General features: G+C 45.9%; 2 protein-coding genes and 2 long non-coding RNA genes across 5 annotated transcripts; 2 read left to right on the plus strand and 2 right to left on the minus strand.

Annotated features, from left to right (window-relative positions):
- The first annotated feature begins 31,505 nt into the window (after positions 1-31,505).
- On the plus strand, positions 31,506-35,220 carry LOC123055034 (histidine--tRNA ligase, chloroplastic/mitochondrial). Its single transcript, XM_044478940.1, has 9 exons — positions 31,506-32,068; positions 32,300-32,429; positions 32,515-32,607; positions 32,755-32,829; positions 33,501-33,618; positions 33,817-33,959; positions 34,046-34,174; positions 34,508-34,668; positions 34,743-35,220. The coding sequence occupies exons 1-9, from the start codon at positions 31,521-31,523 to the stop codon at positions 34,879-34,881; spliced, it is 1,536 nt and encodes a 511-aa protein (XP_044334875.1). The 5' UTR covers positions 31,506-31,520; the 3' UTR covers positions 34,882-35,220.
- LOC123055033 (glucomannan 4-beta-mannosyltransferase 1-like) lies at positions 35,079-37,735 on the minus strand. The gene is made up of 2 exons (XM_044478939.1): positions 37,144-37,735; positions 35,079-36,675 (listed from the first exon to the last, which is right to left on the minus strand). The coding sequence occupies exons 1-2, from the start codon at positions 37,438-37,440 to the stop codon at positions 35,392-35,394; spliced, it is 1,581 nt and encodes a 526-aa protein (XP_044334874.1). The 5' UTR covers positions 37,441-37,735; the 3' UTR covers positions 35,079-35,391.
- Positions 37,736-44,015: 6,280 nt separating this feature from the next.
- Positions 44,016-45,642, minus strand: LOC123055035 (uncharacterized). The gene is made up of 2 exons (XR_006426482.1): positions 44,766-45,642; positions 44,016-44,688 (listed from the first exon to the last, which is right to left on the minus strand). It is a non-coding gene; the product is annotated as an uncharacterized lncRNA (long non-coding RNA).
- A 13,014-nt stretch (positions 45,643-58,656) lies between these two features.
- Positions 58,657-60,328, plus strand: LOC123050462 (uncharacterized). Of its 2 annotated transcripts, XR_006423778.1 has the most exons (7): positions 58,657-58,797; positions 59,056-59,166; positions 59,264-59,305; positions 59,478-59,548; positions 59,643-59,810; positions 59,892-60,014; positions 60,134-60,328. It is a non-coding gene; the product is annotated as an uncharacterized lncRNA (long non-coding RNA). The 2 variants fall into 2 exon arrangements; XR_006423777.1 differs by having other exon boundaries at positions 59,478-59,810.
- The last annotated feature ends 11,761 nt before the right edge of the window (positions 60,329-72,089 follow it).

Genomic DNA, 72,089 nt, shown 5'->3' on the forward strand with positions numbered 1-72,089 from the left:
GTAAGCAGTATGACTTATATCGCCCACAACTCACTTGTGTTCTACTCGTGCATATAACATCAACGCATAAAACCAGGCTCGGATGCCACTGTTGGAGAACGTAGTAATTTCAAAAAAAATCCTACGCACACACAGGATCATGGTGATGCATAGCAACGAGAGGGGAGAGTGTTGTCCACGTACCCACGTAGACCGAAAGCGGAAGCATTAGCACAACACGGTTGATGTAGTCGTATGTCTTCACGATCCGACCGATCAAGTACCGAACGCACGACACCTCCGAGTTCAGCACACGTTCAGCTCGATGACGTCCCTCGAACTCCGATCCAGCCGAGCTTTGAGGGAGAGTTCCGTCAGCACGACGGCGTGGTGACGATGATGATGTTCTACCGACGCAGGGCTTCGCCTAAGCACCGCTATGATATTATCGAGGTGGATTATGGTGGAGGGGGGCACCGCACACGGCTAAGAGATCAAGAGATCAATTGTTGTGTCTCTGGGGTGCCCCCCTGCCCCCGTATATAAAGGAGCAAGGGGGCAGGTGCGGCCGGCCAGGAGGAGGCGCGCCAGGAGGAGTCCTACTCCCACCGGGAGTAGGACTCCCTCCCTTCCTTGTTGGACTAGGAGAGGAGAGGGAAGGAGAGAGGGGGCAAGGAAAGGGGGGCCGCCGCCCCCCCTCCTTGTCCAATTCGGACTTGGGAGGGGGAGGGGCACGCGGCTGCCCCTTGGCCGCCTCTCCTCTTCCACCAATTGGGCCCATGAGGCCCAATAGCCTCCGGGGGGGTTCCGGTAACCCCCCCCCCCCCGGTACTCCGGTATATATCCGATAACCCCCGGAACCATTCCGGTGTCCGAATATAGTCATTCAATATATCAATCTTCATGTCTCGGCCATTTCTAGACTCCTCGTCATGTCCGTGATCACATCCGGGACTCCGAACAACCTTCGGTACATAAAAACATATAAACTCATAATATAACTGTCATCAAAACGTTAACCGTGCGGACCCTACGGGTTCGAGAACTATGTAGACATGACCGAGACACGTCTCCGGTTAATAACCAATAGCGGAACCTGGATGCTCAAATTTGGCTCCCACATATTCTACGAAGATCTTTATCGGTCAGACCGCATAACAACATACATTGTTCCCTTTGTCATCGGTATGTTACTTGCCCGAGATTCGATCGTCGATATCTCAATACCTAGTTCAATCTCGTTATCGGCAAGTCTCTTTACTCGTTCCGTAATACATCATCCCACAACTAACTCATTAGTTGCAATGCTTGCAAGGCTTAAGTGATGTGCATTACCGAGAGGGCCCAGAGATACCTCTCCGACAATCGGAGTGACAAATCCTAATCTCGAAATACGCCAACCCAACAAGTACCTTTGGAGACACCTGTAGAGCACCTTTATAATCACCCAGTTACGTTGTGACGTTTGGTAGCACACAAAGTGTTCCTCCGGTAAACGGGAGTTGCATAATCTCATAGTCATAGGAACATGTATAAGTCATGAAGAAAGCAATAGCAACATACTAAACGATTGAGTGCTAAGCTAACGGAATGGGTCAAGTCAATCACATCATTCTCCTAATGATGTGATCCCGTTAATCAAATGACAACTCATGTCTATGGCTAGGAAACATAACCATCTTTGATCAACGAGCTAGTCAAGTAGAGGCATACTAGTGACACTCTGTTTGTCTATGTATTCACACATGTATCATGTTTCCGGTTAATACAATTCTAGCATGAATAATAAACATTTATCATGATATAAGGAAATAAATAATAACTTTATTATTGCCTCTAGGGCATATTTCCTTGGGTGGCCCCCTGGTATTGATTCTTTCGCCAGTATTTTTTATTAATTCCAAAAATATTCTCCGTGAAGCTTTAGGTCATTCCGAGAACTTTTATTTCTGAACAAAAATAACACCATGGCAATTCTGCTGAAAACAGCGTCAGTCCGGGTTAGTTCCATTCAAATCATGCAAGTTAGAGTCCAAAACAAGTGCAAAAGTGTTTGGAAAAGTAGATACGTTGGAGACGTATCAACTCCCCCAAGCTTAAACCTTTGCTTGTCCTCAAGCAATTCAGTTGACAAACTGAAAGTGATAAAGAAAAACTTTTACAAACTCTGTTTGCTCTTGTTGTTGTAAATATGTGAAGCTAGCATTCAAGTTTTTAGCAAAGATTATGAACTAACCATATTCATAATAACACTTAGGTCTCATGTTTACTCATATCAATAGCATAACCACCTAGCGAGCAATAATAATAAATCTCGGATGACAACACTTCCTCAAAACAATCATAATATGATATAACAAGATGGTATCTCGCTAGCCCTTTCTGAGACTGCAAAACATAAATGCAGAGCACCTCTGAAGATCAAGGACTGACTAGACATTGTAGTTCATGGTAAAAGAGATCCAGTCATAGTCATATTCAATGTAAATTAATAGTAATGCATGCAAATGACAGCGGTGCTCTCCAACTGGTGCTTTTTAATAAGAGGATGATGACTCAACATAAAAGTAAATAGATAGGCCCTTCGCAGAGGGAAGCAGGGATTTGTAGAGATGCCAGAGCTCGAGTTTTGAAACAGAGATAAATAATATTTTGAGCGGCATACTTTCATTGTCAACATAACAACCGAGAGATCTCGATATCTTCCATGCTACACACATTATAGGCGGTTCCCAAATAGAATGGTAAAGTTTATACTCCCCCACCACCAACAAGCATCAATCCATGGCTTGCCCGAAACAATGGGTGCCTCCAACTAACAATAGTCCTGGGGGAGTTTTGTTTGCAATTATTTTGATTTGAGCATGGGACTGGGCATCCCGGTGACCGGCCATTTTCTCATGAATGAGGAGCGGAGTCCACTCCTCGTGAGAATAACCCACCTAGCAAGGAAGATACAGACAGCCCTAGTTGATACATGAGCTATTCGAGCATACAAAACAGAATTTCATTTGAAGGTTTAGAGTTTGGCACATACAAATTTACTTGGAACGGCAGGTAGATACCGCATATAGGAAGTATGGTGGACTCATATGGAATAACTTTGGGGTTTATGGAAGTGGATGCACAAGCAGCATTCCCTCTTAGTACAAGTGAAGGCTAGAAAAAGACTGGGAAGCGACCAACTAGAGAGCGGCAACAGTCATGAACATGCATTAAAATTAATCAACACTGAGTGCAAGCATGAGTAGGATATAATTCGCCATGAACATACATATCGTGGAGGCTATGTTGATTTTGTTTCAACTACATGCGTGAACATGTGCCAAGTCAAGCCACTCAAATCGTTCAAAGGAGGATACCACCCTATCATACCACATCACAACCATTTTAATAGCATGTTGGCACGCAAGGTAAACCATTATAAACTCCTAGCAAATTAAGCATGGCATGAGCAACTATAATCTCTAATTGTCATTGCAAACATGTTTCATTCATAATAGGCTGAATCAGGAACGATGAACTAGTCCTATTTACAAAAACAAGATGGGTCGAGTACATACCAGCTTTTCTCATCTCAATCAGTCCATCATATATCGTCATTATTGCCTTTCACTCGCACGACCGAACGGTGTGGATAATAATAACAGTGCACGTGCATTGGACTAAGTTGGAATCTGCAAGCATTTAATACACATGAGAAGACAAGGTAACATGGGCTCTTTGTTAAATCAACAATAATGCATATAAGAGCCGCTTAATATTTTCATCATGGTCTTCTCCTCTCGACCCCCAAAGAAAACAAAGCTAATAAAACTATTTACACGGGAAAGCTCCCAACAAGCAAAAGAAGAATGAGGAATATTTTTGGGTTTTCTTTTAGTTATTACTACTACAGGCATGGAAAGTAAATTAGCTAAAAGCTACAACTAATTTTTTGGGTTTTTCTTCAGGTTTTTCAAACACACAAGAAGAAGGATTAAAACAGAAAATAAACTAGCATGGATAGTACAATGAAAAAGTATGAGCACTGACAACTGGCATGAGTGTGTGAACATGAATTTAATTTCGGTGAGAAATGCGTACTCCCCCAAGCTTAGGCTTTTGGTCTAAGTTGGTCTATGCCCACGGATCAAAGTGATCCTCTTCAGTGTACAGAGGAGGATCCTCGGGGTGCCACTGGTTAGCGAGCTCTTGCGGATCCCACTGATAAATAGACTCCTGATATGGATCAGGAGATGGCTCTGGCTCTGGCTCTGGGGATCGTGTTCGCTCCCAATATGCATAAATGTCATCGGGCAGGATGATGTATGTGCCTGAATAAATGTTAAACAAAGAAGGTGCAGGCAGGGTAATAATCTGGCAAGTATTTTCACTGAATACCAAGTTATAAATGAGTCTCTTCTCCTTATCATCGCAAATAAAATCATGTGCTACCATACTTTTATAGTCTAATAAAATAGGGGGCAACACCTTTTCTTCCTTCTCATAATGTGTAATAGGTATCTCAAAATATTTAGCAAGACGCGAAGCAAAGATACCTCCAAAAATGGGGCCCTTTGTACGGTTTAGACTCAACCGTTTAGCAACCATAACGCCTAAACTGAAAGTTTTGTCATGGAGTAAAGCATGGCGCAAAATGGCAAGGTCAGGAGCACTGAGGCCCCCACTGTTCCCGCGACCAATTAAACATCTACTAGCAAATATCGCATAGTAACGTAGAACAGGAAAATGTATACTAGTAGTTCTTGCATCTGACACTTTTCTCTTTTCCCCTACAGCAATTTCATCAATGAATTCTGCCACATGGCAACGGGGCCCCATACCCGCCAAACCCATGGGGATTTCATCTATTAGGGAGTGGGGATGGGCGAAAACATCCCCATGGGGTTATTTACCAAACTAATTTATTCCCCAAGGGTACAACAGGGATGGGAACGATATCCTATTCCCCAGACCCAATACCCACCGGGGACCCTTTTAGTAACTATGACACTGCGGTCAACCTTAAAATATTCACAAACAAACTTGCGAAAAAAATTAAAAGCTCTGAAAAAACCTTAAACCTATCTCACGTCCTCACCTCAGTTGTCACCATGACCAAGAAGTCAGTACGACCTAGATATGCATTAACAGGACAAGGACAACACCATTTATGTATTTTGATTATAGGGTGTCATATTATGTATATGAGTATTTGTTTGTTCATGGGGATGGGGACCCTAATGGGGCCCCGTTCCCCAGTGGGGCATGGGTATGGGGAAATTTCATCCCCAGCCATGTAAACGGGGATGGGGATGGGATGATAGGGAGTAGATGGGGATGGGGATGTTGTAGGTATCCCCGTAGGGGATTGTCCCCATTGCCATCCATCACTAGGATGTGGTTCCTCGACGCTGCCCTCAAAAGGCAACTTGCAAGCCACACAAAAATCATAGAGTGACATATCCTTAAACTCATCATATAAATAAAAATCTAGCGAAGGTGGTGATCTCCTAGCATGGAAATGAAAATTGTGCACAAAAATATTAGTGAGTAGGAGATACTGTTTGAGTTGGTCGTGGAGGAAGTCGGTGAGGCCTGCATTCTCAGCCAAGTAATAAAAATCTTCATAAATTTCGGCGGCTCGCAAGAACTCATCACAAGGCCATTCACACGGCCGAACCTCCGCGGTGCGAGGAAGATTATATTTGGGCTTCTTATTCTCTTCACTTTGCTTATCCTTCAAGCTTCGGCTCGAAGAGCCTCTCAACAATCTCTTCAACATTTTCTCCCTCTAAAAAATTTCTGAAATTTTTAGTGACTCAAAATAAAAGTGAACCAAACTCAACAAGATTGATAGCAACTACTCCCACAAGTGCCTACAGACTATATCATGCATTAGAACTACTTGGGACCATATAAATTTGACATGCAAGCTCAAGAATAGGGTCACCTAAGGAGCAAAAATTTGCAATAAATAAAGCACTAGAACAAAAACTAATTGGACCATTGGAGGAGTCACATACCGAAGAACAATCCCCCAAAGCAGTTTTGTGAGTGGAGCTTTGAGCAAGGAGATCGAATATCACAGCAAGATGAGCTAGAACACGGGTTTGAGCTAGGGGAGGATTTTTTTCTGGAGGAAGAAGAAGTGTGTGGGTGCTGGAATAAGTGGAGGGGGTCCACGTGGGGTCCACGAGGCAGGGGCGCGCCCCAGGGGGTGGGCGCGCCTTGTGCCCTCGTGTCCAGGTAGTGGCTCCCCCTGGTGTGTTCTCAGTGCCAGATATTCTTAAATATTCTACAAAAAATCATATTTAATTTTTGAGACATTTGGAGAACTTTTATTTTCAGGGTATTTTTTTATTGCAAGGATAATTCAGACAGAAAATACTATTTTTTTCTTTATTTAATCTAAATAACAGAAAGTAAAAGGAGGGTATAGAGGGTTGTGCTTTCTAACTTCATCCATCTCGTGCTCGTCAAAAGGAATCCACTAACAAGGTTGATAAAGTCTTGTTAACAAACTCTTTCCAAATCGCATGAAACCGGAGAATTTTCGAATAACACTAAGTTACCTCAACGGGGATATGCACATCCCCAACAATAAGAATATCATATTTCTTCTTGACAGTAGGAAGAGGAAATTCAAAACCTCCAATAGTAATCGTTGAAGTTTTTCCAATAGAATTGATAGTGTGGACTTGAGGTTGTTTCCTCGGAAAGTGTACCATATGCTCATTACCATTAACATGAAAAGTGACATTGCCTTTGTTGCAATCAATAACAGCTCCTGCAGTATTCAAAAAGGGTCTACCAAGGATAATTGACATACTATCGTCCTCGAGAATATCAAGAATAACAAAGTCTGTTAAAATAGTAACATTTGCAACCACAACAGGCACATCCTCACAAATACCGACAGGTATAGCAGTCGATTTATCGGCCATTTGCAGAGATATTTCAGTAGGTGTCAACTTATTCAAATCAAGTCTACGATATAAAGAGAGAGGCATAACACTAACACCGGCTCCAAGATCACATAAAGCAGTTTTAACATAGTTTCTTTTAATGGAGCATGGTATAGTTGGTACTCCTGGATCTCCAAGTTTCTTAGGTATTCCACCTTTAAAAGTATAATTGGCAAGCATGGTGGAAATTTCAGCTTCTAGTATCTTTCTTTTATTTGTAACAATATCTTTCATATACTTAGAATAAGGATTCATTTTAAGCATATCAGTCAAACGCATACGCAAAAAGATAGGTCTAATCATTTCAGCAAAGCGCTCAAAATCCTCATCATCCTTTTTCTTGGATGGTTTAGGAGGAAAAGGCATGGGTTTCTGAACCCATGGTTCTCTTTCTTTACCGTGCTTCCTAGCAACAAAGTCTCTCTTATCATTACGTTGATTCTTTGATTGTGGGTTATCAAGATCAACAGCAGGTTCAGCCTCTACATCATTGTTATTGCTAGGTTGAGCATCAACATGAACATCATCATTAATATTATCACTAGGTTCATGTTCAGTACCAGATTGTGTTTCAGCATCAGAAATAGAAATATCATTGGGATTCTCAGGGGTGTCAACAACAGGTTCACTAGAAGCATGCAAAGTCCTATCATTTTTCTTTTTCTTCCTCTTAGAAGGACTAGGTGCATCAACATTAGTTCTCTGAGAATCTTGCTCGACTCTCTTAGGGTGGCCCTCAGGATACAAAGGTTCCTGAGTCATTTTACCCCCTCTAGTCACAACTCTAACAGCATTATCGTTTTTCCTATTATTTAATTCATTGAGCACATCATTCTGAGCTTTAAGCACTTGTTCTAGTTGAGTGGTGACCATAGAAGCATGTTTACTAATAAGTTTAAGGTCACTTTTAACTCTAGACATATAATCACTCAAGTGTTCAATCATATAAGCATTTTGTTTCAATTGTCTACCAACATAAGCATTGAAGTTTTCTTGCTTAACAATAAAATTATCAAACTCATCCAAGCATTGGCTAGCAGACTTATAACGAGGGATATCACCTTCCTCAAATCTATAGAGAGAATTTACCTTTACTACCTGTGTTGGGTTATCAAGATCATGTATTTCTTCAATAGGTGGTAAATTCTTGACATCTTCAGCTTTAATACCCTTTTCTTTCATGGATTTCTTTGCCTCTTGCATATCTCCAGGACTGAGAAATAGAATACCCCTTTTCTTCGGAGTTGGTTTAGGAGTTGGTTCAGGAAGTGTCCAATTATTATCATTACTCAACATATTATTCAATAGCAATTCAGCTTGATCAACAGTTCTTTTCCTGAAAACACAACCAACACAACTATCCAGGTGGTCTCTGGAAGCATCAGTTAGTCCATTATAAAAGATATCAAGTATTTCATTTTTCTTGAGAGGATGATCAGGCAAAGCATTAAATAATTGGAGAAGCCTCCCCCAAGCTTGTGGGAGACTCTCTTCTTCAATTTGCACGAAATTATATATTTCCCTTAAAGCAGCTTGTTTCTTATGAGCAGGGAAATATTTAGCAGAGAAGTAATAAATCATATCCTGGGGACTACGCACACAACCAGGAGTAAGAGAATTAAACCATGTTTTAGCATCACCCTTTAATGAGAACGGAAATAACTTAAGGATATAGTAGTAATGAATTTTTTCCTCATGAGTGAATAGGGTGGCTATATCATTTAATTTAGTAAGATGTGCCACAACAGTTTGAGCTTCATAGCCATTAGAAGGATCAGATTCAACCAAAGTAATTAACTCAGGATCGACAGAGAAATCATAATCCTTATCAGAAATACAGATAGGTGAAGTAGCAAAAGCAGGGTCATATTTCATTCTAGCATTCAGAGATTTCTCTTTCAGCTTAGCTAACAATTTCTTAAGATCATATCTATCTTTGCAAGCAAAAAAATCTCTAGCAGTTTCTTCATCCATAACATAACCCTCAGGTACATCAGGCAATTCATATCTAGGGGGAGAATCTTCATCATCACTTTCATTATTATCAGTTTCAATAATTTCATTCTCTCTAACCCTAGCAAGTTGTTCATCAAGAAATTCACCTAATGGCACAGTATTATCAAGCATAGAAGTAGTTTCATCATAAGTATCATGCATAGCAGAAGTGGCATCATCAATAACATGCGACATGGCAGTTCCTTACCTTCCCTCGTAGTTGAGGGATAAATCTTGGTTTTTTCATCTTTCAAGTTCCTCATAGTGATCAGCAGATGTAAATCCCAAGTGACTCAAAGAATAGAGCTATGCTCCCCGGCAACGGCGCCAGAAAATAGTCCTGATAACCCACAAGTATAGGGGATCGCAACAGTTTTCGAGGGTAGAGTATTCAACCCAAATTTATTGATTCGACACAAGGGGAGCCAAAGAATATTCTCAAGTATTAGCAGTTGAGTTGTCAATTCAACCACACCTGGAAAACTTAATATCTGCAGCAAAGTATTTAGTAGCAAAGTAGTATGGAAGTAACGGTAACGGTGGCAAAGGTAACAGTAGCAGTTTTGTAGTAATTGTAACAGTGGCAACGGTAAAGTAACTAAGTAAAGATCAATATGTGAAAAGCTCGTAGGCATTGGATCAGTGATGGATAATTATGTCGGATGCAATTCCTCATGCAACGGTTATAACATAGGCTGACACAGAACTAGCTCCAGTTCATCAATGTAATGTAGGCATGTATTCTGAATATAGTCATACGTGCTTAGGAAAAAGAACTTGCATGATATCTTTTGTCCTACCATCCCATGGCAGCGGGGTCCTATTGGAAACTAACGAATATTAAGGCCTCCTTTTAATAGAGTACCGGACCAAAGCATTAACACTTAGTGAATACATGAACTACTCAAACTACGATCATCACCGGGAGTGGTCCCGATTATTATCACTTCGGGGTTACCGGATCATAACACATAGTAGGTGACTATTGACTTGCAAAATAGGATCAAGAACTCACATATATTCATGAAAACATAATAGGTTCAGATCTGAAATCATGGCACTCGGGCCCTAGTGACAAGCATTAAGCATAGCAAAGTCATAGCAACATCAATCTCAGAACATAGTGGATACTAGGGATCAAACCCTAACAAAACTAACTCGATTACATGATAAATCTCATCCAACCCATCACCGTCCAGCAAGCCTACGATGGAATTACTCACGCACGGCAGTGAGCATCATGAAATTGGTGATGGAGGAAGGTTGATGATGACGACAGCAACGGATTCCCCTCTCCGGAGCCCCGAACGGACTCTAGATCAGCCCTCCCGAGAGAGATTAGGGCTTGGCGGCGGCTCCGTATCGTAAAACGCGATGAATCCTTCTCTCTGATTTTTTTCTCCCCGAACGTGAATATATAGAGTTGGAGTTGACGTCGGTGGAGCCTCAGGGGGCCCACGAGACAGGGGGCGCGCCCCAGGGGGTGGGCGCGCACTCCACCCTCGTGGACAGGGTGTGGCCCCCCTAGTATTGATTCTTTCGCCAGTATTTTATTAATTCCAAAAATATTCTCCGTGAAGTTTCAGGTCATTCCGAGAACTTTTATTTCTGTACAAAAATAACACCATGGCAATTCTTCTGAAAACAGCATCAGTCCGGGTTAGTTCCATTCAAATCATGCAAGTTAGAGTCCAAAACAAGGGCAAAAGTGTTTGGAAAAGTAGATACGTTGGAGACGTATCAACCACCTGCATGGTCAAGAGGCGAGGAAGGTATTCATTCAACACCCACGGTACAATATTGAAGTCTTGCTAAAGAGGACGAAGGTTGGGCGGGCAATTATCCATAGCCACTAGCCTAAAGTTGCAAGGACATTCAACATCACTGAAGGCTCAATATTTGCCTTCTGCTTCTGCAGTTTCCCAGATGAGATTCATCTGTCTATTTACCATGTATGATGCTACTTTCCAAAGGTTTTTGATGTTTCATGTGAAATTTGGTGTTGTTGTGTAATGGCACAAATGAGTGCCGAGGCTATCTGATGTAATTCGATTATGAAATCCTGGTTGCTGTTATACGGATATGAAATATCGGGTGTGTTTTATAAGAAACATCAATTTGATTAGTACATGGATTATCAATAATAGGCTAATTACCCTGCTTATTGGGGTTTTCTATTGCAGACGGGTACTCAGACATCACTGTGGGCGATGAAATCAAACAACCCGCACGATTTCTAGAAAGTAGGCGTGTTCGATCAACTAACAATCACACATGGCTTCCGGCAGAGAACTGTTTGCGTTAGGCCACCTTGCACAAACATTTCCACACAAAAAACTGTGTGTGATATACATACGAACGGAAATGATTTTCTGGGATTCACCGTGTGGGATGTACATACGAACAGAAACAATTGGGTTTCGATGCCCCGCCAGATCGCACACGAGCTCATTTTGCCCTAGCCTGTGAGCCAGGAGGGCCTATCCCCGACGGTTTCTGGGTCGTGTGGGAAGGACCCCCCTATCGCCCACACTCACTTGGCAACGGTTCCAAATGCCATCGCGGAAAGGGGTTAAAACCCATTTGTATAGCACGTCGTTGTACTAGTGCTAGGTAATTTTACCACCTCTGGTCATAACCCTGATAGCATTGTCATTATTCTTACTATTCAACTCATTCAGCAAATCATTTTGTGCTTTAAGTACTTGTTCTACTTGAGTTGTAACCATGGAAGCATGTTTACTAATAAGCTTAAGATCATTAACATTTCTATTCATACAATCGCCCAAGTGGTCAAGCATGTAAGCATTACGTTTCAATTGTCTACTAACATAAGGATTGAAGTTTTCTTGTTTAACAATAAAATTATCAAACTCATCCAAGCATTGACTAGCAGAGTTATTATGAGGAATATCACCTTCATCAAATCTATGAAGAGATTTTACCTCTACTACCTGTGTCGGGTTATCAAGACCATGTATTTCTTCAATAGGCGGTAAATTCTTAACATCTTCAGCTTTAATACATTTTTCTTTCATAGATTTCTTTTCCTCTTGCATATCTTCAGGATTGAGAAATAGAATACCCCTTTTCTTTGGAGTTGGCTTAGGAGTTGGTTCAGGAAGTGTCCAACCATTATCATTACTCAATATATTATTCAATAGTAATTCAGCTTGCTCAACAGTTCTTTCCCTGAAAACACAACCAGTGCAACTATCCAGGTGGTCTCTGGAAGCATCGGTTAGTCCATTATAAAAGATATCAAATATTTCATTTTTCTTGAGAGGATGATCTGGCAAAGCATTAAGTAATTGGAGAAGGCTCCCCCAATCTTGTGGGAGACTCTCTTCTTCAATTTGCACAAAATTAAATATTTCCTTTAAAGCAGCTTGTTTCTTATGAGCAGGGAAATATTTTTTAGAGAAGTGGTAAACCATATCTTGGGACTACGCACACAACTAGGAGCAAGAGAATTAAACCATAACTTAGCATCACCCTTTAGTGAGGAAGAAAACAATTTAAGAATATAGTAATAGCGAATTTTTTCCTCATGAGCAAATAGGGTGGCTATATCATTCAGCTTAGTAAGATGTGCCACAACAGTTTCAGATTCATAACCATAGAAAGGATCAGATTCAACCAAAGTGATTAACTCAGGATCGACAGAGAATTCATAATCCTTATCAGTAACAAAGATAGGTGAAGTAGCAAAAGCGGGGTCATATTTCATTCTAGCATTCAAGGGTATTTCTTTAAGCTTAGATAACAGTTTCTTAAGATCGTTTCTATCATTGCAAGCAAAGAAGTCTCTAGCGGTTTCTTCATCCATAACATAACCCTCAAACACAACAGGCAATTCATATATAGGGGGAGAATCATAATCATCATCTTCAATAATATCATCGGTTTTAGTAATTTCATTCTCTCTAACCCTAGCAAGTTGTTCATCAAGAAATTCACCCAAAGGTACAGTATTATCAAGCAGAGTAGTAGCATCATCATTTGTATCATTCATAGCAGAGGTAGCATCATCAATTACTTGCAGCATATTAAGATTACTAGCAGGTGGTGGTGTCGCAAACTTACTCAAAACAGAAGGTGCATCAAGTGCAGAGTGTGATGGCAGTTCCTTACCTCCCCTCGTAGTAGAGGGATAATCTTGGTTTTTGGATCTTTCGGATTCCTCATAGTGATCAACAGATATAAATACCAAGTGACTCAGAGAATAGAGCTATGCTCCCCGGCAACGGCGCCAGAAAAAGGTCTTGATAACCCACAAGTATAGGGGATCACAACAGTTTTTGAGGGTAGAGTATTCAATCCAAATTTATTGATTTGACACAAGGGGAGTCAAAGAATATTCTCAAGTATTAGCAGTTGAGTTGTCAATTCAACCACACCTGAAAGACTTAATATCTGCAACAACGTATTTAGTAGCAAAGTAGTATGGAAGTAACGGTAAAGGTAGCAAAAGTAAAAGTAGCAGTTTTGTAGAGATTGTAACAGTGGCAATAGTAAAGTAACGAAGCAAAAATCAATATGAAACGAGCTCGTAGGCAATGGATCAATGATGGATAATTATGTCAGATGACATTCATCATGCAACGGTTATAACATATGGTGACACAGAACTAGCTCCAATTCATCAATATAATGTAGGCATGTATTCCGAATATAGTCATACATGCTTATGGAAAAGAACTTGCATGACATATTTTGTCCTACCCTCCCGTGGCAGCGGGGTCATATTGGAAACTAAGGGATATTAAGGCCTCCTTTTAATAGAGTACCAGACCAAAGCATTAGCACTTAGTGAATACATGAACTCCTCAAACTACGGTCATCACCGGGAAGTGTCCCGACTATTGTCGCTCCGGGTTTGCCGGATCATAACACGTAGTAGGTGACAATTGACTTGCAAGATAGGATCAAGAACACAAATATATTCATGAAAACATAATAGGTTCAGATCTGAAACCATGGCACTTGGGCCCTAGTGACAAGCATTAAGCATCGCAACATCAATCTTAGAACATAGTGGATACTAGGGATCAAACCGTAACAAAATTAACTCGATTACATGATAAATCTCATCCGACCCATCACGGTCCAGCAAGCCTATGATGGAATTACTCATGCGCGGCGGTGAGCATCATGAAATTGGTGATAGAGGATGGTTGATGATGACGATGGCGACGATTTCCCCTCTCCGGAGCCCAAAACGGACTCCAGATCTGCCCTCCCGAGGAAGAACAGGAGGTGGCGGCTGCTCCCTATCGTAAAACGCGATGAATCCTTCTCTTTGATTTTTTTTCTCCCCGAACGTGAATATATGGAGTTGGAGTTGAGGTCGGTGGAGGTCCAAGGGGGCCACAAGGTAGGAGGGCGCCCCCCCACCCTTGTGGCCAGGGTGTGGGCCCCCTTCTGTTGATTCTTTCGCCAATATTTTTTATTATTTCCAAAACTAATCTCCGTGAAGTTTCAGGTCAATCCGAGAACTTTTTATTCTGCACATAATAACACCATGGCAATTCTGCTAAAAACAGCATCAGTCCGGGTTAGTTCCATTCAAATCATGCAAGTTAGAGTCCAAAACAAGGGTAAAAGAGTTTGGGAAAGTAGATACGATGGAGATGTATCACCCTCGTTACACTGTAGCTCCGCCGCACACCAGTGTGTTGCACTGAAGCTCCACCGCCCGGCACGTAGCGCCACACCCGTTGCACCGCAGCTCCGCCGCCGGTGGGTCGCACCATGCCCATTGCACTGCAGCTCCCCCAGCCCATTGACGAGTTGCACTGTAGCTCCATCGTCTGTCAAGAGCTGCGAGGACAGGGCACACGCGCTCCATGAAAGCATCCCCTGCCGCCGACGAGATCAATGGTTGCAGCGCTCCCCTTCGCAACACCGACGACACTGCATCTGCATGGTCGGCAACACCAACCGCAGCCGACGGCCCCGACGATGTGGCTGCTTCCTTCGTTGCAGCTCCGGCGAGCTGTGCAGTTGCAACGTCGACAACATCACCCGTCATTTCGGCATGGGTTGCAGCAGCCCCGCGGTGGATGTGGTCGCTCGTTGCAGCACCCCCCACGTGGTGTATGGGGAGAGAAGGGACATGTGATGAGTGCTCCTCGGTTGGGAATTGGGATGGTGGGTGCTACGGATCAGCCGGATGATCTTAGGGAAAGATCATCCGCCTGTCCAGCCGTCTGATTAGGCTCACCTAGCCCGTCCGATTAAAGCGAACACAGCCTGTTGTCTTTCTCCTTTCTCTCGCATTCCATCTCCTCTGTAGCAGTGAAGAAGATGCAAGAAACATGTGACATCAGCACCGGGACACATGTACTCCCCGACGAAGCTTCACTGCAACCCACGGTGGCGAGACAAAGCGGCGACGCAGCACCGACGACGCTGGCGAAGCTCCATTGTAGCACGAATGGCGCTCCAATGCAGCACCGACGGAGCTCCCTTGCAGCTAAATGACCGCGGCGATGCGCCGACGAAGCTCCATTGCAGCCGAACGACCGCGGTGATGCTACTTCTTGAGCTTGCGTTGGTTTTTCCCGTGAAGAGAAAAGGGTGATGCAGCACAGTAGAGATAAGTATTTCCCTCAATTAAAAACCAAGGTATCAATCCAGTAGGAGAAACGCGCAAGTACCCAATAGATGCACCTACACAAACAATCAAACACTCGCACCCAACGCGATAAAGGGGTTGTCAATCCCTTCACGGCCACTTGCAAAGGTGAGATCTGATAGAGATAGATATAAAAGATTACTAAAACGTAAAAGTAAATAAATTGCAGCAATGTATTTTTGGTATTTTTAATATATAGATCTGAAAATACAATGAGGAAAATAGACCCGGGGCCATAGGTTTCACTAGAGGCTTCTCTCTTGAAGGCAAATAATACGGCGAGTAAACAAATTACTGTTGAGCAATTGATAGAAAAGCGCAAAGTTATGACGATATCCAAGGCAATGATTAAGCAATATAAGCATCACATCTATATCAAGTGGACCGACTCCTACCTGCATCTACTACTATTACTCCACACATCGACCGACTCCTGCCTGCATCTAGAGTATTAAGTTCATAAGAATAGAGTAACGCATTAAGTAAGATAACATGATGTAGCGGGATAAACTCAAGCAATATGATGAATGCCCCATCTTGTTATCCTCGATGGCAACAAAGCAATATGTGTCTCGCTACCCCTACTATGTCACTGGGTGAAATCACGCAAGTCTGAACCCAAAGCTAAGCACCTCTCCCATTGCAAGAAAAAACAATCTAGTTGGCCAAACTAAACCAATAATTCGAAGAGAAATACAAAGATACCAAATCATGCATATAAGAATTCAGAGAAGATTCAAATAATATTCATAGATAAGCTGGTCATAAATCCACAATTTATCAGATCTCGACAAACACACCGCAAAAGAAGATTACATCGGATAGATCTCCAAGAACATCGAGGAGAACATGGTATTGAGAATCAAAGAGAGAGAATAAGCCATCTAGCTACTAGCTATGGACCCGTAGGTCTGTGGTAAACTACTCAGGCTTCATCAAAAGGGCAATAGAGTTGATGTAGAAGCCCTCATTGGTCGAATCCCCCTCCGGTAGGATGCTGAAAAAGGCCCCAAGATGGGATCTCACGGGTACAAAAGGTTGCGGCGGTGGAAAAGTGTTTTCCTGGATGCTTCTGAGGGTTTTGGAATATATGTGAATATATAGGAGGAAGAAGTACGTCAAGGGGTCTTCGTGGAGGCCACAAGCCCTAGGGGAGCCCCCCTAGCTTGTCGTCTACTCCAAGGGTTTCTGACTTGGACTCCAAGTCCTTCGTGTGTCTTCTGGTCCAAGAAACATCATTGTGGAAGTTTTATTCCGTTTGGACTCCGTTTAATATTCCTTTTCCGCGAAACTCAAAAACAACAAAAAACAGAAACTGACACTGGGCTCTAGGTTAATAGGTTAATCCCAAAAATAATATAAAATAACATATTAATGCATATAAAACATCCAAAACAGATAATATAATAGCATGGAACAATCAAAAATTATATATACGTTGGAGACGTATCAGGCGATGTGCCGACAAAGCTCCGTTGCAGCCATGGGCAACGCTTCATTGCAGCCCCGGCGTCGCGGCGAAGCTCCGACGCTGCACCTGCGGCGCAATGAAGCTCCATTGCAGCCGGAGTTGAAGGAGACGCTCCGTACCAACATCAGTGTCTCCGTCCATGGCGAGGATGCAACAATAGCGTCTGCTTTGCTGGAGGAGGAGTGGCAGAGCTCGCCGAAGGAGTAGAATTGGCACGGGGATGCAATAGTAGAGGCAAAAATTGCTTGTAGCAGCGGGTGACATGTGTTGGATTGCAACAGCTTTGGGCAGCGGGCTTGCAGCGTCCTTGACATGGGGGGATGGGTGGGGAGGAGGAGGGGGAGCAAGCAATCGGCAGTGTGGCTGTGCTTCGCCCCAAATCAAGAGGAAAAGGCATGAGGGAGAAGACGACCTGCGGCTGGATCTGGAGAGGATAATGTTGCGGGGATAAAGGCTCGGAGGGGATGCAGTGGACCCAGACACGTGTCAACCACAGTAGGCGGCTTAAAGGGAGAGAAAATCATCCGGTTTAAAGAAAGGGTTTTCCAATTGGGATAGGACAAAGTGATGGGAGTTGTGACGCGCGTGCCCCACCAGGACGCGTATCAAACGTTTGACACGGCCTACGCTCACGATAGATCGGCGGGTTGATTTAAACACTTTCCCATAGAAGTGTTGGGAATATGCCCTAGAGGCAATAATAAATGGTTATTATTATATTTCTTTGTTCATGGTAATTGTCTATTATTCATGCTATAATTGTGTTATCCGGAAATCGTAATGCATGTGTGAATATATAGACCACAACGTGTCCCTAGTAAGCCTCTAGTTAACTAGCTCGTTGATCAACCGATAGTCATGGTTTCCTGACTATGGACATTGGATGTCATTGATAACGGGATCACATCATTAGGAGAATGATGTGATGGACAAGACCCAATCCTAAGCATAGCATAAAAGATCGTGTAGTTTCGTTTGCTAGAGCTTTTCCAATGTCAAGTATCTTTTCCTTAGACCATGAGATCGTGCAACTCCCGGATACCATAGGAGTGCTTTGGGTGTGCCAAACGTCACAACGTAACTGGGTGACTATAAAGGTGCACTACGGGTATCTCCGAAAGTGTCTGTTCGGTTGGCACGGATCAAGACTGGGATTTGTCACTCCGTGTGACGGAGAGGTATCTCTGGGCCCACTCGGTAATGCATCATCATCATGAGCTCTATGTGACTAAGGCGTTAGTCACGGGATCATGCATTGCGGTACGAGTAAAGAGACTTGCCGGTAACGAGATTGAACAAGGTATTGGGATACCGACGATCGAATCTCGGGCAAGTAACATACCGATTGACAAAGGGAATTGTATACGGGATTGATTGAATCCTCGACATCATGGTTCATCCGATGAGATAATAGTGGAACATGTGGGAGCCAACATGGGTATCCAGATCCCGCTGTTGGTTATTGACCGGAGAGGCGTCTCGGTCATGTCTGCATGTCTCCCGAACCCGTAGGGTCTACACACTTAAGGTTCGGTGACGCTACGGTTGTAGAGATATGTGTATGCGGAAACCCGAAAGTTGTTCGGTGTCCCGGATGAGATCCCGGACGTCACGAGGAGTTCCGGAATGGTCCGGAGGTGAAGAATTATATATAGGAAGTCAAGTTTCGGCCACCGGGAAAGTTTCGGGGGTTACCGGTATTGTACCGGGACCACCGGAAGGGTCCCGGGGGTCCACCGGGTGGGGCCACCTATCCCGGAGGGCCCCGTGGGCTGAAGTGGGAAGGGAACCAGCCCCTAGTGGGCTGGGCGCCCCCCCATGGGCCTCCCCCCTGCGCCTAGGGTTGGAAACCCTAGGGTGGGGGGCAAGGCACCCCCCTTGGCCCCCCCCCTCTAGATGGGTTGTGGCCGGCGCCCCCCCCCCTCCCAGTGGGCCTATATAAAGGGGGGAGGGAGGGCAGCAATATCTCAGCCTTGGGCGCCTCCCTCCTCCCCTGCTACACCTCTCTCTCTCTCGCAGAAGCTCGGCGAAGCCCTGCCGAGATCCCGCTACATCCACCACCACGCCGTCGTGCTGCTAGATCTCCATCAACCTCTCCTTCCCCCTTGCTGGATCAAGAAGGAGGAGCCGTCGCTGCACCGTACGTGTGTTGAACGCGGAGGTGCCGTCCGTTCGGCACTCGGTCATCGGTGATTTGAATCACGGCGAGTACGACTCCGTCATCCACGTTCATTGGAACGCTTCCGCTCGCGATCTACAAGGGTATGTAGATGCACTCCTTTCCCCTCATTGCTAGTATACTCCATAGATGCATCTTGGTGAGCGTAGGAAAATTTTAAAATTATGCTACGATTCCCAACAGTGGCATCATGAGCCAGGCCTATGCGTAGTTACTATGCACGAGTAGAACACAAAGCAGTTGTGGGCGTTGATGTTGCCAATTCTTCTTGCCGCTACTAGTCGTTTCTTGTTTCGGCGGCATTGTAGGATGAAGCGGCCCGGACCGACCTTACACGTACGCTTACGTGAGACAGGTTCCACCGACTGACATGCACTAGTTGCACAAGGTGGCTAGCGGGTGTCTGTCTCTCCTACTTTAGTCGGAACGGATTCGATGAAAAGGGTCCTTATGAAGGGTAAATAGAAATTGGCAAATCATGTTGTGGTCATACGTAGGTAAGAAACGTTCTTGCTAGAAACCTACAAACCACGTAAAAACTTGCAACAACAATTAGAGGACGTCTAACTTATTTTTGCAGCATGTGCTATGTGATGTGATATGGCCAGAAGATGTGATGTATGAGATTGATCATATTCTTGTAATAGGAATCACGACTTGCATGTCGATGAGTATGACAACCGGCAGGAGCCATAGGAGTTGTCTTTATTATTTTGTATGACCTGCGTGTCATTGAATAACGCCATGTAAATTACTTTACTTTGTTGCTAAACGCGTTAGCCATAGAAGTAGAAGTAATCGTTGGCGTGACGACATCATGAAGACACGATGATGGAGATCATGATGATGGAGATCATGGTGTCATGCCGGTGACGAAGATGATCATGGTGCCCCGAAGATGGAGATCAAAGGAGCATAATGATATTGGCCATATCATGTCACTATTTGATTGCATGTGATGTTTATCATGTTTTTGCATCTTATTTGCTTAGAACGACGGTAGTAAGTAAGATGATCCCTTATGATAATTTCAAGAAAGTGTTCACCCTAACTGTGCACCGTTGCGAAGGTTCGTTGTTTCGAAGCACCACGTGATGATCGGGTGTGATAGATTCTAACGTTCGAATACAACGGGTGTTGACGAGCCTAGCATGTACAGACATGGCCTCGGAACACACGCAATACACTTAGGTTGACTTGACGAGCCTAGCATGTACAGACATGGCCTCGGAACATGGAGGACCGAAAGGTCGAGCATGAGTCGTATAGAAGATACGATCAACATGGAGATGTTCACCGATCTTGACTAGTCCGTCTCACGTGATGATCGGACACGGCCTAGTTAACTCGGATCATGTTTCACTTAGATGACTAGAGGGATGTCTATCTGAGTAGGAGTTCATTGAGTAATTTGATTAGATGAACTTAATTATCATGAACTTAGTCTAAAATCTTTACACTATGTCTTGTAGATCTAATGGCCAACGTTGTCCTCAATTTCAACGCGTTCCTAGAGAAAACCAAGCTGAAAGATGATGGCAGCAACTATACGGACTGGGTCCGGAACCTGAGGATCATCCTCATAGTAGCCAAGAAAGATTATGTCTTAGAAGCACCGCTAGGTGATGCACCAATTCCAGAGAACCAAGACGTTATGAACGCTTGGCAGCAGCGTGCTGATGATTACTCCCTCGTTCAGTGCGGCATGCTTTACAGCTTAGAACCGGGTCTCCAAAAGCGTTTTGAGAAACATGGAGCATATGAGATGTTCGAGGAGCTGAAATTGGTTTTCCAAGCTCATGCCCGGGTCGAGAGATATGAAGTCTCCGACAAGTTCTTCAGCTGTAAAATGGAGGAGAATAGTTCTGTTAGTGAGCACATACTCAGAATGTCTGGGTTGCACAACCGCTTGACTCAGCTGGGAGTTAATCTCCCGGATGACGCGGTCATTGACAGAATCCTCCAGTCGCTTCCACCAAGCTACAAGAGCTTTGTGATGAACTTCAATATGCAGGGGATGGAAAAGACCATTCCTGAGGTATATTCAATGCTGAAATCAGCGGAGGTGGAGATCAGAAAAGAACATCAAGTGTTGATGGTGAATAAAACCACTAAGTTCAAGAAGGGCAAGGGTAAGAAGAACTTCAAGAAGGACGTCGAGGGAGTTGCCGCGCCCGGTAAGCCAGTTACTGGGAAGAAGTCAAAGAATGGACCCAAGCCTGAGACAGAGTGCTTTTATTGCAAGGGAAGTGGTCACTGGAAGCGGAACTGCCCCAAATACTTAGCGGACAAGAAGGCCGGCAACACCAAAGGTATATGTGATATACATGTAATTGATGTGTACCTTACCAGTACTCGTAGTAGCTCCTGGGTATTCGATACCGGTGCGGTTGCTCATATTTGTAACTCAAAACAGGAACTACGGAATAAACGGAGACTGGCAAAGGACGAGGTGACGATGCGCGTCGGGAATGGTTCCAAGGTCGATGTGATCGCCGTCGGCACGCTACCTCTGCATCTACCTACGGGATTAGTTTTAAACCTCAATAATTGTTATTTAGTGCCAGCTTTGAGCATGAACATTGTATCTGGATCTCGTTTAATTCGAGATGGCTACTCATTTAAATCCGAGAATAATGGCTGTTCTATTTATTTGAGAGATATGTTTTATGGTCATGCCCCGCTGGTCAATGGTTTATTCTTGATGAATCTCGAACATGATGTTACACATATTCATAGTGTGAATACCAAAAGATGTAAAGTTGATAACGATAGTCCCACATACTTGTGGCACTGCCGCCTTGGTCACATTGGTGTCAAGCGCATGAAGAAGCTCCATGCAGATGGACTTTTGGAGTCTCTTGATTACGAATCATTTGACACGTGCGAACCATGCCTCATGGGTAAGATGACCAAGACTCCGTTCTCCGGAACAATGGAGCGAGCAACCAACTTATTGGAAATCATACATACCGATGTGTGCGGTCCAATGAGTGTTGAGGCTCGCGGAGGATATCGTTATGTTCTCACTCTCACTGATGACTTAAGTAGATATGGGTATGTCTACCTAATGAAACACAAGTCTGAAACCTTTGAAAAGTTCAAGGAATTTCAGAGTGAAGTTGAGAATCAACGTGACAGGAAAATAAAATTCTTACGATCAGATCGTGGTGGAGAATATTTAAGTCACGAATTTGGTACACACTTAAGGAAATGTGGAATAGTTTCACAACTCACGCCGCCTGGAACACCTCAGAGAAATGGTGTGTCCGAACGTCGTAATCGCACTCTATTGGATATGGTGCGATCTATGATGTCTCTTACCGATTTACCGCTCTCATTTTGGGGCTATGCTTTAGAGACTGCCGCATTCACTTTAAATAGGGCTCCGTCGAAATCCGTTGAGACGACACCGTATGAATTATGGTTTGGGAAGAAACCTAAGCTGTCGTTTCTAAAAGTTTGGGGATGCGATGCTTATGTCAAGAAACTTCAACCTGAAAAGCTCGAACCCAAGTCGGAAAAATGCGTCTTCATAGGATACCCTAAGGAAACTATTGGGTATACCTTCTACCTCAGATCCGAAGGCAAGATCTTCGTTGCCAAGAACGGGTCCTTTCTGGAGAAGGAGTTTCTCTCGAAAGAATTGAGTGGGAGGAAAGTGGAACTTGATGAGGTGATAGTCACCCCTTCCGAACCGGAAAGTAGCGCAGCGCGGGAAGATGTTCCTGTGGTGCCTACACCGACTGGGGAGGAAGTTAATGATGATGATCATGAAGCTTCGGATCAAGTTACTACTGAACTTCGTAGGTCCACAAGGACACGTTCCGCACCAGAGTGGTACGGCAACCCTGTCCTGGAAATCATGTTGTTAGACAACGGTGAACCTTCGAACTATGAAGAAGCGATGGCGGGCCCGGATTCCGACAAATGGCTAGAAGCCATGAAATCCGAGATAGGATCCATGTATGAAAACGAAGTATGGACTTTGACTGACTTGCCCGATGATCGGCGAGCCATAGAAAACAAATGGATCTTTAAGAAGAAGACGGACGCGGATGGTAATGTGACCATCTATAAGGCTCGACTTGTCGCTAAGGGTTATCGACAAGTTCAAGGGGTTGACTACGATGAGACTTTCTCACCCGTAGCGAAGCTGAAGTCCGTCCGAATCATGTTAGCAATTGCCGCATACTATGATTATGAGATATGGCAGATGGACGTCAAAACGGCATTCCTTAACGGCTTCCTTAAGGAAGAGTTGTATATGATGCAGCCGGAAGGTTTTGTCGATCCTAAGAATGCTAACAAAGTATGCAAGCTCCAGCGCTCAATCTATGGGCTGGTGCAAGCATCTCGGAGTTGGAACATTCGCTTTGATGAGATGATCAAAGCGTTTGGGTTTACACAGACTTATGGAGAAGCCTGTGTTTACAAGAAAGTGAGTGGGAGCTCTGTAGCATTTCTCATATTATATGTGGATGACATATTATTGATGGGAAATGATATAGAATTCTTGGAAAGTATAAAGGCCTATTTGAATAAGTGTTTTTCAATGAAGGACCTTGGAGAAGCTGCTTATATATTAGGCATCAAGATCTATAGAGATAGATCAAGACGCCTCATTGGTCTTTCACAGAGTACATACCTTGACAAGATATTGAAGAAGTTCAATATGGATCAGTCCAAGAAGGGGTTCTTGCCTGTATTGCAAGGTGTGCAATTGAGCACGGCTCAATGCCCGACCACGGCAGAAGATAGAGAAAAGATGAGTGTCATCCCCTATGCCTCGGCCATAGGGTCTATTATGTATGCCATGCTGTGTACCAGACCTGATGTAAACCTTGCCGTAAGTTTGGTAGGAAGGTACCAAAGTAATCCCGGCATGGAACACTGGACAGCGGTCAAGAATATCCTAAAGTACCTGAAGAGGACTAAGGATATGTTTCTCGTTTATGGAGGTGACGAAGAGCTCGTCGTAAAGGGTTACGTCGACGCTAGCTTCGACACAGATCTGGATGACTCGAAGTCACAAACCGGATACGTGTATATTTTGAATGGAGGAGCAGTAAGCTGGTGCAGTTGCAAGCAAAGCGTCGTGGCGGGATCTACATGTGAAGCGGAGTACATGGCAGCCTCGGAGGCAGCACAGGAAGCAGTCTGGATGAAGGAGTTCATTACCGACCTAGGGGTGATTCCCAATGCGTCGGGCCCGATGACTCTCTTCTGTGACAACACTGGAGCTATTGCCCTTGCGAAGGAGCCCAGGTTTCACAGGAAGACCAGGCATATCAAGCGTCGCTTCAACTCCATTCGTGAAAGTGTTCAAAATGGAGACATAGATATTTGTAAAGTACATACGGACCTGAATGTAGCAGATCCGTTGACTAAACCTCTCCCTAGAGCAAAACATGATCAACACCAGGACGCAATGGGTGTTCGATTCATCACAATGTAACTAGATTATTGACTCTAGTGCAAGTGGGAGACTGTTGGAAATATGCCCTAGAGGCAATAATAAATGGTTATTATTATATTTCTTTGTTCATGGTAATTGTCTATTATTCATGCTATAATTGTGTTATCCGGAAATCGTAATGCATGTGTGAATATATAGACCACAACGTGTCCCTAGTAAGCCTCTAGTTAACTAGCTCGTTGATCAACCGATAGTCATGGTTTCCTGACTATGGACATTGGATGTCATTGATAACGGGATCACATCATTAGGAGAATGATGTGATGGACAAGACCCAATCCTAAGCATAGCATAAAAGATCGTGTAGTTTCGTTTGCTAGAGCTTTTCCAATGTCAAGTATCTTTTCCTTAGACCATGAGATCGTGCAACTCCCGGATACCGTAGGAGTGCTTTGGGTGTGCCAAACGTCACAACGTAACTGGGTGACTATAAAGGTGCACTACGGGTATCTCCGAAAGTGTCTGTTGGGTTGGCACGGATCGAGACTGGGATTTGTCACTCCGTGTGACGGAGAGGTATCTCTGGGCCCACTCGGTAATGCATCATCATAATGAGCTCTATGTGACTAAGGCGTTAGTCACGGGATCATGCATTGAGGTACGAGTAAAGAGACTTGCCGGTAACGAGATTGAACAAGGTATTGGGATACTGACGATCGAATCTCGGGCAAGTAACATACCGATTGACAAAGGGAATTGTATACGGGATTGATTGAATCCTCGACATCATGGTTCATCCGATGAGATCATCGTGGAACATGTGGGAGCCAACATGGGTATCCAGATCCCGCTGTTGGTTATTGACCGGAGAGGCGTCTCGGTCATGTCTGCATGTCTCCCGAACCCGTAGGGTCTACACACTTAAGGTTCGGTGACGCTAGGGTTGTAGAGATATGTGTATGCGGAAACCCGAAAGTTGTTCGGAGTCCCGGGTGAAATCCCGGACGTCACGAGGAGTTCCGGAATGGTCCGGAGGTGAAGAATTATATATAGGAAGTCAAGTTTCGGCCACCGGGAAAGTTTCGGGGGTTACCGGTATTGTACCGGGACCACCGGAAGGGTCCCGGGGGTCCACCGGGTGGGGCCACCTATCCCGGAGGGCCCCGTGGGCTGAAGTGGGAAGGGAACCAGCCCCTAGTGGGCTGGGCGCCCCCCCCATGGGCCTCCCCCCTGCGCCTAGGGTTGGAAACCCTAGGGTGGGGGCGCCCCACTTGCCTTGGGGGGCAAGGCACCCCCCTTGGCCGCCGCCCCCCCTCTAGATGGGTTGTAGCCGGCGCCCCCCCTCCCAGGGGGCCTATATAAAGGGGGAGGGAGGGCAGCAATATCTCAGCCTTGGGCGCCTCCCTCCTCCCCTGCTACACCTCTCTCTCTCGCAGAAGCTCGGCGAAGCCCTGCCGAGATCCCGCTACATCCACCACCACGCCGTCGTGCTGCTGGATCTCCATCAACCTCTCCTTCCCCCTTGCTGGATCAAGATGGAGGAGACGTCGCTGCACCGTACGTGTGTTGAACGCGGAGGTGCCGTCCGTTCGGCACTCGGTCATCGGTGATTTGAATCACGGCGAGTACGACTCCGTCATCCACGTTCATTGGAACGCTTCCGCTCGCGATCTACAAGGGTATGTAGATGCACTCCTTTCCCCTCGTTGCTAGTATACTCCATAGATGCATCTTGGTGAGCATAGGAAAATTTTAAAATTATGCTACGATTCCCAACAAGAAGAAGGATCTAAGAGCAACTCTAGCGCGTCGACGGATTCTGTCCAGGCGCGTCCGTGTGGATCGAAACAGACAAAAACTGCGATCCAACGCACTGACGCAAACGAACAAGTGTCCGCTTTTTGTCCACGTGTGACCCATTTCAGACTCAAATTTGGGTCGGATTTGTGTCAGCGCGGACATGCGTGATGCGCGCCGTTGTCCTCCCCCTGGCTCGTCAGTCGGTGACACATTGGCCATTCTCCCCTTCTCCCAGCCATAACCAAGAAACATGTCCACCCCGCCCTCGCCGCGGCCGCCCAGTTCCGGCCGATTGGACGTCGCCCGAGCCGCTGCTCGCACCCACACACCCCCAAGCAGCACGCCGCTCCTGACGACAGCTCTTGCCGGTGTTGGTGGCATGTGTTTCGCTGCTGTCGTAGCAACCCCAGGACCACGCCACACCCTCGTCTCCACCATCGCCGAAAACGCTCCAAGCCGGCGTCCTCGCTCGACGGTCCCAGCCACTGTCGCCTACACGCCGGCAGGCCTGCTGCAAGGTCTGGGAGAGGCGTGAGGCTCTTCACCGACCGGCTTCTTCCACCACGCCCGCAAGGTGTTCGACGTTTTGCTCGCAAGGTACAAATTGATAGTGGAGCGTACTTTTGGTGTTCTTCAATCTCGATGGGGCATCGTTCGGTATCCTGCTAGAACTTGGAGCACCAAGAAGTGGAAGATGATGACTGCTTGTGTGATCATGCACAACATGATCGTAGAGGATAAGCGTGAGGATGGAAATTTCGACCAGGGTTTTACTTTTAGGGTGAAAATATTGTGCCTGAGCATAAATGTGTGGCAACGTTTGCACAATTCACCTAATTTTACCATGAAATGCGTTATTGAGCAACTCACATCCAACTACACTATGATTTGATTGAGCATATGTGGGTTCACCTTGGTAACCAATAGATGTATCGGCTCTTTTCTTTGAAATGCATTTGCATAATTTAAATTTCATTTGGCTCGTAAACTATGAGATTTTTATTTGATTGTAATAACACTGTGATATTTTTATTGTGGTTATGAATTATGGGAAGTTTAGGCAATACCTTTGATATGTAGTACCTAGAAAAAATTGTAAAAATATAGCCGCATATCGGTCGCGCGGACGAAAATGCATCAAGGCGTTGGATGCACTGACCCGAGCGGACGGGGACAAAATCCACGCCCGTCGGCAACCTCTCACCCCTCCCTCTCCGTTCACAGTCTAGATTCGTCAGCCGCCTCCCAGGCCGCTCGCCGGCGGCCAGGACCACCGGAGTTCCTGAGTCTCCTTTCTCTCCGACGGAGGCACGCCTCCTCTTCATCGCCACTGTTGAGGGCATCGGTTGCAACCCCGCGGCGGCGGCGAGCGGTTCCCCCGAGTGCTTGGTTAGTGCCGAGCATCGCGGGTGACGCCACTAGAGCGCGGTGCGGCGGCGCACGCACGGTCAGCCTTCCCGGAGGGCAAGACCCGCGGCAGTTGCGCGCCGAGCTCCGCTGGAGACGGCCAGCAATGCCGACCGGCCGGCTGTCCTCCATCTTCACCAGCAATGCAACCTCCTCCTTCAGGGCTCCTTCGCCACAGCCACGAGCCCCCCTCGCCGCCTTGGCTGCCGCCACGGAGCGCGTCCGCGCCGGAACGCTAAGTCGGCAGGACGCGCACCACCTGTTCGACGAATTGCTGAGCCAAGCCGCGACAGTCCCAGTACGCACGCTCAACAATTTTCTTGCCGCCCTCGCCCGTGCTCCGCCCTCAGCTGCCTGTGGCGATGGCCCTGCCCTTGCCATCGCCCTCTTCAACCGCATGTCCCAAGGCGCTGGTGCACGGGTGGTGTCGCCCACGCTCTGTACCTATTCCATCCTCATGGACTGCTGCTGCCGCGCAGGCCGCCCGGACTTGGTGGTTGCCTTCTTCGGCCGCCTCATCAGGTTGGGGCTGCGCTTGAATGTCATCCCCTTCAACAACCTCCTCAAGGGGCTTTGCAAGGCCAAGCGCTCAAATGAGGCATTGGATCTGCTGCTCCACCGGATGCCCGAACTGGACTGTGCGCCTGATGTCTTCTCGTACAGCATAGTAATCAACGGCTGTTTTAAAGAAGGTGAAGTAGACAAAGCGTGCAATCTCTTCCATGGGATGCCCCAACTGGGAGTTCAACCTAATGTGGTCATCTACACCTCAATTATCGATGCACTAAGCAAGTGCGGAGCCATGGACAAGGCAGAAGTGGTCCTTCGGCAAATGGTTGATAAAGGTATTGGACCCGATGTCATGACATGCACTAGTCTGATCCATGGATATTCCATTTCGGGTAGGTGGAAGGCGGCAGTAAGGGTATTCAAAGAGATGATAAGTCTTGGTGTTGTACCAGATACCGTCATGTGGAACTCATTTGTGGATTCACTTTGCAAGCATAGAAGGACAAAGGAAGCTAGAGTTATTTTTGACTCCATGGCTGCAAAGGGCCAGAAACCTGATACTGTCTCCTACTCTATTATGCTTAACGGGTATGTGAAAGAAGGATGCTTTGATGATATGACCGGTCTCTTCAATTCGATGCTACAGAACGGTGTTGTACCTAACCACCATATTTTCAACATACTGATCAATGCATATGCTAAACGTGGACTGATGGATGAGGCTATGCACATGTTCGAAGTAATGAGGCAACAAGGAGTAAACCCAGATGTAGTTGACTATCTAGTAGTAATGGATTCACTTTGCAAAATGGGTAGGATGGATGCTGCTCTGGACAAATTTAATCAGATGGTCAATCAAGGAGTTTCACCTAACAAAGCTGTTTACCAATGCCTGGTTCTGGGTTTTTGCTCTCATGGCGATTTTGTGAAAGCCAAGGAATTGATCTCTGAAACAATTAATAGAGGTCTGTGTTCTAACAATGTGTTCTTCTATCCTGTAATAAACGACCTGTGCAAAGAAGGAAAGGTGAAGGAGGCACAGGATATGTTTGACTTCATTGTAGGTATTGGTCAGCGGCCTGATGTGATTATGTACAATTCACTGATGGATGGATATTGCCTTGTTGGCAAGGTGGAGGAAGCACTGAGAGTACTTGATGCTATGAAGTCTGCTGGCCTCCAACCTGATGCTATTACGTATGCTATACTTCTTAATGGCTACTGTAAAATTGGCAGGATCGCCGATGGATTGAGTCTTTTCAGGGAAATGTCACTCAGCGGGGTTAAGCCCACGACTATTATGTACAACATTATACTTGATGGGCTGTTTCGCTCCGGGAGAACAGTTTCTGCAAAGGAAAAATTCAATACGATGGTTGAAAGTGGCTTACCAGTGGACGTTCGCACATACAACATAGTTCTTCATGGACTTTGTAGAAACAATTGCACTGGTGAAGCAATAGAGTTGTTCAAAAAATTATGTGCAACGAACGTGAAGATTAATGTCATAACATTCAATACCATGATTTCTGCAATGTTTAAAACTAGGAGAATTGGAGAAGCCAAGGATTTGTTTGCTACTATATCAGCCATCGGGTTGGTGCCTTCTGTTGTGACTTACAGTGTAATGACGACGAATTTCATAAAAGAAGGGTTGCTGGCGGAGGCTGATGATATGTTTTTAGCAATGGAGAAGGCTGGCTGTGCTCCCAACTCCAGGCTGCTAAATCACGTGGTCAGAGTGTTGCTGGAGAATGGTGCAGTTGTAAAGGCTGCAACTTATCTCGCTAAACTTGATGCAAAACAGCTTTCACTTGAAGCTTCGACAGTTTCGTTAATTGTATCTCTCTTCTCAAGGAAAGGGAAATTAAGGGAGCATGTAAAGTTGCTTCCGGTAAAGTACCAGCCTCCTGAGATGTTGGACTGACAATTGATGCATTATTACTTGGAACTTCCTACTGAAAAACAAGGTGGTATTCACTCATAGCTGACACAATGGCATAGCCCCCCACCTTCCTTTTTGGAAAATGCAGAAAATTCATCCATTCTGTTGTTGCCTGATGTTTGATGTCACGTTCTAGTTAATATAACAAGCCTGTGGCCTGAGAGTCATATGAGTTTCCCTTTTTTCTGTGATGAAGAAGGCGTAACTCTGATCTGGAAAGTTTGGATATGTCACACATTTAGGCCTATTCAGAGTATCCAAATTTGTGGCAGGGTACTTGGCTGCCTACCTCTGGGAATACCCAATCTCGGTGTTTACGCATTTATGCTTGACCAAGGACAAGGAGTGCAACACAAACACGATATAAAATATTTTGTTTAACAACTGTGATATTTTTCAGTAGTGCCTCCCTCAACAGTAGTGTTTTTTTATTTTATTTTGGGAAAGCGTTAAGTGCGCTGTATTCATGGGTTGCATACTGGTAAACAGAATTGAACTGTGTTGTCATCTAAAATGTAGTTGCCAGCGCTAGTGCACCTTAGTTAGTAATATGATGTTACCTCAGGGCTATTAAGCATGTTTTGTGCTACTCCCAGCAACTGCTGACTGTCAAAATACTACTACATTGCAGTCTCCCCAGTAAGAGATATTTACCTTAATTCATCGTATATGTTTTTTTTCTTTCTGCTCCAGCTAGAGCTATAAAGGGGAGAGACGAACAGAGCATGAAGGACCAGTATTTAATACATCAATCCATTGTCTATGTTTCTTTTTCCTGGTCCAGCTAGAGCTATCAGAGGGAAGATGGAGTGAGCGTGAATGATCAGTTTGCTGTACTACTGCCGTTGGGATTCGCATCCCAGAAACATGTTGCGCGGCGCATTCGATGGCGTTGTGCATTTGTTGTTAAGGTTCTCCAGTTTCTTTTTGTTGCTGATGAAAGGAACGAAAGCCATTTCTTGTGTGCTCATGACATGATGAGTGCGTAGTTACAAGAGTTAGGAAGGAAAATGAGATGCTTGCTCTGCTACGGCCGGCGGCGAGCAGCGGAAGGGGAAGGGGAAGGAGCTTCCTCGTCCATGACCACGCCGACGGCGACATTTTGTCACATTGACTGACGACCTCTCCTTCCCTTCCTTCCCTGTGATGAGGTAGGGAGTGGGGGGCTGAACTGAACTGGACCGGGGTCGGGCCTGGCCTGGCCTGGCCTTGAATGAATGAATGAATGAATGGGCCGGAGAAGCAGGCCCAGAGGAAGGAAGGAAGTTATCTCATCTTCGCCGAGGCAGAGCAGAGCTCCTCCCCCTTCCTCCCCTCTTCGGCGACGGCGATGGCCTCCGCGTCGTCGGCGGCGTCGCTCCGCCTCCTCCGCCGCCCTATCGGCCTCGCCCCCCTTCGCCCCGCCCGCCGCCTCCTCTGCGTCGCCTCCCCCACGGCCGCGCTGGCCACCGACGGCGACTCCTCCCCTGCTTCTTCTGCTTCCATGGCGCAGCCGGCGGTGGTGGACGTGAACCCGCCGCGCGGCACCAGGGACTTCCCGCCGGAGGAGATGCGGCTCCGCTCCTGGCTCTTCGACAACTTCAGGGAGGTGTCCCGCTCCATGGCCTTCGAGGAGGTGGACTTCCCCGTGCTCGAGTCCGAGGCGCTCTTCATCCGCAAGGCCGGGGAGGAGATCACGCAGCAGCTCTACAACTTCGAGGACAAGGGCGGCCGCCGCGTCGTGCTCAGGCCGGAGATCACCCCTTCCCTCGCACGCCTCGTCATCAAGCAAGGGTATGTATCTACTCCCATGTCTATGTATGATATGAATATGATTCAACCCAGGTACTACTTATGAAGGCTGGATTGGATGCCAATCTCAATTCATTCGACCATTAGATTTGTTTGATTGATTTTTCCCAACCTAGCATAGTAGATACCAGTCTCACTTCATTCAATTTGTCCCAATTGACGCCTAGTAAGTGCATTTCTTCATATTCTTCTTGTGAATGTCTCTCTCTCTAGAAAGTCAGTCTCCCTCCCACTCAAGTGGTTCACCATAGGACAGTGCTGGCGATACGAGCGAATGACAAGGGGAAGGCGCCGCGAGCATTATCAGTGGAACATGGACATTTTTGGTATGCCTAAAGTCCGGGTATGTATGTATCTACGCCCATTCTGATTCACCTTGTCCTGTATGATTCACACTGACTTCACTTCTCCACCTTGTTCAAATTCAGGCTGAGGCTGAGCTCATTCAAGCTATCGTTCTCTTGTTCGAGCGTCTTGGGATCACGTCTTCGGATGTGGGGATCAGACTGTCCAGCCGAAAGGTAGCCTTTCACCTCACTATTTGCCCTCTAATTACAAGTAAACAAACCATTTTGTTCCCTTCCATTTGATGGCATATATGTCCTATGCGTGGGTTTATTAGGACCAATCTCTCTGTTTTGTGCCTCACTGTTCTCTCTTCTCTCCAGGTTCTTCAGGCCGTGTTGGATATGTACTCCGTACCACAACACTTGTTTACTCAAGTTTGTGTTATTGTTGACAAGGTACATCCAAACCCTCTTTCCACCTTCCTATTTGTTGTATCATGATGCCTTCATGCACATCCTACTTTGTTTCAAGCCCAACTTTATCAGCCATGGCATTCTGAATAACTGTATAGTTTGGAAGTTTGCTCCTAAACTGCTTTTGTTCGTATGCTGATGTTAAAAAGGTTCATGTTCACCTCTTTCCACTGCTCATGAAAATGAACATAGTAAGATCTTTATGTTTTTATTTATTTCTACGCACTTTCTTCTTAGCTATGCTGTCCGGGTGGAGACCTAGGATAAGATTGCTAAAAAACCAAGATGTTTATTTTTGCTGGACTTCGTGCTGTTTATCCTTTACTATGCAGTCCATGTAAAGATATAGGAAATAATCACTGAGTGTTCTTTGTATGACTCAGAACTTGGTAGCTAATACATATCACATGGGCCAATTTCCCCATGCTTGTTTCTCAATTTGTGATTAAAATCCGTTCTCATCTAACCCTCTATATTGTAAATAACTAGTAAAATAGTCATTACAAAACCACAATCCTGTTGTCTACTGATTTTAAAGTTAACCATATCATAGTTGTTTCTGTGTTGCATATTTACTCTGTTCATAACTACTAGATGAATTTGCATGCACTATGTAATTGTTTATTGCATCATGAATTTACAATATTGTGCAGCTGGGGAAACTGAGTAGGGAAGAAATTGAGAAGGAATTGATTTCAACTGGGCTGTCATCTGAAGCAGTACAGGGCATCATTGAAGTGCTCTCTCTCAAGTCACTGTCCAAACTTGAAGGTCTGTTACTGGCTTTAGCATTCGACATGTTCTTAAACTGTTGGGCTGTACTGTGGTACCTTTGTGTTAAACTTCTTGTTGATACTGTCCAAACTCTTTTTCTTATGGCATCCATATTTGTGCAACTTTTTGGAAAAAGAAATCGAAGTCGACCCTTTTATCCAGAAAAGGATCGCTCATTTTGGTATTCCCATGCAGAGGTGCTAGGCTCAGGTGTTGAAGCCGTTGCTGACTTGAAGAAGCTCTTCTCGCTTGCTGAGCAATATGGTTATGCTGATTGGATCTGTTTCGATGCATCTGTTGTTCGTGGCCTTGCATACTACACAGGGATTGTTTTTGAGGTCCTAATCAAGTGGCATTCCATCTTTTATTTTTTTTTGTCACCAACTCTTGTTTCATGCCGAACTCTCTTGATCCATGTTTTCAGGCTTTTGATAGGGAAGGGGAACTGAGAGCGATTTGTGGTGGGGGGAGGTATGACAGGCTACTGTCAACATTTGGAACTGAAGATGTACCAGCCTGTGGCTTTGGATTTGGAGATGCTGTTATAGTGGAGGTATGATACTATTCCCCCCCCCCCCCTCCTCTGGTTCCTTTTCCCGTGTCGAGCGAAGAAAGCTGCTTGGTCGAAGATTAAAGTTCCTGTAAAATTGATATTTTGATAAAGATATGAGAAATACCTGCTAATATTAAGTAAAAAAAAAGTAACAGTATAAAATTCAGAAGCCCAGCATTGCACAAGGTTGGGCCAAGATTTTATCAAGTTGAGTAGTGCTGAGAACATAAATTCATGTGGAAAAGATTGTCGTTGTTTACATGTCATGATGAATTTGTGATGCAGTTTGAGTGGCAGTAATACCAACTCTATAATTTACACATTTTCTGGCAGCTGCTGAAAGAAAAGGGTCTTTTGCCTGACCTGCCACGTCAAATAGATGACATTGTGTTCCCATTGGACGAGGAGCTTGAGGGGCCAGCATCTAGTGTTGCATCCTCTCTGCGGAAGAAGGGCAGATCTGTAGACCTTGTAGAAGACAAGCGTCTGAAATGGTAATTTTTTTTTTCTTTGTGTTGAATAATTATGTGGGTGGGTGTATCTGTAATTACTTTTTACTATGCTGCAGGGTGTTCAAACATGCTGAGAGGATAAACGCTAGCAGGCTGATCTTGGTTGGGAAATCCGAGTGGGAGCGAGGCATGGTTCGTGTGAAGATACTATCAACCAGAGAAGAGTTCGAGGTCAAGGCGGGCGAATTGCAGTAGCTGTTAGCTGATCTGATCGATTTGAAGGTTTGACTTGTCCCCTTTCTGATCATCTTCAACACTGTAAGTTTTGCAATTCACGTTGTGTATACAAACAATTAGGTGGCTTTAAAGGCTATTGATATCTTGGTTCGGATCATTCATCTTGCAACAAACAAAGAAATTGTAGGTTTTGCCATTCACCAACATGTATTGAGAATGCCTTTGCTGCCTGAGAATAGAATGCTCATCCGCTTCGAACTAAGGCTTTTCTGAAGCGATTATTTTTGGTTCTGTACATGATGCAAAATGGATGGATGAATGAATATAATGAAGCAAGTAATTGTCCTGCCTTGGAAATTAAGCTGGTGCCTGCAGGTATATGTATGTATGTATTGTTGGGTTGGTCCTGAAAAACAATAAGCTATCTATCTAGTACGCAATGCAAATTAAGTTGCAGATAGCTTATTAACTAGGTAGAGGCAGCCAGCAGGTACGGTTTTTGTTTTGTTTTGTTTTGTTGGCGTCACTTCATTGGGAGCCGACGTAGCCGAATCCGATGACGAAGGCGGCGGCGGACTGCATGAGGAGGTAGACATAGAAGTGGTCGTGGCCGAAGACGATGTCGTAGACGGCGCAGTAGAGCAGGCAGAGCCCCATGACGATCTCCGGCGCCAGGATGCTGCTTTGGCTCTTCTTCTTCTTCGTTGCCCCCTTGTTGGTGGCCATGGTGGTCGTCGCGGCAGGGGTGGAGGAGGTCACGGAGCCGAGCTTCTCCGTGACGACCCACTCGTTTGCGCGGCTGGCCTCGACGAGGCCGATGATGGTGGCCTTGGAGCGGTGCATGGACATGACGTTCTCGAAGAGGATCCAGAAGACGAGCAGGTGCCACGACCTCGGGGTGCAGACGGCGTTGAGCAGGGTGATGATGGCGGGCACGTACATGGCCACGTACTTGGGCAGGCGCACGTCCTGGCCGCCGACGAGCACGTAGGCCGGGATGACCACGCAGTAGAAGAGGAAGGTGACGAGGTGCGCCACCACCTTCCTCACGAAGAAGAAGCCGTAGAGCACGTGCACCTTCTTCCACGCCGACACCTGCCGGCTCGCCACGATCTCCCAGAACATCTTGCGCATCAGGTTCGCCGGCCCGCACGACCACCGGTGCTGCTGGTACCGGTACGCCTTGAAGCTGCTGGGCAGCTCGTTGCGCACCTGCACGTCGCCGGCGTAGACGAACCTCCAGCCCCGCATCGACGCCCGCACGGCGAGGTCCATGTCCTCCACGGTGGTGCGGTCCTTCCAGCCCCCCGCGTCCGCCAGCGCCTGCACCCGCCACACCCCCGCCGTGCCGTTGAAGCCGAAGAAGCCGTGGCACGCCGACCCCACCTCCTGCTCCACCGAGAAGTGGTAGTCCAGCGACATCTCCTGGATGCGGGTCAGGATGCACTCGTCCGCGTTCACGAACCGCCACCGCGCCTGCACCAGCGCCACCGACGGGTCGGCCTGGAGGACCGGCACCGTGCGCCGGAGGAAGTCGGCGTCCGGCTGGAAGTCGGCGTCGAACACGGCCACCAGCTCGCAGTCCTTGGCGTAGCCCTTCTTGAGGCCCTCCCGCATGGCGCCCGCCTTGTAGCCGCTCCGGTTGCTGCGGTTCTCGTACCGGATTTGCACCCCCTTGCCCGCCCACCGCCGGCACTCCGCCTCCACCATCGCCCGGATGCCGGCGTCCGTCGAGTCGTCCAGCACCTGGATCACCAGCTTGTCCGCCGGCCACCACAGCCCGCACGCCGCGCCGATGGACAGACGGTACACCTGCCACCAAATAATTCTACTTGTTTCACTCAGGGGCACACACATTGACAGACAAAACTTTCGTAAGTATGTTGTCACTCCCCACATCGGGCAAAGTAGTACTGACGTACCGGAGAGAGTTGACTCTTGTCTTTGCGTGCAGTAAAGCATAGTGCTAGCTGTTTCTTTTTTATTGTCTTGATGAATTTGGATGGACGTACAGGAGGGAGTGCAACAACGACAATATTTGTTGTGCGTGCATGCATGCATGCATATGTTGTGGAAATTAATGGAGCTGTAAAGCAGCGGCTTTTGCATGATGATGGTTGAAGAAAGCAACAAAATCGAGTACACATGCAGCTAGCGTTACCAGCAGTGTATACGAGTGATGGATCATGCGTGCGGCGAGCAACAGCCATCAGAGTGGTCATGCATATCATATCATCCATCGTAGACGAGCAATCGATCGATCATATTGTACGTACTGACCTGCTTCTCGTTGAACATGGGGATCTGGACCAGAACCAGGGGCAGGTCCTCTGCGGCGCCGGACTCCAGGTCGTCGTCGTCGCCCCCCTTGTTCCTGCTTGGGCTGCGGCGCTGACGGCGTCGGCGGCGGAGCCATAGCGCCGCGACGACGAGCCCCATGTAGAGGCGCTCGGCGAAGAGCATGAGGGACATGGCGGCGCAGAGGTACACGGCCAGCTGCAGCAGCGGCACCACCACCGCGTACCGGACCACCGCCCACGCCGCACGCGCCATCGTCAACATGCTCACCCCCTTCATCCTTCTTCTTCCTCCTCCAAAAGAGAGCAAGAAAGAGATTGAACTTCTTCTCTTCTTCTTCTCCTAATTATTTCAAAAGCTTGGATTATATGTAGGGTTTTGCTAAACTGATCTTGGTAGGTGCGTATATAGACAGATTGGTGGAGGCTAATTATATACTTAAATTGCATGCAATTGGGGGCCAGGCTAGATCAGAACCCAAAGGGGAAGGTTATAAACTTGGGGCATGGCATTGACCTGGTGACAGCCAGAAAGCACTATCTGGCACAGTTGAGGGCAAGATTAGCACCAGCATTAGTGCTTGCTATCTGTACTAATACACTGGGTGGGTGCAGCCAGCCACAAGAGTGAAGACATGCATGCAGGCCAGTACAAATTACCACATATACGTACAAGCTAAGCTAGCCGAGCGAACCGCTGTCTTTGTAAGTATATTGATTGGTGAAGAAACAAACAAGCAAGGTCCATATGTACCTAGCTACTTCTTGGTGAATCAAGTGTGCTTCGCATTCACATACTACCAACACAAAACAGAAGAAAAGCAAATTAAACTGAGTTTGTATGTTGCATGGTATCCATCCATCTCTTTCTGTTGTGCATGATTGAACCTTTATTTATTTATTTATTTATTTATGCACATTTATGCATATGAACACGCTAAGCTTAGCTAGCCAGGAGATATACCATATATACGCACTAGTAATTCCGCACAGAAATTAATAAATAAAACCGTGTGCGTGCGTGCGTGCGTGTGGGATCCATCTATATGGAGTGGAGTTGCCAACCGCGTCGTGCTGCATCCATTCCATTCCATGGCCAATGGCAGCAGGCATCTATCGTTGTGTGCTAAGCTAGCCCTGGATTCTTCACTACCTGCCTTATTTGGAGGGAGGGAGGGAGCTAGCTAGCATTCCATATATGCTACTCCCCCCGTTCACTAATACTATAAGATGTTCTAACTTTTTCCAGAATCGGACACAACACGTTTTAGTGTGTTTATTCACTCATTTCAGTCCGTATGTAGTCCATAGTAGAAAAAAATCATCTTATATTTGTGAACCATGTTATCTGGCGTCCATCAGATTTTTGGCATCTGCCAGTGAACGCCGTCCCCACCATTGCACGGATCTCAGCGCAGGGCCGATGCCAAGTTCAGATTTTGAAACTAGTTTGCTATAAGATAAAACCAAGCGAACATTTTATTTCTCAAACGCCCCTGTGCACTACACTTGCTAGCGGCGTGAGCTTGCATGGCAGACTTGGGTTTGAATCCCAAGCCCTCCTTTTTTGCCTTCTTTTTTTACCATGATGGAATTTTATGTTTTTTTTGCTTAGGTACATGGCAATTTTCTAGAAAAAATAAATCAACATCGCAGTTTATAAATTTTAGAAATACGTCACATGGCAATTAAATTTTTTTTCACAAGTCAAGTTTGTTTTTGTACATGGAATTTTTTATTTTAAGATATGACATGTTTATTACTACGAGATGACATTTTTTATTATTAAAAGATGGCATATTTTTGAATGGCATTTTTATTATTAATAGACGGCATTTTTATAATTAGGAGACGGTATTTTTATTATGAAGAGATGGAATTTTTTATTATTAAGATATGACATTTTTATTATTAAGATATGACATTTTTTTAGTATTAAGAGATGTCATTCTTGTTATTAAGAGGTGACATTTATACTAATAAGTGATGGCATTTTTATCATGGCATTTTTCTAAATATTATTATCCAAATAAAACATTTTTTATCTATAGGATGGTAGTTTTAAAGTTTAGCAACAAGGCAATGATATGTTTCCTAGATCACACGACCTCTTTATGTTTTATCATATACTTATTGTAAATTTATAAATTAGAGTAATGTCAGTTTTATATAGCATGACATTTTTCGTAATTCACATCAAGGGCAAAATTGTTCTCTACAAGATGGCATTTTTTTATATTACTTTCTTTTACATACATCATACAAATCTTTCTTTTTGACATTTTTAATTTTTATGTAGAAAATAAAACGGTAATTGGGCATGGAGGCCTAGAGGCCCATGGGGGGAGCTAAAGAGGGCCTTTGTGGGCTGGTTCGCTCGATACTTGTTGCATGATTGAGTAGTGATGGATGCAGACAATCACAAACCTACTTTGTTTATAGAAAAGAGAGTATAATCTTTGATCCCTAACTGTTGTAGGAATCTATCGTGGGCCTCCTCTTATGTGTCATTTGCCGCCTATTCCCTCTGTCCGGATTTATTAGGCCTCCTCATATTTTGAGACAGAGTTTGACCTAACCATACATTTGCGTAATAAAATATGAGTTATACATCAAATAAATGGTATTATTGAAAAATTCATTCGAATATGAAATATAACAACATAATTTTATGACATAAAACTTATATTTTGCAAATTAAATCGATGGTCAAAGTTTAGACAAAAATACAAAGGGGTCTAATAAACCCAGACGGAGGTAATAATGCACTATTTCAGTATAATGTTGTTTGACTCTTTATTTTTTTAAGGGTAAAACTGTCGATCTATTGATAATCAATCATGATAGTACAATGAACACCAGAGAGGTAACAAAATTTCAGGGCAGTGGATGAAGCTTGGTTTTAAATCCAAATAAACACATGCTTTTTATTTCTTTTTATTTGTTTACTGAGTGTCTTGTAAAAAAAAGACTTGGCAAATAGAGTACCTATTTTCCGAGTGTTTTCAAAGTCCCTACTTTGTCGAGTGTAGTACTCAGCAAAGTGACGTGAAGTTTCTATTTGCCGTGAGATACTCAGCAAAGGCCTTGTTTGCCAAGAACCCCTTGAAAAATCACTCGGCAAACAGCCTGACACTCTACATATAACATTTTTGCCATAGTGTATACATAATTCACATGAGTGACAATCTATGGAAAGAAATGATATATTTTGTAAATTCAAATTTAATTATGCCCATTGAATCTTGGCCAGAACTAATTGACTCGGCCGGCCAACTAATCCCCTCTTGATTGTAAATATGTGTGTTGCGATAAACGCTGATGATGAAAGCTTCCCTATCCCTAATTCGAATTCACATTGCCCTGCTCCAGAAAAAAAACGTTCACAGTGCACCCCAAACCAGTATGCCCGCTTAGGATTCTTCTCGAAGATTATTGCTTCGAGTTGGTTCTCATCCCGGTAGCGCATACACACATGATTTCGTTTTATTCCTTCGAATTATTCCGCTTCCGGTTTCGTTCAAATGAAACCGTCCAGAGAACCTCAGGCCCGGCACAGATTATTTCAGCATCCTTAAACGTCTAGAGGAAAAAATACTGTATTTTCTGGCATGTCTCTTTCCTTTGGAAGAGAGAGATCAGCAACTGTAGCTCAATGGTTGAAGCTTCAAATACTAAATTTTTCTCATCAATTTTAGAAAGATTACTTCACCTTTCTCCGACAGGTGTGCGGTGGCGCACGCGTGGGGCGTGTCGGCGCACCTGATGTATGGCTGCAGCCCGGACCATGGTGGTTCCTGGCCTCGGGCAGTGCTCCTCTGCTCCTTGCCGGCACGGTGCTCGGATGGGCATGGTGGCCTGCGCTGCGTCCGGTGGCCTGCGCTCGGGCGGCCGTTGATGGATCTGGCGCCTAGTGCTGACGTTTGGTTGTCGGTGGTCTCCGCAGGGTGCGGTTGGCTCCGGCGGCTTGTCGTGCTTCTTCGTCTTTTGAAGGGTTCGATGGTGGTGGTGGTCGGCTGTCGTCTTATTGTAGGGATGTGCTCAACTCCGAGTGAGAACCCTGCATCGACTATGTCGATGCCGGCGGCAACGGCGTCTATGGGCGTCGTTTTCCTTGCAGGAGGTGCCGTTGTGGAGCTCTAGCACCTACAATACTTTGCTTTGTGGTCTCCGGGTGAAAACCTAAGACCGGGCTTGCCGGGTCGGATGGCGGTGTTGTGTTCTCGACAACACTACCTCCTTGGAGGCGTCGTCTTGGAGACCCAAACGACGGCTTCAGTTGCTGCGACTGGTTGAGAGTGGTTCGCGTGGTGGTGGTGGTGTGGCCTGCTCAGGACCGAGGGTGGTGTGTTCTTCTTCAGGTGTTTCTCTTCGGTTGTCCTATGTGTGGTCTCCGGCCTGCTACTTTGCATGCTCATGACCCTGCTCTGTTGAGGCGAGCCTCGGGCTCTTGGTCTCGTCTTGATTCATCTTTGCTCAATGACGACGCAATGATGCCTCCCCGACTTTCTAATCGTCTTGAACTTCCGTGGCAGAGCTCCCAGTCAAGGTTCGTGTGAGGCGTTGGCACTCGTTGATTGTGGATGCTCCTCTGTTGCGCCGTGGGGTTTGATACGCACGTCGGTGCGGTGCGTTAGGCTGCTTGTAGAGTCTTGGTATTGTGATCCCTCGACGCACACCTCATCTACCTAGTCCTGTTAGTTTGCTAGCTAGGTCTTGCCTTATGTTGGGCATCATGTTCCTCTCCTCTTCTTGTAACACTTGTTATTTGTCTGGTTTTCGGCTCGGTTTTCCTCATAAATGGGGTCAATTTGTTAAGGTTTTCGATCCGGTTTTCCTTATAAACTGGATCACTCTCCTGGCATTATGGCCATTTGAGCAATATATTCAGGTGGAGGGACTCCTCCCCCGGTGATTCTCAAAAAAAAAAAAACTTCACCTTTCTCCAGTAACACCCTGTTTTTTTGCAACTGAGAGTTGGAGAACAGCCAGTCTTCTCCATTGTTGACAAGATATTGTCTGCCCCTTCCAGCAACCCTCACTTTATGAGATCCAGTAACACCCTGACCACATGTTTTTTTGCAACTGAGAGTTGAGAGCACAGCTAGACTTCTCCATTGTTGAGAAGATATTGTCTACCCCTTCCAGGTTGAGATACAGGTTGACCAGAAGGTCACAAGACTAACAAAATAATCAACTCCTGCGATTTCCACAACAGAAAGCCAAAGAATAATGCAGTATTTATTTGGTTTCAGAGACAAGCATGCATTGTGTTTCAACCAAAGGAGCTACAGACGATGTGTAATGTGTGCATCCATTGGAGGCCTCCAGATTGCACAACTTTTTATCTAAAAAATTTCTTCAAGGTAATCGCACAACACCCTAGAATGCACCGGTGTTTGAGATGAGAATCCCGATGGCAGTACAGCACTGATCCTTCACGCTCTGTCTTGGTAAAGAAAGCGAAAGAAGCGCATGATGCACCGGTGTTTGAGATGAGAAGCAAGACTGTAAATGAAGCCTATGGTCAACGGATGGTTGTATAATCTGTAGAGGTTTTGGCATGAACCAATTAGAATGTAAATTTTGTAAATAGTATCATGATGATGACGATGAAAACTGCTGACACTTGAGTTCAAAAATTACAATGCCCTTGCTCCAGAAGGAAATTTACATTGCCTCCATTTGGTTTGAAGTTTACTATCAAGGATTACTAGCTTTAAGCTCGTAACAAGTTCTGCACTTTGCTGACCGACATCTGTAAGGCTCAAGAGTGATAAGAGAGTATTCTTTTCGGATCACCCTTTTGAACCACGTTTAAACACCTTCGGAACCATGTTCTTCTTCCAGTTTGTACACACGACAATCATAACTCTAACAAGAGTGGATCAAGCATAATTGTATACAGGAAAAACTGCACTGTCATTTACTGCAACCAGAAACAACAGCATGATGTAGCTGGTTTACAAGAAGTACACAGAGATTTTTAACCTTTTTTTTTCAGAGAAAACTCTAGATGATGCAGCGTTGTAAAGCAAAAAAGAAAAAGGAAACCAAAGATCCAGAAAACATTTATCAGAGCCAGGTTTCGATCCTGGGACCTGTGGGTTATGGGCCCACCACGCTTCCGCTGCGCCACTCTGATTCGTTTGATATTCAGTTGCATTGCTCTTGTATTTCAACGCTTCCTGATTAACAGCAAAAACTGTACTTTCTGGCATGCCTCCTTCCCTGGGAAGAGGGTCAGCAACTGCAAACTCAATGACTGAAGCTTCAAGTACAAAATTCTTATCATCAATTTCAGAAAGATAACCTCCGGCCCTGATTATCACACCTTTCTCCAGTAACACCGTGGCCACAAGATTTCGCAACTGAGAGTTGAGAGCACAGCCAGTCTTCTCCATTCTTGAGAAGATATAGCCTGCCCTTTCCAGCAACCCTCCTCCAATGAGATGGTCACAAGTATAATAAATACTTAATTCCTGTGATTTCCACAACAGCGAACCTGAACAAGAAGCTCTCATGTTCTCTTGGAAGTGCATATTTTGCCAGATAGTTCCTTGCACTCCTTTCAAATAATACACTAATTATTTGATTTCGGAGACAAGCATTGTGTTTCAACCAACGGAGCTACTTTCACGCATTGACTGACCATGACCATACAGAATATGTGCGATGTGTGCATCCATTGTTGGCCTCCAGGTTGCAGAACTTTTTATCTAAAATTTGCCTTTACGATAATCGCATAATGCCCTAGAAGGCGCCATGATAAATGTTTTTGAGATGAGAATCTCAATGGCAGTACAAAACTGATCCTAGTGTAAAGGGAGTTTTATTCAAATGTTTTATTCAAAGTGAGAGTAAAGGGAGTTTTATTCAAATGTCATAGTGTTACAGTCGAGAGGCCACAAATCCTCAATACAAGGTGGAACCGAACGCAACCACACCGCTGTAGCCCGCTCGGATCGGCTATAATTGGCCAACCGATCGGCAACTCTATTCTGAGAACGACAGATTTTCAAAGGTACAAACTCCCTATTACTCATCAACTCCTTAATCTCTAGAACCAAATGACAGAATCCGACTGGACGACGACTGGAAGATCCGAGTGTTGGATGGCCAAGGCCATACCCTGCATGAGCGCGTGAAGTTCAGCCTCCAGAGCGTCGTTACAGTGGAACAGGACTCGGTATGCTGCAAAGATGATCTGTCCTTGATGGTCGCGCAACACCATTCCGGCGGCCGCCGAGCTATCTGCTGCCTGGAAAGATCCATCGACAGTTAGGGCAACATAACCCGGACCCGGCGCCGGCCAAGATAGTAGTATATTTTCTTTCCTGGGAAGAGCTGTTGGAATCGCCGAAGATGGCATTTTTCCTTTCAGAATTTCATCCACCGAAAACCGACCAGCTAGCTTGATGGACTTGTAATAACTGTCGAGGAAGTCCACCGTGCTTGTTTTCAAAAGCTGAAAATTGTACTGAACAACATCATCTAAGTGTTCTTGCCTAAAAAAGATCTTTTTTGCCTACAAGAAAAAAACATCACCAATGTGTTTATGTCACAATAATAACTTCATTGACAGGTATGGAAGAAGAAATATACCCAAAAAGAAACTTCTGCTAGATAAAATGCACCAGAAAGAAGATTGGCTTACAAACTGATGAATACTTTTTTTTGAAACGGACAAATTGATGAATACACGTACATCCGAAAAGAGATGATTGGGTGTACAAGCAAAGAAGCTTGCTTGCATAAGATTAGTGAACAACAAAAACATAGGATTGGACGAGAGGAGCATCTGCTCTACATATCAAGACATGAATTAACACACAAACCACGCCATCCGCCCAAGAAATGAATCTGGCAAAAGGGGAACAACAGAGTTGCGGCCAGATCCGCAGCCGAGGGTACCGGGACGCCATATCCAACGGATGCGGGTGGCAGGAACTCGAGGACGTCTTGGAAGAGGGGCGACGCTTTCTAGCAGTTGGATTGCACGGGATGGCGGCGGCGGGTCTCGTGATGATCGGAGACGAAGGCAGTGTGCCTTGGAACCATAAGATCCAGCGACATGAAGGATTGGGACGGGTGGATCTGGGTGGCTGTGAGGCTCGGGCATGGTTGATCCAGCGAGGTCAGCGGCGCACGTCGGAGCGGCTCACCGCTCACGGCGATGCACTCCGGCTGCTCGTGCCGAGAATGGCTTGATTTTGCTGTTGACTGTTGAGTCGTGTGGTGAGAGGAGCTCGGACTGCTATATTTCGGCACGTCGAGGTGTTTCGTGCAAAATGTGTAGCACCTCTCCACCTTGCTCGATCTGTACCATAGGATCGCCATTAGATGGCTCAGATGTATTGATCGTACCATCGCATCCCAAGCCCTGATCGTATACAAGTTGCCCCCTTCCCGTTATGTACTCCACTCTGGAAACATCATTTTTTAGCATAATCCACTAATCAGCTGCTCCCTCTGTAAACTAATATAAAACATTTTAAATCATGTATGTAGGGACAGAATTTTTTAAGACATGATTCCACATGCACCCGTTATGAATAGTAAATTAAAAAAAATACTAAAAAAATTGAATCTTTTTTTTTTATACACGGTCTACCATTCTACCCGAGTATGAAGTTTCACAAAGAAACGACATCTATAACATACTGGATCGGACAGCATTAGACATCTGCTTTTCGAATGCAAGGTAGCTATGGTAGTATGGGAGCTACTAGGGCTCAAGGTCCTGATCAAACAGGCGCTGAAAATTGAAAGAGCAGGTGAGCTCGTCCTGTCAAATCTGTTGTGCCTCCCCGAACAACAAGTCCAAGTACTTGGGCTACCGAAAGTAAAAGAAACAGTGGCAACAGCGAAAGTAAAACAGTGGCAACAGCGGCTTGGTATATGTGGTATGAACGACGCAAATTGACACACAATGAAGATACTCAGAATGCAACATGAAGGTCCCTAGTTACTATGTTTAGCATGTTGCTGGAGGTAAAAAGTATTAATTCACAACATAGAATGATACTGGGAAGTATCTAAAACTGAAAGAAGAAAAGGAGCAAGGACGAACGGTGCTGGCGACCAACTGTGCCCGACGTGCCGTGCTTCTCAAACAGCGGGGAAGTCACCAGTATGGTCGATGGGCATGAGTCCGATGGCCTTTGCCCTGATGAAGCAGCCTAGAACTAATGCATGATGACAAGGAAGTCGATTGGGTCGGAGTCGTCGCAAGGCTTCAGGGATGAAGCCGTAGTTGTGCGGTAAGAAACAGAGGAGTAAAGGACACAATCGACCTTGATGAGCCCCATCTTCTTGTTCACCTCGTACTTGACCTTGCTGCCCTTGGGGATGTCGGCGTTAACTCTTTGCCAAAGTATAAAACCTGTGCGCTCAAGGACCACACGATTTTGCAACTGAGAGTTGGGAGCACAGCCAGTCTTCTCCATTGTTGACAAGATATTGCCTGCCCTTCCCAGCAACCCTCCTCTAATGAGATACAGGTTGACCAGATGGTCACAAGAATAACAAATACTTAATTCTTGTGATTTCTTCAACAGAAAGCCTGCGCAAGAAGCTGTCGTGTGCTCTTGGAAATGCATGCTTTGTCACATAATTCCTTCTGCCTCTTTCCAATAATGCAGTCTTTATTTGGTTTCAGGCATAAGCATTGTGTTTCAACCAAAGGAGCTACTTTCACGCACTGACTCACCATGACCATACAAAATATGTCCAATGTGTGCATCAATTGGTGGCCTCCAGATTGCACAACTTCTCATCTAAAATTTGTCTTCACGATAATTGCACAACGCCCTAGAATGCGCCATGATAAATGTTTCTGGGATGAGAATCCCAACGGCAGTCAGCAGTGATCCTTCATGCTCTGTTCATCTAACCTTTGATAGCTCTAGCTGGGGCAGAAAAAGAAACATAGACAATGAATTAAGGTAAATATTTCTTACTGGAGAGATCCAGATCTGCAATATTTTTTTTACAGTCAGCAGTTCCTGCAGCCCATGAATACAACACAATTAGCACTACTGTTGAGAGATGCATTACTGAAAATAACCACGATATCATTGGTGACAAAAGTGGTTTTCCATGCGATGGTTGTTAAATTTCAATAATGCAAGCATCTAACATAGAGCAATCCTAGTTTTCTGTAACATTATGGAGAGAGAGAGAGAGAGAGAGATCATAGGTTAGTTGAAGTTTTAAGAGTGAACAGACTATTTTATATCATCGATAGAGAGAAAACGCCGTGCATCAACCCTCTCACAGTTGTTAAACAGGCTATTTCATATCTGGTTTGTGTTGCACTCCTTGGTCAAGCCTTCATGTTGCATAAATTAATGCATAAGCACCGAGTTTGGGTATTCCCAGAGGCAACTAACCAAGTATTTTGCCACAAACTTGGATACGCTGGATAGGCCTAATATGACACACACATATCCAAACTTTCCAGATCAGCGTTACGCCATCTTCATCACAAAAAGAGGGAACCTCATATGATGCTCAGCGCGCAGGCCCAGGCTTATTATTTTAATTACGAACATGACATCAGCAAACAACAGCAACAAAAGGAATTAATATTGATAAAAAAAGCGATGAAATATCTGCATTTCCAGAAAAGGCAGGTGGGGCAATGTCATTGTGTCAGCTATGAGTGAATGCCACCTTGTTTTCCAGTACGAAGTTTCAAGTAATACTATATCAATTGTCAGCCCAACATCTCAGGAGGCTGGTACTTTACCGGAAGCAACTTTACATGCTCCCTTAATTTCCCTTTCCTTGAGAAGAGAGATACAATTAACGAAACTGTCGAAGCTTCAAGTGAAAGCTGTTTTGCATCAAGTTTAGCGAGATAAGTTGCAGCCTTTACAACTGCACCATTCTCCAGCAACACGCTGACCACGTGATTTAGCAGTCTGGAGTCAGGAGCACAGCCAGCCTTCTCCATTGCTAAAAACATATCATCAGCCTCCGCCAGCAACCCTTCTTTTATGAAATTCGTCGTCATTACACTGTAAGTCACAACAGAAGGCACCAACCCGATGGCTGATATAGTAGCAAACAAATCCTTGGCTTCTCCAATTCTCCTAGTTTTAAACATTGCAGAAATCATGGTATTGAATGTTATGACATTAATCTTCAAGTTCGTTGCACATAATTTTTTGAACAACTCTATTGCTTCACCAGTGCAATTGTTTCTACAAAGTCCATGAAGAACTATGTTGTATGTGCGAACGTCCACTGGTAAGCCACTTTCAACCATCGTATTGAATTTTTCCTTTGCAGAAACTGTTCTCCCGGAGCGAAACAGCCCATCAAGTATAATGCTGTACATAATAGTCGTGGGCTTAACCCCGCTGAGTGACATTTCCCTGAAAAGACTCAATCCATCGGCGATCCTGCCAATTTTACAGTAGCCATTAAGAAGTATAGCATACGTAATAGCATCAGGTTGGAGGCCAGCAGACTTCATAGCATCAAGTACTCTCAGTGCTTCCTCCACCTTGCCAACAAGGCAATATCCATCCATCAGTGAATTGTACATAATCACATCGGGCCGCTGACCAATACCTACAATGAAGTCAAACATATCCTGTGCCTCCTTCACCTTTCCTTCTTTGCACAGGTCGTTTATTACAGGATAGAAGAACACACTGTTAGAACAGAGACCTCTATTAACTGCTTCAGAAATCAATTCCTTGGCTTTCACAAAATCACCATGAGAGCAAGAACCCAGAACCAGGCATTGGTAAACAGCTTTGTTAGGTGAAACTCCTTGATTGATCATCTGATTAAATTTATCCATAGCAGCAGCCATCTTACCCATTTTGCAAAGTGAATCCATTACTACTAGATAGTCAACTACATCTGGGTTTACTCCTTGTTGCTTCATTACTTCGAACATGTGCATAGCCTCATCCATCAGCCCACGTTTAGAATATGCATTGATCAGTATGTTGAAAACATGGTGATCAGGTACAATACCATTCTGTAGCATCGAATTGATGAGACCAGTCATATCATCGAAGCATCCTTCTTTAACATACCCATTAAGCATAATAGTGTAGGAGACAATATTAGGTTTGTGGCCCTTTGCAGCCATGGAGTCAAAAATATCTCTAGCTTCCTTTGTCCTTCTATGCTTGCAAAGTGAATCCATAAATGAGTTCAACGTGACAGCATCTGGTCGAACACCAACACTTACCATCTCTTTGAGTACCCTAACTGCTGCCTTCCACTGACCCAAAGTAGAATATCCATGGATCAGACTGCTATATGTCATGACATCGGGTCCAATGCCTTGATCAACCATTTGCCGAAGGACCACTTCTGCCTTGTCCATGGCTCCGCACTTGCTTAGTGCATCGATAATTGAGGTGTAGATGGCCACATCAGGTTGAACTCCCAGTTGGATCATCTCATGGAAGAGATTGCACGCTTTGTCTACTTCACCTTCTTTAAAGCAGCCGTTGATTACAATGCTGTAGGAGAAGACATCAGGCGCACAGTCCAGTTCGGGCATCCGGTGGAGCAGCAGATCCAAAGCCTCATTTGAGCGCTTGGCCTTGCAAAGCCCCTTGAGGAGATTGCTGAAGGCGATGACGTCCAAGCGCAACCCCAACCTGATGAGGCGACCGAAGAAGGCAACCACCAAGTCCGGGCGGCCTGCGCGGCAGCAGCAGTCCATGAGGATGGAATAGGTACAGAGCGTGGGCGACACCACCCGTGCACCAGCGCCTTGGGACATGCGGTTGAAGAGGGCAATGGCAAGGCCGGGGCCATCGCTGCAGGCAGATGAGGGCGGAGCACGGGCTAGTGCGGCAAGAAAGTTGTTCAGCCCGCGTTCGGGGACGGCGGCGGCTTGGCTCAGCAATTCGTCGAACAGGTGGTGCGCGTCCTGCTGGCTTAGCGTTCTGGCGCGCACACGCTCCGTGGCAGCAGCCAAAGCGGCGACGGGAGCTCGTGGCTTCCGTAAAGAAGACTTGAAGGAGGAGGCGAAGACGGAGGACAGGCGGGCGGTTGGCATTGCTGGCCGTCTCCAGCCGAGCTCGGCGCGCAAGTGCTGCGGGTCTCGCCCTCTGGGGAGACTGACCGGCCGTGCGTGTGTCCCCTGACGAGGCGCACCGGCACCGCGCTCGGGTGGCGTCACCTGCGACGCTCGGCGCGCGCGCGCACCAACCAGCCTCTCGGGGGAACCGGTCGCCGCCGCCGCCGCCGCGGGTTGCAATCAATGCCGACCGCGCTCAGTAGCGGCGACGAAGAGGAGACCCCGGCGCCGAGCGGAAAGCGCGGGAGGAGCAGCTCACTGTTGTTGCCGATCGAGCGAGTCAGAGAGAGATTGAGCGAGGAAGAAGATGAACTCGCGAGGAAGAAGATGAACTCGCGAGAGGTTTTTGTGCTGCCACAACGCGCAGCGTTTTTTTGTTCTGTTATTTCTCATCTTATCCATCGTACAGGACTCCACTAACCACCTCCCGGCCTGGCAGCTGCGATCCGCGAGAGTCGCCCGATCCAGCGACTGGATCGATCAGAGACCAAGTCCAGGAGGTGGGAGTATCCTACGGAGAGGCGCAGCTCTCCACTACGTGCATGACTATGCATGCTTTATTACAAGAAACAGAAAGTAAACAATGCTGCATGCATGAGATTATCTAGGCTAACATTTCACCCCCTTAATCTCACTACACTACGCCGATCATCCCCAGCCTTTGCCGCATCTCAATGAAATGGACGCGCCCGAGAGCTTTGGTCAGTGCATCGGCGAGCTGATCTTGAGTCCCAACATGATCTATCTCCATTTGCTTCTTCTCCATACAATCTCGCACGAAGTGAAACTTAACATCGATATGTTTGCTTCGATCATGATGAACTGAGTTCTTGCTCAGAGCTATGGCTGATTTGTTGTCCACCAGAAGCTTGAACTGCGCCGGTGAGGTACCTGTGATATCCTCCAGTAATCGGCTCAGCCACAGTCCCTGACAAGTGGCAGTTGCTATTGCAACGTATTCAGCTTCGCAAGAAGAGAGGGCCACAATCTTTTGCTTCTGAGAGCTCCAGGTTACCAGATTCTTACCAAGAAAGAAGACATGCCCGGATGTGCTCTTGCGATCGCCAGTATCTCCAGCGTGGTCGCTGTCACTGAATCCAAGAAGTTCAGTAGTTCCATGGCCCCTCCTGTAGTTGCACCCATAATGCATAGTGCCTTTGATGTACCTTAGGATCTGCTTAACTGCTGCCCAGTGATGAGTGCTTGGTTTCTCCATGAATCTACTGACTATACCCACTGAATGTGCAATATCTGGTCTTGTGTTCACTAGGTAGCGCAGACTTCCAATTATCCTGCGATACAGAGTGGCATCAAACAGATCACCATCGTCCTCTTTCTTCAGTTTGAGGCGACAGTCCATTGGCGTGTGACAACTGTTGCAGTTGCTCATATCTGCCATTTCCAAGATCTTAGCAGCGTAACTCTTCTGACTGAGTGTGATTCCACCGCTGTTTTGCTGCACTTCAATGCCCAGATAGTAACTCAACTGTCCAAGATCGCTCATCTTAAAGAGCTGCTGCATCTGATCTTTGAAGGAGATTATATCTGCTGCATTTGTCCCTGTGATGATCAGATCATCGACATACACTCCTACCAGTAGGAAAGACTGCGAGTTGCCCCGTCTGTACACTGCATGCTCTAGAGCACTTCGTGTGAAGCCAAGAGAGGAGAGAGTCTCATCCAGCTTAGCATACCATGCGCGTGGCGCCTGATGCAGTCCATACAATGCTTTGTGCAGACGCAGTACACTTCCCTCTTGGCCAGGAACCTCGTATCCCGGAGGCTGTGCAACATAAACCTCCTCACTGAGATCACCGTTCAGGAATGCTGATTTCACGTCCATGTGATGGACCTCCCAGCCAGAGTGCGCGGCGAGCGCGAGCAGTAGCCTGACAGTTTCCATACGAGCCACAGGAGCAAAGACTTCTTCAAAATCCACCCCCTGGCGCTGAACGTATCCCTTTGCGACGAGGCGAGCTTTGTGCTTGACAACATTCCCCTCCGGATCGCGCTTGACACGATACACCCATTTCAGTGCGATCGCTTTGTGCTCAGGCGGGAGCTGAGCGAGCTCCCATGTACCATTGTCGATGATGGACTGCATCTCGACATCCATGGCGTCCTTCCATGCCTTGCTTCCTAGTGCCTCGTCCACGTCGCGCGGCTCCTCGGCACTGAACAGACAGCGCACGAGCAGACAACGCTCAAACTGTTCGCGAACAGCCTGATCTTCAGTCTCCTCCAGCACACTTGTGATGCTCCGGTAGCGAACCGGCTGTCCAGTTGGTAGATCGTGCCTGGAGTCGTGCGACTGGGGCGTGGCCGAGCGATCTTCGACAGCTGTAGCGGGTGTAGCCAGAGCGGACTGTGGTGTCCCTGGTGCTCTCGAAGCAGGCGTGTTCATCCCAGCAGGAGAGGCCGCAGGTGCAGGCGTTGAGGTCGTTGGAGAGCTTTGCGGTGTTGAGGCACACGCAGGAGACCCGGCGTCTATCTCATGCACTCCGCTGGCAGTGGTATACACTACAGTGAAAGTGGTCGGCGCAGCGCGGTTTTCTGCCACGCCCGGAGCGCGCCATGTCCATGGCCTGCTTTCTTCAAACACCACGTCCCGAGTCACCTGCACCTTCTTTGTTGCTGGGTTGTACACACGGTAGGCCTTGGAACCTTCCTCGTACCCGATGAAAACCATCGCCGTCGAACGATCACTGAGCTTGGTGACACCGGGGCCGACGTTCTTGACGTGAACCGTGCACCCGAACGTGCGCAGATGATGCACGCTGGGCTTACGGCCGTGCCACGCCTCATAAGGCGTGACACCTTCTAGACTGCGCGTGGGCGCGCGGTTCAGCACATACACGGCGGTCCTCACCGCCTCCGCCCAGAAGTACGTCGGCATGTCCATGCTCTTCAACATGCACCTGGCCATTTCCACGACCGTCTGGTTCCGCCGCTCTACCACTCCATTTTGTTGTGGTGAGTATGGAGCAGTGGTGAAGTGCTTGACACCGATCTCTTCACGATAGGCCCTGAATTCGCCGGAATTGAACTCGCCACCGCGATTAGACCTGAACGCGCGCAACCTGCAGTTTCCCTCTGCCTCCGCAAGAGTTTGCACCTTTCTAAACCTTGCAAAGGCCTCATCTTTGGACTTGAGCAGCTCCAGCCACATGTACCGACTATAGTCGTCCACGATCAGCAAAAAGTACTTGCTTCCTCCTGGTGTGGTCGGCTCGATCGGCCCACAAAGATCAGTGTGCACGAGCTCCAGCCCGCGCTCTGCACGGTACGCGGCGACTTGCGGGAACGGCGTGCGATGTTGCTTTTCGAGGGCGCACCCATCACAATACTCTTCGACGTGGTCGATCACTGGCATGCCCCTCACCATCTGCTTCGATGACATAGTGCGGAGAGCGCGGAAGTGCAAATGCCCCATGCGCACGTGCCAACGCCAGGTTGCGTCGTCTCCCAACGCCAGCAAGCACTTGGGCGTGTCGATCTCCAGCGCTCCAGTGTACAGGCGGTTTCCAGAGCGACGGATGTATGCCAGTGTTCGCCGCCCTGGGTCCTGGATGGTCATCACGCCATCTTGGATGTTGACGATGCAGCCCGCTTCGTCTAGCTGTCCAACTGAGACAATGTTCGTGCGCAGGCTCGGGATGTGAAAAACACCAGTGAGCACGCGCTGCCCTCCGCCCTGACAGCGAAAGACCACCGAGCCGCGTCCGCGTATGGCCACCACAGAGCCGTCGCCGAACTTCACCGTGCCATGCACAGTTTCGTCAAGTGACGCAAAGACTCCCTTGTCGCCCGTCATGTGGCTACTGGCGCCGGTGTCGAAGTACCATACTCCGTCCGGCGAGGGCACTGGCATAACCTTTTCTTCGTTGAGGAAGACCTCCTGCGGCGCGGCGATCTGTGGCGTGGAAACAGTGGTGACCACGGCCATGTACAGACCTGGGTCGTGCTCCGTGCCGCCTTGCACCAGATTTGCCTGCTCCTGGGTGCCTTTCTGCTGCTGTTCACGGAGCCACATCCGGCACTCCTTCTTCCAGTGCCCCGGGATGCCGCAGTGATGGCATTTCCCTTTCTTTTTCTTGCCGCCTGAGCCGCCCGATCCGCCTGCACCCTGGTTTCCCGACGCAGGCTTGCCGCCGCCCGCGCCTTTGTGTTTAGCGGGCAACTTGTTCTTGCCGCTGCCTGCGCTGAATGACGACCCGCCGCCACCGCTTTGTTTTTCTCTGGCCACCCACTCCTCGTGCGTGAGCATGAGGCGCCCGGTGGACTGCGTGGCGTCGTCGAGGTCATAGTGATCCTCGCAAGCCGAGAAGCGCCCGACGAGTTCCTCGATGGTCATGGTCTTCAGGTCGATCAGAGATTCGATCGCCATGGCCATCGGTCGATACTTCCGCGGCACCACACGGACAAATTTCTGAACGGCCTTGTGCTCGGTGATGGGATCGCCGTATAGCTCCAGATCCGCGACGAGGGCGGCGAGACGCAGCCCGAAATCTTCGACGGACTCTCCGTCTTTGAACCGGAGATCCTCGAATTCTCGCCGGCGCACCTGTGCCTTGGCTTCGCGGGCGCGCTCACTGCCCATCCGCATCGTCCGGATCGTCTCCCACGCCGTCTTCGCCGTGTCCTTGGCAGCCAGTACGCGCAGCATCTCCGGCGGAACGCCGGTGAGAATGATCTGCAGCGCGCGCCGGTCGTCGTTTTCATCGGCGACGTCGTCGGTCACCGCGGGCCAGACCCGGGCGACCTGGAGCTTCACCTTCATCACAAGCGCCCACTCCATGTAGTTAGTGCGCGTGAGCATCATGGACGCCCCCGCCTCCTCGCGCACGACGCGCTCTACCACCCGATACTCGCCGCTGCCGCTGCCGGTGAGGCGCGCGAGCGGCGCTTTGGGTGAAGGCGTCTTCGTCGGCGACCTTGCGCCGCCCTTGTTCTTCCCGTCCGACTCGTCGCCAGACATGACCACGGCGGATCAAACACCGCCGCTGCTCCGAGGAACAAACACCCGAGGCTCTGATGCCAAATGTTGTTGCCGATCGAGCGAGTCAGAGAGAGATTGAGCGAGGAAGAAGATGAACTCGCGAGAGGTTTTTGTGCTGCCACAACGTTTTTTTTTGTTCTGTTATTTCTCATCTTATCCATCGTACAGGACTCCACTAACCACCTCCCGGCCTGGCAGCTGCGATCCGCGAGAGTCGCTCCATCCAGTGACTGGATCGATCAGAGACCAAGTCCAGGAGGTGGGAGTATCCTACGGAGAGGCGCAGCTCTCCACTACGTGCATGACTATGCATGCTTTATTACAAGAAACAGAAAGTAAACAATGCTGCATGCATGAGATTATCTAGGCTAACATTCACCTCCGTCAATGAGGACGGGAGCGCAGGAGGCAGGACCGGTGGGTCTGGCCGCCGGCGAGCGGCCCCGGAGTCGGCTGACGAGTCTGGAGAGTCTGGACGGGAGAGGAGGGAGGACTGGGGGAGATGAATCTGTGCCGTTGGATCCTTCGTCTTTTCTTTACGGAGGAGGGCAAGCTGTATTAAAAAAAAAATTGTTGGAAAAGCTCTGTTAGTTCACAAGGTTAGCATGTATAATCTGTAGAGGTTTTGGCATGCATCAATTGGAGTCTCTATAAGTAAAGCAGTAAATAGAAATTTCGCTGGTCTTGCTTCCGATCTAAATCTGCAGAAACTCCGTCGAAACTCCATGAGTTCATATGAAATCCTAGTATAGAAACTTCACTGCCTCGCAAGTTCTGCACTTGGCTCACTCTGCAACTTCCATGGGCGCTTTGCTGACCTCTGTAAAAATAAAGAGTCATTATTCTTTTCGGTTCCCCCTGTTAAACCATGTTCTTCTTCCACTGTGTACACACGAAAATCATAACTATGACAAGAGACTGGATCAAGGACGATGCAGCTGGTTTACGAGAAGCACGGAGCTTCTAAAAATTTTCAGAGATAATTCCCGATGATGCAGACTTGCAGAGCAAAAAATAAATAGAGAAATGAAAAATTATCAGAGCCAGGTTTCGATCCTGGGACCTGTGGGTTATGGGCCCACCACGCTTCCGCTGCGCCACTCTGATTCGTTTGTTTTCTTGGTGCAACATGATATATTATTTATACGTTCCTGATCAACAGCATGGCCAATGAACACCACGCCTTACTTCTTAGTTATGTCCCAGGGAATTTCTGCTCTTTCAGCATTGGCAGCTTGTAAACATGATCTTGTAATTTAGCAAACAGATGAAACCTGGCTTTATTGCAAGCCAAACAAAATTATGCAACAAACCCAAACTTACAAGGTCACCATGTCAATATGCCACTTGAATCTAGCGCTAACGCAAACCGGCACGGATAGCTGTATAATCCATAGACTTAGGCGTGCATGATTTTTTTTCTTGAGTTGAGGCCCCTTTCCCACAAGAGCACAGTTATATAAATCGACATTTCTTCTAATTAATGACCGGGATGCTTGTGTCCTCTGGGTTGCAGTTTTTCAAATCGACGTTTTCCCACTCGCCACGACACACCCATGCTCATCCATCTTCCTCTTCCCCGCCCACTATTTTTTTCCACAACCACCTTGCTTGAGCCATGCCATGTCCAGGCCCTCCTCGTGGGCTCTTCCCGGACGAGACGAAAGAAGAATGTGCTGAACGTAAATATTGACGAGCAAACAAAGACACTTATAGGTGGGTCCGCAGAATATGGAGTTTGAGTTATGAAACTCTGTGTTCGCACAACCCTCAAAAAATTACGAAGCATGACCTAAAACAGTTTTGAAGCCTATGAATACGATGCATCCGCTAGAGTTCATCTTTCCATGGTAACAGCAACCACCATGTATGTCTCAACAATTCGTGCAACACATGTGACCTTTTCGACGCATAAATGAAGAATGTGGCCTTTTGTACGATGGGAACCATGTCCCTAGCCTCTAGTTTTCCTTGTCATCTGCGATACCTGTAGATTGTGTTCTCATTGTCACTGATCATCGAAAGAGAGTATGGTAAGACTATTCGGTTAAATTGGTGTAAAAAACTTAAAATGCCACACCTAAAGAAACATGGTTATACAACATATACCTAAATAGTTTATCCCCACTATTTAGTTATATTTCTTTCGACATGCACACATTCGACCTTGTCACACATGCCACCTAGTCCTTCATGCCATCAAGTACATGCAATCCTTTCATATACCTTTTTTGTAGCAGACGAGTCATCTACGTCATCAAGCACATATAACGCCTTCACATCCCCCCCCCACCCCCCCCCCCCCCCCCCCCCCCCCCCCCGCTCCCAAGTCAGAAGGTGCAGCCAACTTCCATTTATTACTAGGTATGTACCGTTCATATATAACGAGAATGTTGAGGGGCATTATTCTCATATATTCGAATTTTATCGCTGAAAAAATGTATGCCTGTTCATTTCCGCAACAAGGTGCGGGGATATTAGCTAGTTTACCTAAAAAAAGTAAACAACAATGCAATTTTACTTTTTTGTCTTCTACATGTCACAAATAGTTGCTTTGATATTTTGCGGGCATGGACATTATATCCAACACAATATTAATGCTTCCCATACTTTCTCAAAATATATGTTTGGTCTATCAAATATTGACAAAGGTCAAAGCTCATATACTCCATTTTTTTGCTCATATACTCTACTTTACAGTGGTTTTACCATGATGAGTGCGACAATTTTTCATATATGGCAACAACCTAGTTGCCACAAACATTTTTAAAAACAATGAGCAACCTACGGAAGAAATTGCATTGGAGGATAACAGATCAATATAAAAATCATGAGCTACTCCATTATGAAATCTCTAATAGCCGTCAATATCTTCTTCTCCCCTAAACACCTCTGATAGCGATTGAATCGGCATATATCACCCCATGATGCTTGGTTATGTGAAGACTGATGCTATCTCATACCCATCCATCCCATGATATAATGTGCATTAGTTTTCACGAAAGTAAAGCTTCACAAATTTGTCCAAGTTTATAGAGAAAATCATCTATATCTAGAATGACAAATATACACTAGATGGAAATATATTTCAAGATGAATAATTTTTTCTTAGAGAAATATGAAAATAAATAAGTAAAGTAAATTTTAAGGGATTATTTTTTGGTGTACAACGAAAAAACATGCATGAAGTTTTTTTATTAGGAAATCATGTAAATTTATTATTTTAAAAGTATATGCTGTTTCGAAACAGAGGAAGGTGCAATGCCTGGTTTTTCCTTCACGGGCCTCTCATGTTGGTATAGCCCCCTACCTTAGCCGGCCCAATTGCCCCCTCCATTCACTGGGCTTCGTTAGGCCGCTGTCGGGCAGTGGAATTTTGTTGGAGTATATGGTATTGACGGTTCCCCCATTCACGCGGCAGCAAATCATTCGCAAAATCGCAATGCCTCCTCCCGTCGTGCGGCGCCGCGGGTCTGCCCCTCCGGCGCCGGACCCTCCTCCGGCGGGTCGTCCTCCTCCTCCGGCGCGTCGACGAAAGATTATACCCGGTACTTTCGGGGAGCTAGCCGCCAGTATAGGTGAGCAGCCAGCCCGCCGTCATTATCTCATCCTCTATCGTAATCTGTCCCAGTGGAAACCGTGGCGGCGAGGAGATCTCTGCGTTTGGGGAACAGATTAATATGCATCCGATCCCACACCTTTCCCTCCATAGATCGGCGTGTTAGGGTTCGTGGAGAACCTTTTGCCTCGGATCTAGGCTTCACGCTTTTGCCTCCGTAGGTTTTTTTATTTCCCCTCCTTAATCCAGGTTGCTTAATTTTGGTGTGTTGGTATAGGCGATGACTTTGCGAAACAATGGGGTGCTCTTGGTGCTGCTAGAGACGCCATCCGGCTTCGCGGTTTTCAATTTCTGTGGGATCTACCTCTACTTACCAGATGCAATACAAGTAATGTCATCTTCCTTCCTGTGGTTAATTATTACTGATGTGCTTGGCTTCCTCTAGTCGTCGATACTAACTAACCTATATTTCATCTTGTCTCCAGAGTATGTGGGTAAAATTTGCTAACTATTATAGGGCAAGGCGGGTGAGTCTTTCCTTTCCTTCCCTTCTTATTTGTCACGGCTTCTTATTTCGCTCTTTGTATGCTTATCGCCAAATCGATTCGATTAGGGACCTTTCATCGTTTATGATTGACATTTTTTTCCCCAAATTACACTGCTTTATAGAACACGAAACTTTTCTGAATTACACTGCAGAGTTTTGATCAACGAGGGCTTGAAAAGGGGGTACATATTTACAATGGAGATGCACCTACTGAATAGAATGTGTTAAGTTCTCCTAATCAAAACATCGCATGCTTTTTAATTAATTGTTTCTCCTTGCCCCTGAACCTGCTTATCTTTGGTTGCCTCTTTTATCAGGTTGTTTGGCTGAAGGAATTTCAAACTTTTGATGACAAGTCCAGAGCCATTAATGCTGATACTGGTGTTAACAAACAGCTCACTCAGATGATCTTGAAGTGGCGCCGCCCTGGGCAGGAACTACTTGTTGGAAAACCGGAATATAAATCAGTAATTGAAGCAAGCTTGGTAAGTATAAAGCTCCTTGTTTCTTATACTATTTCTGAACAACTTTGAGCGCCATTTTTCATATATGTTACTTCTTTTCAGGGAATACCCTGCCGGCATGATGAACTTGTAATGGAGGTAATGTGGGGCATGAAGCGTTTCATGCCTAGTTTGGTGCGCAGAGAAAAATCAGAGCTTCCTAAAGAAGATCTGCTCCCAGTGATGGTGAGTTTACCAGCTGCCATGCTTTTGCCTTATTCTCACTGAGCAAAGCTTTGGATGCAATATCTTGTAGAGTAGAATAAATTTTCATTTAAATGATGAAGCAACATCTTTGTATCCAGGTCAACGACCAGATTGTTGCGACTGCATCCGTCTTGTTTGATTGTGATGCTGCTGAGAAGAAACAGTACAGAGACTTCCATGCTCTTGGTCGCCACCTTAAGAATGTGTCTGGCATTGAGTATGAGAACTGGGACCTTCTGAAACTTGCGACAGCTTTTAAAATCATTACAAGTTTTACAGTAGTTGGCATTTTTTGGAGCCGTTCGTTTGTCTCGATCTAACGGCGCATACATACGTAGTACTCGAAAGTACGCGGATGAAAGTACTCGAAAGTACTATTAGTCTAGGGGCATTTTAGTCCTAGGAAATATATGACAAGGTGGGGCCCTCTTGTCCAATGCAAAACCGCCGCCCCTCTCCTCCAATGCAAAACCGCCGCCCCTCTCGTCCAATGCAAAGCCGCCGCCGTGCTCCTTCCCCTCTTCCATCACCATTGCAACCGCGGCCATCTCCTAGCCTTCTCCTCCTTCTCGTGGCCGCAACTTTGCTCTTCTCATCTTCCACTTCCACCCCCTCTTCCATCCATGCAAGATCCTCGATGGAGCAGCAGATCGAGCACATCGGCGGCGGCGAGAACGCCGACTTCGTGGAGATCGCCGGCGGCGAGAACACCGACTTCATGGAGATCGCCGGCGGCGACCAGGTCAAGATGGCCAGGTTGACGGAGATCCGTTCTTGGTTTCACAACATATTGCAGATGAACTGGACGGCAATGGCCACTTTGAAGCAAGTGACGAGGAGGGAGAGGGCAAAGCTTCCCCCCCCCCACCCGCACAACCGATGCACAAGGTCGAGATCCTCCTCTGGGCGATGGAGCAGGCCGATTCGTCCAGCCCGTGGACCAGGCGTAGGTGGTGGGCGTTCAGATCCAGGGTAGAGCATCCACTGGATCAGGAACCCACGGTGCACGAGGTGCCGTTGCAGATTGTGGAGCCTCCAACCGAGTCGGAGATGACTCCGAAGCGCAAGAGGAGGAGGACAGTGGTCGCGACATCGCTTCCCCGCCGTTCTCCACGCTTCCCTCGCCGCTCTCCTCGTCTGAACGGCGGCCGTAGCTATGTTTAGGGTAAGATTGCTGAATTTCATTCATCATTACTTGCCACTTGCTTAATTTGATTCTCTGCAATATGTTCTTGCTACCTGTGTACTTGAATCCGTAGCCTCTGGATGGCAGCTTAGTTTGATCGACGAGGCTGTAATGAGTCTAGGCATATAGCATTGCTATGTTTACTTGCTACGTTTTGATGTGCTGGAGTTGTATCCATGATAGGAAATTTTGTCTGTCACCTCAAGAGTTGTGTTCAAATTACGTGATGCAATCTGTGTAAATTGAACTTGCAATATTTTGGCTGCAAGCAGTGCCTCCAGAAAAGTTCAGTACACAGTTTAGAGTGATAGACTCTGGGTTGACACTGAAATATTTCAATACTGTAAGTTTAGTAGATAGTTATAGGCATTGAAATATTTCAGTACTGACAAGTTCACACTGAAATATTTGAGTAGTGCAATTGCAGTACACACGGGTACACACTGAAAAATTTCAGTAGTGCAATGCAATTTCAGTACACACGGGTAGACACTGAATATTTCAGTACTGCAGTTTCAGTACACGCACGCAACCCCAGAAATATTTTGGTGTAGCAGTTTCAGTACACGCGCGTAGCCACTGAAATATTTTGGTGGTGCTGTTTCAGTACAAGCACGTAGCCTTTGAAATATTTCGGTGATGCACTTTCAGTACAAGCACGTACCCACTGAAATATTTCAGTGGTTCATTTTCAGTACACGCACGTACGAAATGAAATATTTCAGTGGTGCTGTTTCAGTACACGCATGTAGCAACTGAAATATTTCAGTGGTGCTGTTTCAGTACACACACGTAGCCACTGAAATATTTCAGTAATGCACTTTCAGTACAGAGATGTAGACACTGAAATATTTCAGTAGTGCCATGTCGGTGATCTTGCATCCAAATATTTAGGCCTTCCTAATGATTCAGCAAAAAAATAGACATAAGCAGTGAAATAATTTTTGTAGGGATGTTGGCTTACTCATGTTTTAGAGTGGTTGGGTTTTTTTAGAACCGTTCGTTGATGTCGATCTAACGGCAGACAAATACGAAGTACTGGGTAGTACTCCGATGCCATATCAATGTTGCTGATATGAATATGCATGTTTTCACCAAGTGTTGTGTCTGAATTAGAACTGAGCATTTTTTCTTGATGGTATCCATGGATCTAGAACTCCTATGAATTTGCTCATGTTGGATGTTTTGTTCTCCATCATTTGTACTAGCATTCCGTGCGATTAGCTGCCATGACAAGACCCCTGGCAAATTTATTTTCTTGCCTCCAACATCCCAGGTGTGTTTTGCAGAAAAAAACCTGGAGTTCACCAGGCTGGCTGCAGTTGTGAGGCTGGGAGGCTATTGGTGCTGCTACTGGCTGATCCTTCTTCTTTCAGCTTTTGTTCGTCCTTTCTCATGCCGTTGGACCAGGGCTACTTCCCTATGTGCTGTTAATGTATTAAGTAGTTCCTTCGAATTTGTAGTATTCAAATTACGCATTGATGGAATGTGTGAGGATGAACAATTATCAGTAACTTTACGAAACCCCTTGTAATATAATTCATGACAGCCAATTTGGAACATTGCCAGATTCAATATTTGGTATAATTGGCACATGCGCACAGCATAGACAAGTGTTGCAGCATGTCTGAAGCAACATTGATGCGCCATTTGTGATCATTGCACCATCGAAACAACAAGTAAACATGAAGGAAGCATTCACCACCAATAAAAGTAAGGCCAGACATATATAGATAGCATTAGGTACCAGGCAGTTCACAACAGATCCAGTTAAGACACACAATACATTACATTACATTAATAGAGGTAGTTTTTAACCAGTTCAGACCCAGATGCAGCTTTCCAAAAGTAAAACATCATCAAATATACTGATGATGAGTACGGCTTCCGGCTTCTGATGATCAGCATGATGTAGGACTAGAGGTTAGGGTTTCTCAGGACCTTCAGGAGGGCAGAATGCTCAGCCCTGATCTTGTACTCATCACTGGAGATCGATGTAGCCCGGCAATGTTCCATCAGATGCTCCAATAATCCAGACCTGGGCTTGGGCTTGCTGCAGAAGGGGCAGCGGTACTTTTCCGTCCTCCAGTTGTGGTACATACCAGGTCCTTGGGTCCTGATCTTCAACACCACCTTCTCTTCAAACGACTCGACGTTCCCCTCGTCCACATCATCTCCAGATTCATACTGCACACATTAATGACTGACATTAATACATTATGCATTCAAATACTATAAACACACTAACTCAATGCACAAATAACATTTCAACTAGGCCTTACCTCATACGGCTCATCTTCATCAGAGTCATATGGGTAGAACCCAGTCTTGTCCCACTTCCTCTTGTTGCCCACAACCGCAAGATCCTCCTCCTCCTGCTATATTGTCAAACAAGCACATCAATTACAATGAATTGAATTGCAGTTCAAAGAATGTCATTACACACAAAATTGTGAATGTGAACCACATTGGTATGTTGCAAGTGACCAAATGCTTTCCTTATAAATACAGAATCTAAGCAATCAATCAACAGACAAATGCTTTCCTTCATAAATGCTAATGAAAATCCAAGCTGGATTCTTGACATTCCCTGGATTAACCCAACACTTTTCTTTTGAGGGAATTCCCCCCCCCCCCACCACACACACTACTTAATGGAAACATATAGTATATTTTGTTGCTAGGATCCTGCCTTGGAATGTTTAATTCACTCTTTACATATAGTATATACTAATTACAGAAGCCAACTACAAATTTCAATATGCACAGATTACTGTTTTTGGGATAATGCAGCAAAGCTCCTACACATATTAACATAATGTAGTAGTTAATTAGGTACAACTTCAACTATAAATGCATACATCTCCAACAAACATCTAAAATTTCATTACTTACCAAAACAACAACAAATTATACTATAGATGAATCTTGTATCATCTAAATCAATTCATTGGCACATCAAAATTAATGCATTCCAAATCAAATATGTTTCCATCTAGTATCATTGAACCACAGATCAAATCAAATAATCATAAATGTCAGCAGCATTGAACTACAGATCTAATAATCATATGACATCTATCTGACCTTAAATTCCCCCTTAAATAAGGTATTCAACCTCATACTAATTAAAATCTAACAAGCAAAAATTCAACTACTAATCTAATAAGCATCTGAAAAAACCCCAAGATGCTTTTATCTCTGAAGCAACGGCATTGCAGAGGATGTTCAATGCTGTCAATATGTCTAAAGCAACAACAAAATTCCACAACTAACCCAAACTAAATAAGCATAGACTGCCCCTTCCCCTCGACCACGCTTCCCCTCTCCTTCAGAAGCCCCAATCCAGCACAAAAAAATCCAGCCCTTGAGAAGCTCTTTTGGATTAACATGACAACACCCAGTACATGAGCACATCCTTCACTATATTTACAACCAAACTAATGCACCATCTAATCACCTCAGGTAGACAATTTCCAAATCACAAGGCCATGCACAAATCTAACCAAACAAAGTTCTGGCCACAAACACTACAATCTAAAAACTACCAACTAAAAGTGATAAGCAGATACCTTCTGCTCCGCCTCCTCCTCGCTGGAGCCGGCCTCCACCTTCTCCACCTTCTCCACCTCGTGCGCCTCGCCACAGCCCGCCCCCACCTTCTGCGCCTCGCCAGAGCCCGCCTCCACCTTCTGCGCCTCGCCGGAGATCGCCAGAGCGGGCGCATCTGGCTGGACCGCGCTGCTGCGGCCCGGCCCCGCCTTCTCCAGATATCCAGCGGAGGGAGCACCGCGCTGGACGCCGGCACGCCCCCTCACAAAGGTGCCCGCAGCGACCTGCCGCGCCTGCTCCACCAGATCTGCGCCGCAATCTGGGCGCTCGCTTCCTGCGTCCGCCATGGCGATGGAGAGGATGCGGTGAGGGAGACGAGGAGGTTGGAGAGGAGAGGGTTTTGGGGAGTTGGGAGTGGAGAGAGGGAGACGATGCGGCGGGGGGAAATGGTGGGCGATGCGGCCGGAGGTGGTTGCCGTCCACATTTATATGATGGGACAGTTTTGGCAACTACCCGTGACACGTGCTGCCCCACGCGCGGGCGGCTTCACGCGTGCACGAAAGGCCGCCGTATACAAACAAATATGTATACGGCCGGGCATACGATCCTATATGACGACCAACACGCCCGAAACCAAGGAAGCATGCACCCGCCGTCCCTCGTGCGCCCTTAAGGCCAGCCCATGTGAGGGGCGGGAAGCCCCTTTCGTTTTTCCTTTTTATTTTTTCTGTTTTCTATTTTTCCTTTTGAAAGTAATTCAGGATTTCTACAAAGTTGCAAATTGCGAAAAAATGTTCGCATTCCAAAGTTCTTCATGGCTTGAAAAAATGTTCAGGACATGATAAATCTCACAGATTCAAAAAATGTTCGTGATTTCAGAAAGTGTTCATATGTTAAAAAATGTTCATGAATTTTTAGTAAATGTTCAAAATATTTTGAAAAATGTATGAATTTTTCAAAAATGTTCATGAATTCGTAAAAGATATTAGGAAATTTTAAAAATGTTCACAATTTCAAAAATATATTTCTGAATTTGGAAAATTTTCCTGATTTCAAGAACAGTTCATCGTTTAAAAAATTGTTCCTGAATTCAAAATATGTTTATGTTTTTCTTAAGAAAGCGTGAATTTTAAAAAAATTCGCAATTTCTTAATAATACGAATATTTTTTGAAGTTGATGAAAAAATATAATTCAAAAGTGTTCAACTTTTTTAAAAAAAGTTCAAATCTAAAAAAATCAAAAATTAAAAAATGTTCTCGAATTTCAGAAAATGTATGTAAATTTCTTCGGAAGCTTCAGCAAACATATATAACAGTTACCATGTCACACTACAGCCTATAAAACATCACACAGTGGAATAATCATAGCTAGTAGAGCATTAGTTACCAGTTAATAATAGTTGCAATCCATCAGAAGCAATAGTACCTAGATATGAGTAGATATAGGTACGGTAATACACGACAAATACTCGCAAACAAGAGCTAGCATAACAAGTTCATTTCACATTGATACATGGCCCACCCTAGTTCTAAATGAGGTGGATGGTGATCATCATCCTCAAGTCATGGCGACGGGTGTTCGCAACAGTGAGTAGGATGGCCTGTCCTACCCGAAGATTCTTGGCACGAAGGAACTTCTTCCACCCTGCCCTGCTCAAGACAGTGCGACCGTCCGTGTCCACTGCATAGGCACAGCTGGTGATGGAGCCCGTTCTGGTAAGGCGTAGTCCAGCAGCCATGCCTTGTTCGTCCGGGTCGATGCCACAGCTATCAAGTAACCTCTTAGGTAATTTCTGAAAACAGTTGACATGATATATCATCGCATATTACTACACTACATGCATGTCATAAAATTCTTCACTAAATGAATTCTAAACTAGGCCTCTCATCACAGTACTACAACATGCATATCATATGAACTACTACACTAACTAAGCATGCATATCATGTAATTACCACACTAAGTAACATACCATGATATGCCGTTTAACATTCGTCCTTGTGAGGCGGGTCACGAATGGCTTCCCTAGGTAGTCTTCACGTAGCGGAAGCATGTCCCAGAGGTTGCCGATTTCCTCGTCGCCCAGTCTGAGTCCTTGGGCATACAGGTATTCAACAAGTGGGTTCTCATCATCATCTGAATCGTCATCATCTGAATCAGCACCACCTTCCTCCTCATGAACTTCATCCTCACTATCCGGAATCAAATTTAGATAGATAACAGAAATCCTGGGCCTATCTCTTCTGAAGGAGAAGCTGATCAATTCACCCCCACTAAGACGCATGCGGGCGATGAAACGATCCCAATCATCTCCTCCTATCTGGGTTATCTTTCGCCCCTTCTCGACCTGCATAGTGTATGGGCCCCCAAGAGCGTCGAAGGTCACGGTGTCTCCGATGAGCTCATTGAATGCCAATCTCACATTGCATGGTATGATCTGTGTAAGATAAAAACAAATAACAAACACAATACATTAGTGGAAATAGCAAAAAAAAGAATGTACTGTCAGAAGGTTCATATAAATTGTTACCGCTGCAACAACAAAAGAAGGCTGGAAGTAGATGCCGAACAGCGTGGCAGTAGAAAGGCTGGTCCGGCACCGTGAGTTGCAGCGTCCACATGGTGCTTCCTCCATTCTACACAGAACATGTTGAACTCTAAGTTGAATTGTACATAGTACAATACAAAGATCATACATATAATAAATCATAGTGATAACCTATACTGGCAATGGCCAATCAATCTATTTACTATCATCTACGTAATAAAGCAATGCCAATGACAATGGCAATGCCCGTCTCATCTAAACCTGGGAATAGTTCGGCATCCAAACTAAAACCAGTCCAATCCACGGCACACATCAAAACCAAACCAATCCAGATATTTTCATTTAGAATCTAGACCAAACCGAACTATACATGCTCGTCATCCAACCCAGTCCAAACCGTTTTCAACTTTTGGATTGAATCCAAAGGTTCAAACCATAGAAACCAAATCAAGATCCAATCCAAAAACTAAGTTTCAGTCCAAACCAATCGGCTCAGATCCGCCTCCGTAGGGAGACGCGGTTGGGGAAGGGAAGAAGAGGGGAGATCTCACGTACTTGCCGGAGTTGGCGGCGGCCGCGCACCGGCAGCGAAGAGAGGGGTCGTCGGGAGATGGCCGCGGCGGCGCTGGTCGAGAAGGGGAGAAAGAAAGATGTGGAGTGGTCGAGACGGGGAGAAAGAAAAATGTGGTACATGTGGTGGCGCGGTTGTGTGGATGACAAGGGGACCCACTTGTGAGACCGATAGCAATTGATGGCAAACCGCAGGAGGTGCACGACCGCGTGCACTTGTGAGACCGATAGTACTCTGTTTTTTGCTCTCTTTTTTTCATGTCAGAAGTGTTTTAAGCATTTTATCGTTGCAGGCCCGTGGGTGGTTACAGAATGGAACACGAACAGCACGAGCCCCACGACCCCCACGATCACGATAACGATGAGCGCCTCCCTCACGCGACGAACCGCCTCCCCCAGAACTCAAAAAGGCACCTTCTCCTCCATTCCTCCCTCATTATGTGAACCATGTCCATCTACTCCACAAACTGCAACCACCGTCTCTGTCTCAAAACCGCCGTCGCTGGAGAAGGGCAATGGCGGAGGAGCCGTCTACCAAGCGTCACTGTGGCGAGACGTCCGACCAGAGCATCAAGGAAGAGCAGAGCATCAAGGAAGACGACGTTCAGGTCCCCGGTGAGAAGCGCGACTACACCACCAAACTTGACAAGGTGGAACTCCACGGCAAAGAGACACTGGAGGTCGTCTGCACCAGCAATCCAGACACTGCCGACGAAATGCTCACCAGGCTCTTCATGAAAGCCGTCGGCAGGTATCCTAGATTCGTCGGCGTTGATGTGGAGTATACCAGGGATGACGAACCTCCGCAGTACGCAGCAGTTCTACAGTTATGCGTGGATGAACTCTGCCTGGTCTACCACATCGCTGCGGCCACAAAATGGTGAGCCATCCTACTCATATACCCTAGTTTCTCAACTACATCTACTAGTGTAGATTGTGAAGTGGACGCACTAGTGTGGTTTCTCAAGTACATGCACTGGCATAGATTTTTACCCTGATGCACTGGATTAGTATCTTAAAATCTTGCACCAGATTAATCACCAAACTTGATATACTAGTGTAGTTTCTGATCTTGATGCATTAGTGTTGTGTCTACCGCTGTGGATGCATTAGTGTTATTTTCTGAAGTTGATGCACTGGACTAGATGTATTAGTGTTGTATCTACTAGTGTAGTTTCTGATATACTAGTGTAGTTTCTGATATTGATGCATTAGTGTTGTGTCTACCGGTGTGGATGCACTGGACTAGATGTATTAAAAGTTGTTTCTGAAGTTGATGTAGTGAAGTAGTTTGCTGTAGTGTTATTTTCAACTGTATGATCCAAAAAGAGAAATAACATCATGTACTTCATGCATTCATCTTCAAAATTACTACTAATCTTCAATATGTCTCTCCCCTTGAAGGCCCAAGCGCCTCAAGAGCTTCCTCCAGGAGAAGAAGTTGTTCACCTTTGCCGGTTTCAGCATTCATAATGACAAACAGATGCTGAAGATGTCTGGTTTGGAGATCAATCCCGAAAAGTACATCGACATTCAGAAAAACTATAGAGTTCCATATGCCGGCAGAAAGAAGCAGTACGACTCCTTGGCTGATGTTGCAGCCAGCGTCATCCACCCATTTTACCAAAACATGAAGAAGAAGATCAACAGGACCGAAGACCATAAACTGTGGGGGATCAGCCCACTGCCAGACTACCTCATTGAGTGCAGCGAAGGATGCGTACGCCACCTACAAGGCTTGGAAGATAATAGACAACATCAAATCAGGTGTGGAAATTTCAGAAGCACAGGAGGCTGACCCCTACTACCACTGCCACTACGCGGCATGAAGAGAGATCAAAGTCTGCCTTCAAGTTGCTAGCGCAGTGTCCTTTTATGATATCTATGTTTCTTTGTTGTTCGATGTGTCTGAACTTATGTCCTATGGTGTGTCTGAACTTATGCTGTGCGGTGGTTGATCTGCCGTTTATCTTAAGAGTTTGCTGCTACTCTGGTTTAGTGTTCCAAGTTGTTAATACTATTTTGGTGATGCATGATAAGCCTTGTACAATGCTTGATGCGTACGGTGGTGCTTAGAAAAATAAACAGGGTTTTTCTGAAGCACTGGTGCCTATTTCTACAGGAGAGACGCCTAATTATGCGTCTACCCTGTACAAATAAGCACATGTGCTTAAGAAAAGCCTGGTTTATGACTATGGTAGTTATAGCTTGGCATGATTATGTTTAGTGTATAACTCAGCATGATTATAGCTTCACAAAATTAAACCATGCAAATGATTGCCGATTCCACCTATTGCCAAATCAAGCTTTGTACTGATGATGCATTAGATATTGCTATAAGTAGAGGATGCTCATGATTGCCAAAAGTACCTATTTCCACTTTCTGATAAGAACTAAACGTGTATGAAATGATGCTAAAAGTAGAGCATGAGCATGAGCATTTATCAATTGATGATCAATTGATGCAACCTATTTGTGTTTGAATGGGCTCAATAAAGCTGGTGCTGGTTTATGCTCTCTGCGTGACCGTGATGGAAACGAAGACACTTGGTTGGCTATGGTCTTGCTGTCAAATTTAAGTTTCAGTTCTTTAAGACTCTTTGTTTTTGCTGCTTCCTCGGGATTGACTAGCTTTCTCGGGCGTCCACGTGCTCTCTTCCTTTTTGGGGAGTTGGGTGCACCACTTTTGGGGGAGTTGGGTGCACCGGTATCCTTCTGGGAGTTGGATGTGTCGGGTTCGTTGGAACCATCAGGATTGTTTACTAATTGCACGTCGTCTTCTGAACCATCAGGTAGAACTGCTTGCTGGGCATCGTACACCTCCTTCTGTATAAGAGAGAGTGCTGCGTTAGTTCTAATCATGAGACTTATGAAATAAATGATATATTCTTGATGTAGCACTAACCGTTATGGGGAACTTATATGATTCGAGACGAAGCGCGTTGCAATTTGAATGCAGTAAGGCTGTACATATTTTCCACCTGAAAATATCTATCCTTGCCTATATTTGATAACCGACACTTATGTCAGCATAGCTTTCAAGCTAAACAAAGTACAAATGTTAATTAGGCATTCAATTACCTGGTTGAAAATATCGGTCATTTCATCCCCGTTCCATGACAACATGTACTGCAGTGTCCAAACCGCACAGGAAGTCCTGCGATGTTTAGTTAAAGATCAGTAATCTTATTCGTGTAGGCAAATAATAATTTATGAGGCCATGCCTACCCATCGGTCTGTTGTGGTATGTTCTCATAGCGTTTTTTCGTCCATTCGGCAAAATTGATGTTCTTAGCTGGTGATACCAACCCATTCTTGACAGCTTCGTCGATGCAGAACTGAATCGAGTCCACCTAGGGTACGACGAGTTATACATAGGGTTACGGTACTTTGGGAGCTCATGTGCCATGCGGATCAAAAGAGGCAGCAAGAGAACACTTACAAGAGAATCTTCCTTGGTCTTGTCGCAATGATAATTCATAGAGTTCAGAGTCTGAATTTCTTTTTTGTCAAAATTAAACATCATTAGCATCCAATGGTTTTGGTGTACATTCAGTGGGACATGCACCTGCAGTAAAATTTGGGTTGGGTTGAAAACTGAAATTTGTCGTGTACAGTGTGTACATAAACTATGAAAGTGAGGAAAACATGTACCTTTCGGCGCCCTACAAATTTTTCTGCTACACGAGCTAACCATGAGGCTGCACGTCCAACAGGAACCACTCCCTTCATTTGTAGCAGCTTTTCGGTTTCTTCAGGGGATATGATTGAGGTAGTATCATTCTCAATTTGGCTAATGCGAGCATATGCCATAATAACCTGCCAAATTTTCAATCATACAATAATAAGAAAGTTGCTGCAGTAATGATGTAGACTAGAGTATAATGGGCTTACATCACCATAAATGTATTTCTCGTCCAAATTTCGCTTCAGTTTTTCTGCTGTGAGGGTAATGTCTCCGATTCTAGCTATTTCAACAGGGTCGTATGTTCCGCAGATGTAAACGGCTGTCTCTATGTCCTCATCCGTGAACTTGTAATCATTACCAAAGACAGGCTTCATCGGAGTTAATTCTGAATTCTCATTGTTTTCCGTCACATGTCTTGCACTTGGTGTAGTCGAAGTCCCTGCCGTGAATTGGATAGCCCTAGGAGTTCCTGTCAGTGATGAATTGCACACATTGACTTGATCCTACA

Source organism: Triticum aestivum, chromosome 2D (assembly GCF_018294505.1).
Source record: "Triticum aestivum cultivar Chinese Spring chromosome 2D, IWGSC CS RefSeq v2.1, whole genome shotgun sequence".
NCBI classification, from domain to species: Eukaryota; Viridiplantae; Streptophyta; class Magnoliopsida; order Poales; family Poaceae; genus Triticum; species Triticum aestivum.

Coding starts and splice junctions, on each gene's coding strand:
- LOC123055034 (XM_044478940.1), top strand. CDS start 31,521: ATGAATGGGCCGGAGAAGCAGGCCCAGAGGAAGGAAGGAAGTTATCTC. Junction 32,830..33,500: donor TTTGTGTTATTGTTGACAAG/GTACATCCAAAC, acceptor AATATTGTGCAG/CTGGGGAAACTGAGTAGGGA. Junction 33,960..34,045: donor ACACAGGGATTGTTTTTGAG/GTCCTAATCAAG, acceptor CCATGTTTTCAG/GCTTTTGATAGGGAAGGGGA.
- LOC123055033 (XM_044478939.1), bottom strand. CDS start 37,440: ATGAAGGGGGTGAGCATGTTGACGATGGCGCGTGCGGCGTGGGCGGTG. Junction 36,676..37,143: donor CCATGTTCAACGAGAAGCAG/GTCAGTACGTAC, acceptor ATTTGGTGGCAG/GTGTACCGTCTGTCCATCGG.